Raw genomic sequence first — 71,576 nt, forward strand, 5'->3', positions numbered from 1 at the left:
CAAGGGCGACCTGGTGCGCGGTTACCACCAAGTCCCCGTACGCCCCGTGGACATCCCCAAAACGGCCGTCATCACCCCATTCGGCCTGTTCGAGTTCCTGAGGATGCCTTTCGGCCTCAAGAATGCAGCCCAGGCTTTCCAGCGCCTTATGGACTCAGTCCTCCGGGACCTGAACTTCCTATTCGTCTATTTAGACGACATTCTCGTGGCCAGCTCCTCCAAACAGGAACACCTCGAACACCTTCGCATCCTGTTCGGGCGCCTAGCCCAACACGGGCTCATCCTCAGCCCGGCGAAGTGCCAATTCGGCCTAGCCGAGATCGACTTTCTCGGCCACCACATCACCCCTGCTGGGGCCGTCCCCCTGCCCAACAAGGTGCAGGCCGTCCAGCAATTCCCCCGCCCCAAAACCATCAAGGGCCTCCAGGCGTTCCTCGGGATGGTGAACTTCTACAACAGGTTCATCCCCAGAGCTGCAGCCCTCATGAAGCCCCTATACGACTCCCTCCGAGGTAAATCCGGCAAGATGGCCATAGCCTGGACCGCTGACACGTCAGCCGCCTTCGACACCACCAAAAACGCGCTCGCCGACGTCACCCTGCTCACGCACCCGAGGGCCGATGCCCCGGTCGCGCTCACCACCGACGCCTCCGACCATGCGGTCGGAGCTGTGTTCGAGCAGTGGGTCAATGGCGCGTGGCAGCCACTTGCCTTCTACAGCCGCCAACTGCGCCCCCCGGAGGTCAAATACTCTACTTTCGACCGCGAGCTCCTCGCGCTCCACCTGTCGGTCCGCCATTTCAGGTTCCTCCTGGAGGGCCGCCCCTTTACCGCGTACGTGGACCACAAGCCGCTCACATACGCAATGGCCAAGAACACCGACCCCTGGTCCGCTAGGCAGCAACGCCAACTCGCGGCCATGTCCGAGTTTACTATGGACATCCAGCACATCTCCGGTAGAGACAACGTTGTCGCCGACTGCCTTTCCCGTCCCGCCATCTGCGCGAATCACCTAGCGGTCGACTACGCGCAACTAGCTGCGGCCCAGCTCACGGACCCAGACCTCCTCTCGGCAGCTACCAGCCTGCCAGGGCTACACCTAGCCAAGGTCGCGCACGGGCCCGAAGCCACGGCAGTCACTTGCGACGTCTCACTCGGCCAACCCAGGCCAGTTGTCCCTGCAACCTGGCGCCGCCGCATCTTCGACGCGCTCCACGGGCTCCTCCATCCGGGTTCCCGCGCATCCGTCAAACTCCTCTCCCAGCGCTTCATCTGGCGCGGCCTCAGCAAAGATGTTCGGACTTGGGCCAACTCCTGCCTCACCTGCCAACGGGCTAAGGTGCAGCGGCACACAAAAGCACCCCTGGGAGACTTCGAGGTACCCAGCCGCCGCTTCGACCATGTACACGTCGACATCGTCGGTCCTCTGCCGCCATCGCAAGGCCAAACTTATCTCCTCACGATGGTCGACCGCTACACACGCTGGCCTGAGGCAGTGCTGCTGACCTCCACCACCACAGCCGACATTGCCAGGGCGTTCGTTAACACCTGGGTCGCGAGGTTCGGCGTACCGGCCGACATAACCTCCGACAGAGGCGCCCAGTTCACCTCCGAACTCTGGACGGCCACAGCACGCAACCTCGGGGTGACGCTCCACCGAACCACGGCATACCACCCGCAGGCCAACGGGCTGTGTGAACGCTTCCACAGGTCACTCAAGGCCTCACTCCGCGCCAGCCTGCAGGACAGTACCTGCACTGACCGCCTACCGTGGGTGCTACCAGGCCTACGCACCGCGGTCAAGGAAGACCTCCAGTCCTCAGCAGCGGAGTTAGTCTACGGACAACCGTTGCGCGTACCAGGCGAATTCCTCCCGGAGGCTACCACGCCTTGGTCGGCCGAACAGCAGCGGCTCAACTCTTTCTCTTCCGCTCAACAGTTCGCCCCACTTCCGGTTAACCGACACGGCGATAACGCACCTCACGTCCCGCCAAACTTACAGCAGGCACGCTTCGTCTTCGTGCGACACGACGCACACCGCGGACCCCTGCGACCCCCGTACGACGGACCGTACGAGGTACTACAAACCGGGGACAAGGTCTTCAAGCTGCGACTCGGCGACAGGGTCGAAACGGTCTCCATCGACCGACTCAAACCAGCACACACAGAACCAGGGGAACAGGTCCCCGTGGCCCGACCTCCAACTAGAGGCCGTCCCGCCAGCAAGTCAGCACAGCTGGCGGTGAACTGCCCGGCCCCACCAACTAGACCGGCGGCCACTCAGAGCCGCTCCGGCAGAACCATTAGACCACCGTCACGACTCGTCCACTCCTCCTAAGCGGATTCTGGGGGGAGCTCTGTGGCGACACGCCCCCATTGGACATAATCCACTCACGGCGGCACGGACAGTTTACGCAGGCGCACTGCCGGCAGCAGCCGCCCCCAGCCGTGGGCCCTTTCCTCCGGCAACTTGTTTCCCGCAGGGACAGGCTGCCGGGAGCACTTCCTGTTTGGGGAGTATTTAAGTGGTTGCGCGGGCTTTTTAACTTCACTTGTTTTGCCATGATGTAAATTAAAGCAGTTGTGTGCCATCAACTCTGGTCTCGACTCCCACGTTTGCCGCGGTATCTCAACAATAGTGCCTTTAATGTAGTAAAACGTCCCAAGGCACTTCACAGACCAAGCATAGAAGGAGTCTCCATTAGTGGGTCTACGGATCAGCAATAAGAGTGTCACTTATTATTTGTATAAAAGGATGAAGTACTGTTAACAAAAGGTACCATGGCGTACTTTTATGGAGATAAAATCATCAACATACAGTAGATTGCAATTGAAATTGGGGTGTTACAATGAGATGCTAAAAAGTTACATGATTTTTCCTGCTCAACCCAAAAAAGTTGTCAGTGAGTAGAAATGTAAGAATCTCAGTAATAATTTTTGCGAAATCCTCCGTCGAATAATAAATCAAAGAAGAAAATAATTTCTTAGATTTACAAAAATGGAAGGTGGGGATTGGAACATTTTCTTTCCCCCACGGACCGTTTAGTTGCGACTGTTTCGCTCCTGTCGGAGCGGATGAACAGGAACACATAAAAGATGGCCACGCCCACGGGAGAGGTGCTGCCGGCGGTTCGGGGTCGTTTGACGACCGTTTTCGTGAGGAATCTGCCGGTCTCAGCGACCGGCGAGCAGCTGGGGGAGATTTATAGCGAATCGGGGCCGGTCAAACACTGCTTCGTGGTGAAGGAGCAAGGTGAGGAGACGGGGAGAGGGGCACACGTGGGGGAGGAGCAGCATGCTGGTGAGAGACATGCTCCTTCTCTCCGTGTCTTTTACCTGCTCCAGGGAGCCTCACATCGACCTCGACCTCTGGCTCAGGCTGGACTGACCTACACCATCCTGACGTCCTGTTCCACCCTGAGCCGAACTTCCAGCCCCGTATCCTGACCACTAGGCCCGCCTGCCTCCTACTTCAGCCCATCTGTTGCCGAAATCCTCATCCGTGCGTTCGGCACTTCCAGACTCAATAAGGTCAACTGGGGAAAAAAATGTTTTGTGCAAGACAGGATCCCACAAACAGCAATGAAATGAGTGATAAGTTAATCTGTTTTGGTGGTGTTGGTTGAGGGATGAATGTTGGCCAAATACCAGAATAACTTACCTGCTTTTCCTCGAACCGTACCAGAGAATCTTAAGATTCACTATCGCTGGAAATGCAAATTGATTATGCTGCAGCGATGTTAGTCACATCTGGGACCTCATGAACGTGCCCAATGGTCTATCTCCATAACCAATTAAATTTAACAATTGAAAAAGAAACTGAACAGCAGAGGAAATTGGGTGAATAAGAGTGAAATTGGACACAGAAAGAGAAATAAAGAGAGGGAAAGAAAGAGTGGATTAAGAGAGAGAAAGGAAAAGTAAGAAATAAATTTAAAATGTAAAAAAAAAACCTCTAGGAACAATTCACTACTTGCTGGAGTGAGACTCAGTTTCAGTTGTTGCCTTTTGGGGGCCTTCAAGGTTGAGTTTTATGTCAGGATCATAAATCACATCATTAACAGGTACTTACAACATTGATTACCTGCCTTAAATGGCCGTGGTGAGATTAATTCTAGTCAACTACACAAATCCAGAAATTTCATGACACAAAATAGGGAGGCTCACAGCGAGATGGTAATTTTTTGGGTTTTGTCAAGGCGCGCGGCGCAAGTTGTCCAGCAATTTGTGGCGACTGGAACGCATGGCCTATCTTTCCCTTGCCACAAATTGCTGGGTTTTAAACTCACCATTAATGGTAGACGCCATGAACTCGCCATTATTTCCCCAGCAATTTTCTGGCCAGTGTCTTGCTACAAAGGAAGACAACTGTGACATTGCAGCGGCCCCTTTGAAATACCACACGTGCGCGGTTTTGCCCATTTAAAAGCCGGTGAGCTGGCTGTACGGGAGCTCCAGAGCACCGCGTGGCCATGCAGCTTAAAGGGAACATTGCTCAGTACTGCAATGGAGTGTCAGCTAACCTGATGTGCTTATGTTCGGGGTGGGGATTGAACCCACAACCTTCTGCTGAGGCAAGTGTTACTGATTGAGCCAAGCTGACACAATGTAATTAAAACTGCACCCTGCGATTTCCAGTGTGGTGTTGTCGAGTAGTGACTTGCATGGAATGATGGTGGAGCAGCAGGCTCCCACTACTGTTGCTGGATGTGTACGTGGCCCTGTACCATGTAGGAATGCTGTAATTTATTTGAGCAGAGTTTGACTTGACTCCTTTCTTTTCCTGCAGGGACTCAGACTTGTCGTGGTTTTGGGTACGTGACCTTTTCTCTTCCAGAGGATGCACAGAAAGCTCTGAAAGAGGTGAAGTTCTACGATGGCCAGAAACTCTCCACTTCTCTCGCTAAGAAGAAACTTTTGGGGAAGAAAGAGGGTGAGTGCTCCAGTGCCCTGAGCAGATGGGGTTGTCTGTTCCTCCATGTTGAGCTGCTTTTCCGTCCAGGAGAATTTGTATCGGCTTTAAATTCAAGCTATGGGTAACCGGTGATGCAGTGGGTCAGACTTGACCTTTCACCTCTTGGATTCAAATCTGCCGCAGACAATTGGGCTGAAAGTCTTCCCTGTCTGGCTGTAAGGAGCCTCCATGAAATGTATTTGGTCAGTCTCAAACCACTTTATAGTTAGCATAGCATGGACCCACCGCACAAATCGGCCTCTCGTGTGGCACTGAACTGACCATCTCACTCAGGAAATGGAAAAATGTCACTCGAGGTAAGTATGGGTGCTCTTGTGAGATTAGAATCAGAGAATGTGACAGCACAGAGCCAGGCCTTTTGGCCCATCAAATCCAAGCCAGTCTTTGTCTATGTGGGAATGGTGCTGAGGTATGTAGTTGGGCTCAGGTAAAGGAAGCTTTACTGTGCATCGAACCTGCGCCATTCTGGGAGTGCCTCAGAGGAAGGTATTCAGTTCCCCAGTGTAGACACCCCTCACACAATGAGCACACAACTAGTGAGATGCCACAAGGTGCTGGCTACCCAATGTCCAGTGGGTAAAAGCACTGTCTGGTACAACACTGAACCATACAGATCGGTAAAGTCCCAGGGCTGATTCACGGGCTATGCTGGATCAGCTAATCTCAGCTGGGAAGTACTTGGGCTGTTACCATTGGCCTCAGTATCACCTGGGCTTGGGAGAGGAAGAGCAGCTATTATTCCTGCTCCTGATCACTATTCACTGACTTCCCCCTATCTCCTTGCTGCAAAGTGTGTGCGTGTATGCCAGTGTGCCGCGTGGTCACTGAACAGAGAACAGGATCAGGCTCGATTGTTGTGCCGTCATGGTTGAATAGCCTGTTGACACTTGCTGCCTGGGCTTGTACATGAAGAATGGACATGATATCAGGTGGAACCATATTCCAGCAAGAATCAGCACCTTCGAGTGGGTGCAGAGGGACAGCATGCACCATGTGTACCTATGTAGACTAATCTTCTTCGGCAGTCCCTCGGAACTGAGGATGACTTGCTTCCACATTAAAAATGAGTTCTCAGGTGACTGATGAGTCCATAGCGTGACCTACAGTCTCTGTCACAGTTGGGGCAGACGGTGGTTAAACGGGCGGGTGGGTGAGGTGCTTGGGTTGATGTGCGCTGCTTGCACTTGCCCCCGGCGAAGAGACTCGAGGTGTTCGGCGCCTTCCCGGATGCTTCTCCTCCACTTTGTGCAGTCTTGGGCCAGGGATTCCCAGGTGTCAGTGGGAATGTTGCACTTTTTCAAGGAGGCTTTGAGGATGTCCTTGAAGTGTTTCCTCTGCCCACCTGGGGCTTTCTTGCCGTGTCGGAGCTCCGAGTAGTGCGCTTGTTTTGGGAGTCTCGTATCGGGCATGCGGACGATGTGACCCGTCCATCGGAGCTGATCGAGCGTGGTCAAAGCTTCGATGCTGGGGATGTTGGCCTGAGCGAGAACAGTGACGTTGGTGTGTCTATCCTGTCAATGGATTTACAGGATCTTGCGGAGGTAGCGTTGGTGGTACCTCTCCAGTGCTTTGAGGTGCCTGCTGTACATGGTCCATGTCTCTGAGACATACAGCAGGGCGGGTATCACTGTTGCTCTGTAGACCATGAGCTTAGTGCCGGGTTTGAGGTCCTGGTCTTCAAACACTCTCTTCCTCAGGCGACCGAAGGCTGCACTGGCACACTGAAGGTGGTGTTGGACTTTGTCATCGACGTTTGCCCTTGTTGACAGTAGGCTCCCAAGGTATGGAAAGTGGTCCACGTTGTCCAAGACCTTGTCGTGGATTTTGATAATCGGGCGGCAGTACTGTGTGGCGAGGGCAGGTTGGTAGAGGACCTTTGTCTTACGGATGTTTAGTGTAAGGCCCATGCTCTCGTATGCTTCGGTGAAGGTGTTGACGAATGTTTGGAGTTCGACCTTTGAGTGAGTGCAAACGCAAGCGTCATCTGCATACTGTAATTCGACGACAGAGGATGGGACGACCTTGGATCTGGACTGGAGGCGGCGGAGGTTGAACAGTTTCCCATTTGTTCTGTAAATTAGCACCACTCCAGCGGGGAGCTTACTGAGGGTGAGATGGAGCATTACAGCAAGGGAGATCGAGAAGAGCGTTGGTGCGATGACACAGCCTTGCTTGACCCCGGTCCGTACGTGAATTGGGTGTGGTGGAACCATTGGTCAGGATCACAGCTTGCATGTCGTCGTGAAGCAGGCGTGTACCACACCATGAGCTTTGTACAGCACTAGTGCCTCGCAGTCCAACTGTTTAAGTTCATGGGCTTGGTGGGTCTTTTCTCTGGGCTGCTCCGTCACTGGTGAAACACAATGGCAACTATAGACAGAGTGTTGTCTGCAGACACTGGGGCTTGGAGGTCTTCAATTAATCCAGTTGTTCCAGCAGGTTGGAGCTCAGTACAGGGAGGTCTAACATTGCAACTCTGCAGTGACTGAATTTCCACCTGATGCACTATCAATTGCTACAAAAGACTGGAGATTGAGAAAGTAATAAACAGGCTTTTATTACCAAAGAACAGAGCATGCCTCTTGTGGTTGCCTGGTATCCAAAAGGGCCGGAGGCTGCCGAGCAGCGACCTTTATACCCAGCCATGAGGGTGGAGCCAGGGGCGGAGTCAGCTGAGGCATGCACAGACAAGTACAACAATATGCAAGAGTGAACAACAGTACTAACAGTGAACAACAGTACTAACAACAGTGGTGAACAACAATACTAACAACAGTGGTTTACCACATTCACCCCTTGTTTAGAATTGAGTCCGGCGGGGTGAAGTGCACTAAAAATTCGTGTACTGAAGTCTATCAGGAGGCCTTGTAAGCCGTCCTGAGCGTCGCAGCAGCGGCGGTGATGGTGCAGCATCCAACGTTGAACCCGGTGTCTCGTTCAGAGGAGGTGTAGCAGGTGGCGGACCCTGGGGCTGCTGCATGCTGTCTACAGGGGTCAGAGCATGGGTAATGGGAGGTAGCGATGGTGGTCTCTCAGAGGCACCCGAAGGTGCGCGGTCTCGTGCGGGGACTGTGTCCTGGGGGTAGGCAGGAGTAGCGATGGGTGGCGAAGAGGGTGTTTCAGGAGCACCCGCAGGTGCGAGGTCTCGAATGGAGACTGTGTCCTCCCGCCCGTCCGGGTACACCACGTAAGCATACTGCGGGTTGGCGTGGAGGAGGCTCACCCTCTCGACCAGGGGGTCCGCCTTATGGGTCCTCACGTGCTTCCGTAGTAGGACGGGACCTGGAGAAGTCAGCCATGTTGGTAGCGAAATCCCCGACGTGGACTTCCTGGGGAAGGAGAACATTCTCTCGTGAGGAGTGGCATTGGTGGGTGTACAGAGCAGCGACCGAATGGAATGGAGCGCCGCAGGGAGGACCTCCTGCCAGCGGGAGGTCGGAAGGCCCTTAGATTTTAAGTTTAAAAGGACTGCCTTCCAGACTGTCGCATTCTCCCTTTCCACCTGGCCGTTACCCCGGGGGCTGTAGCTGGTGGTCCTGCTTGTAGCAATGCCTCTCGCGAGCAGGTACTGCCGAAGTTCGTCGCTCATAAAAGATGAGCCCCTGTCGCTATGGATATAGCTAGGGAAACCGAACAATGCGAAGAGGTCATTCAGACATTTAATGACCGTGGTACTGGTCATGTCCGAGCAAGGGATGGCAAACGGGAAACGGGAGTACTCATCAATTATATTGAGGAAGTACACATTGCGGTCAGAGGAGGGGAGGGGCCCTTTAAAATCGATGCTCAGCCGCTCGAAGGGGCGCGTGGCTTTGATCAGGCTCGCTCTGTCTGGCCTATAAAAATGCGGCTTGCACTCGGCACAGATCTGGCAGTTCCTGGTCATGGTCCTGACCTCCTCGATGGAGTAGGGCAGGTTACGGGATTTGATAAAATGGAAGAACCTGGTGACCCCTGGGTAGCAGAGGTCATTGTGGAGGGTCTGTAATCTATCAACCTGCGCGTTGGCGCACGTACCACGTGATAGGGCATCTGGGGGCTCATTGAGTTTCCCGGGCCGGTACAAGATATCATAATTGTAGGTGGAGAGTTCGATTCTCCACCTTAATATCTTGTCATTCTTGATTTTGCCCCGCTGCTTATTATGAAACATAAAAGCTACTGAACGCTGGTCAGTGAGCAGGGTAAATCGTTTTCCGGCCAGGTAATGCCGCCAATGTCGCACAGCTTCCACAATGGCCTGGGCCTCCTTTTCGACAGAGGAGTGTCGAATCTCGGGGCCCTGGAGGGTCCTTGAGAAAAAGGCCACGGGTCTCCCCGCCTGGTTAAGGGTTGCAGCTAGGGCAAAGTCGGATGCGTCGCTCTCCACTTGAAAAGGGAGGGACTCATTCACAGCGTGCATTGTGGCCTTCGCAATATCGCTTTTTATGAGAGTGAAGGCTGCACAGGCCTCTGCTGTCAGGGGGAAGGAGGCGGACTTGATGAGGGGTCGGGCTTTATCCGCATAGTTGGGCACCCACTGAGCATAGTAAGAGAAAAACCCCAGGCATCTCTTCAGTGCTTTCTGGCAGTGGGGGAGGGGGAGCTCCATAAGAGGGCGCATTCTATCGGGGTCTGGGCCGATTACTCCGTTCTCCACTACGCAGCCAAGATTAGCAAGGCGCTTAGTACGAAACATACATTTGTCTTTGTTGTATGTGAGATTCAGCCGCTGGGCCGTCCGGAGGAATTTCCCTAGATTAACGTCGTGGTCCTGCTGGTCGTGGCCGCAGATGGTGACGTTGTCTAGATATGGGAAAGTGGCCTGGAGCGCGTTCTGGTCAACCATCCGGTCCATCTCCCGTTGGAAGACAGAAACTCCGTTGGTGACGTCGAAGGGAACTCTGAGAAAGTGATAGAGCCGACCGTCAGCTTCAAAAGCTGTGTACTGGCGGTCCTCAGCCCTGATGGGGAGCTGGTGATATGCCGACTTCAGATCAATCGTCGAGAACACCTGGTATTGTGCTATCTGATTGACCATGTCAGATATGCGGGGGAGTGGGTATGCATCCAACTGGGTGTAGCGATTGATCGTCTGGCTGTAGTCAATAACTAGGCGCTGTTTTCCGCCAGTCTTCACCACCACCACTTGTGCTCGCCATGGGCTATTGCTGCTCTCGATAATCCCTTCCTTCAGGAGTCTCGCTACCTCGGATTTAATGAAACCCCTATCCCCGGCACTGTAACGCCTACTTTTGGTAGCGATGGGCTTACAGTCGCGGGTGAGGTTAGCGAACAAGGAGGGGGGGGAGACTTTAAGGGTGGAGAGGCTGCAAATGGCGCGCGGCGGGCGATTTAAAAACTGCTGGCTGCAGACCGTGAGAGGGGGGAGGGGTCCACCGTACGCTAAAGTGACACTCTTAAGGTGGCACTGAAAATCCAACCCCAGTAGGACGGCAGCGCAGAGATCGGGCAGGACCAGAAGTTTAAAATTTTTGTATTCAGTACCCCGCACTGAAAGAGTCACCATACAGTAGCCACCGACTTCCGCTGACTGGGCTTTGGAAGCCATAGAGATGCGATGACGCGTCGGCAGGACCGGGAGAGAGTAACTGCGCACCGTGTCGGGGTGTATAAAACTCTCCGTGCTCCCGCTGTCAAAAAGGCAGGTAGTGGCGCGGCCGTTTACCGTAATGTCCATCATGGACCTGGACAGTTGATGCGGGAGAGATTGATCCAGCGTCACGGAAGCCAGCGTATGTTCAAGCGCGTCGATGCGGTCGTCCGATGAGGCGGTGGTGGAGTCCGGGTCCCCCGTAACCGAAGTCGGAGGCGTCCAAGATGGCGGACAAAATGGCGGCGCCCACGGTCCCGATCCCCACGCGGCTGGGGGAGCCCAAGATGGCGGGCAAGATGGCTGCGCCCACGGTTCGCACGCGGCGCTGCTGGCGTTAGCGGTCTTCCCTTTGCAGGCGCTAACGTAGTGACCTTTCTTCCCGCAGCCGGAGCAGGTAGCATTCTTCGCGGGGCAGCGTGCTCTAGGGTGTTTAGCTTGGCCACAAAAATAGCATTTTTGTGCCTTGGACATCGCTGCAGCAGTCGGAGGTGGCGGTCCCATGGCCCAAGATTGCGGCGTCCACGGCGCGGGGCGATTAGGGGAGAAAGTGTCCATATTTCTGTGGGCCGCGTCGAGCGAGAGCGCGAGGGACACTTCCTTTGTCAGGTCTATTTCACCCTTCTCCAGCAGCCTCTGCCGGGAGTAGTCGGACCTTAGACCCACAACGAAAGCGTCTCGTATCAGCCCCTCCGCATGTGCCGCGGCCGATACTTCCTTGCAGTCGCAGCCGCGTCCGAGTACCCGCAGTGCCCGTAGGAAGGCCTCCACCGATTCCCCGGGCTGCTGTCTGCGAGATCTTAAAAGGTGCCTGGCATAGACCGTGTTAACCGGGCGTGCATACTGCCCTTTCAGTAGGTCGATAGCCGCCGCGTAGGTCGTCGCATCTTGGATTAAAGTATAGACTTGGTGGCTCACCTTCGAGGCCAGGATTTTCAGTTTATTTTCATCAAGAGTCACGGTCGAGGCTTCCAGATACGCCTCAAAGCAACGCAGCCATTGTGCGAATTTAGTCGACGAACCCGCTTCTTGGGGGTCTAGGTCCAGGCATGTTGGTCTGAGGGCTCGCAGCAGCGCCTGCTGCTCAGCGTTTTGCGCCATCGGTTGATCAGCATCCGCAGCCAACATTTAATTTTGGTAATAAAATTGATGCACTATCAATTGCTACAAAAGACTGGAGATTGAGAAAGTAATAAACAGGCTTTTATTACCAAAGAACAGAGCATGCCTCTTGTGGTTGCCTGGTATCCAAAAGGGCCGGAGGCTGCCGAGCAGCGACCTTTATACCCAGCCATGAGGGTGGAGCCAGGGGCGGAGTCAGCTGAGGCATGCACAGACAAGTACAACAATATGCAAGAGTGAACAACAGTACTAACAGTGAACAACAGTACTAACAACAGTGGTGAACAACAATACTAACAACAGTGGTTTACCACACCACCCACCAGTCCAATCCGAGCCCCAGTTACTTCAGCAAGCTGAGCTTTTCCTGGATACAGTTACCAGGAAAAGATGACTCTGATTGCTGCTTGTGCATTCTGCATTGCTCTCTGCTGTAGGAAACTGCAAATCCACAGAATTAACAGCTTTTGGACAATGGCTCTAAATGTCTTCAATTGGGAAAGTTTCATTCAACATTGCAGCAAACTATAAAAATAAATTTCCTGCATAGGACAATTCTCCTTGTTTTAATGTGAAACTATTTTCATTTCAACTTCACAGCAAGTGGAATCTCAACATTTGGAGTGTGTTTGAACAATATTTGTCACCTCCAGGGGCTGGGTTCCAATCCAGCCCAGATTGTAGGAGTGGAAGTCTCCTGCTCCAGTGACTGGCCTTTCAGAGCTTGAGGCCAGTCTCAAACCAATTCTTACAGCATACGAGTTCACAGCACAAAACAACCCCGAAATTAGAGACACGTTTCCAGTTTCACTTACGAAGAACCCTAAGATGGGACTGAAGACTGGTGCAGAGAAGGCAGTCTTCGGAGGGTGGGGTTATGGTGTACTGTTGACTTATGGAGGGAGTGTTACTCTGTATCTAACCTGTGCTGGCAGTGTTTGATGGGACAGTGTAGATGGAGCTTTACACTGTCTAATCGATGCTGTAACTGCCCTGGAAGTGTCTGATGGGGGTTTGTAGAGGGAGCTTTACTCTGTATCTAACCTGTGCTATACCTGCCCTGGGAGTGTTTGATGGGACAGTGTAGAGGGAGCTTTACACTGTCTAATCGATGCTGTAACTGCCCTGGAAGTGTCTGATGGGGGTTTGTAGAGGGAGCTTTACCCTGTACCTAGCTCATGCTGTACCTGCCCTGGGAGTATTTGATGGGACAGTGTAGAGGGAGCTTTACTCTGTATCTAACCCACCCTGGGAATGTTATGTGCTAGTTGTAGCAAAGAGCAGAGAACATACAGAATTGCCTAGTGGTGGAAAACAAACTCCTTTTTAAACACTTTTTCATGAATTCAGGAGCAGTTAATAATTTTAACTTTATTTTGCAGCCCCCAAGGGAGCACCTAAAGTAAATACAGAACAGCAAACACTGAAGAAATCGAGGAGGAAAGCGAGGCTGATTGTTCGAAACCTGAGCTTTAAGGTATTGAGCAACTATTCACTCGAGGATTAACTCATGGTCTCAATTGTAGTATTAGTCAGTCAGCTCTACTGTCCCTCAACAGTCTCTGTGTTACATATATGTGACAGATCTGACGTTAAAATCTCTTCTATTTCCTGGATAAGTCCAGTGTCATTTCACTTTATATAAAAAAAAAACACTCCTGGGAGACTGGGTGCTGCAGTCTGTTAATGCTGTGTGTGAATCCCCCCCAGACTGGGTGCTGCAGTCTGTTACAAACTGTGTGAATCCCCCCCAGACTGGGTGCTGCAGTCTGTTACAAACTGTGTGAATCCCCCCCAGACTGGGTGCTGCAGTCTGTTACAAACTGTGTGAATCCCCCCCAGACTGGGTGCTGCAGTCTGTTACAAACTGTGTGAATCCCCCCCAGACTGGGTGCTGCAGTCTGTTACAAACTGTGTGAATCCCCCCCAGACTGGGTGCTGCAGTCTGTTACAAACTGTGTGAATCCCCCCCAGACTGGGTGCTGCAGTCTGTTACAAACTGTGTGAATCCCCCCCAGACTGGGTGCTGCAGTCTGTTACAAACTGTGTGAATCCCCCCCAGACTGGGTGCTGCAGTCTGTTACAAACTGTGTGAATCCCACCCAGACTGGGTGCTGCAGTCTGTTACAAACTGTGTGAATCCCACCCAGACTGGGTGCTGCAGTCTGTTACAAACTGTGTGAATCCCCCCCAGACTGGGTGCTGCAGTCTGTTACAAACTGTGTGAATCCCCCCCAGACTGGGTGCTGCAGTCTGTTACAAACTGTGTGAATCCCCCCCAGACTGGGTGCTGCAGTCTGTTACAAACTGTGTGAATCCCCCCCAGACTGGGTGCTGCAGTCTGTTACAAACTGTGTGAATCCCCCCCAGACTGGGTGCTGCAGTCTGTTACAAACTGTGTGAATCCCCCCCAGACTGGGTGCTGCAGTCTGTTACAAACTGTGTGAATCCCACCCAGACTGGGTGCTGCAGTCTGTTAATGCTGTGCATGAAAGCCTTGTCTCTGGCAACTGTTAACAGTCCTACAATAAATGAGTTTGGGGTCGCCCTCGAGCCAGTTCTTCAGTGTGAATCTACAGCATGAAGTTGCCTGTAATTCAGCACAACGGTGATACTGAATTGATAGGTGGGTTTGAGATTAATTCACATGTGATTGACGTGGTGAGTCAGATGTCTGCTGGTGGTTGATGTGGTGAATGCAAACATCACCCTTGTGCAGTAGGGGGGCGATTTGCAGAGGATGGCTGAGGTGCCTTATTGGAAAGAGCGGAGGGAGATTTACTTGGTTAATATCACGTGACGGTGCTTGATGCTGGTTTCCAAATCTATTCCACCCCTCACATTGAACAGCACAAAAGACGATCATTGCAAGTAGATCTGCAAATCTGGGGGAGAGGGTGGGTTGAAAAGTACCGTTATGGATGAGATGGCCCGCGAGCTCAGTATGGAAACAATTGGGTTTGGTAAGGGTTATCATCATTCGATAGCAGGGTTTCTGACGTAGGCTGTACCCCCTCTGGTGGCTGATGCTGACTCGCTGTAACTTAGTGAGAAACAGTAAATGCTGAAACCACTCAGCAGATCAGGCAGTGTCTGCACTGTAATTTAGTATATGGATGGAGTTATCAAAATGTAGATTGAACTTCAAAGGGGGAATAGAACCGGTATCCTCCCAGCCTTATGGGGGAAATTAGCTGTGAGCAAATTCGCACTTTGCTCCACTCAGCGATTCCTGTCCTGTGGAACTTTGCTCCGCTCCTTGTGATTTCTGACATGTTGAGATGGAAGTAGGTGGTCTGTGTGATGGAAAGGATGTGGGGTCGGAAGCTCAGCTTGGGATCGAATCTGACTCCAAGGTTGTGAGCAATCTGGTTCAACCCGAGACAGTAGCTGGGGACGGGAATGAAATCAGTGGCAAAGGTATGGAGTTTTTGGCAGGTGGTGAAGGTGATGGCTTCAGTCTTCCTAATGTTTAACTGAAGGAAATTGCTGTTCATCCAGGACTGGATGTCGGACAAACAGTCTAACAGCACAAAAGCAGTGGAGGGGTCAAGAGAGGTAGTGGGGGAGAATGGTGTGGTTAATCCTACCAAAGGCTGCAGAGTGAGGATGAGCAGGGATAATATGTCATGGTCACAGAGGATGTTATTTGTGACATTTGATTAGGTCTGTTTCAGTGCTGAACCGGATGGGAGTGATTCAAACATGAGTTGTGAGGAAAGGTGGGCATGGATTTGGGAGGTGACAACAGGTAGAGGAAAGGGAGATATAATTTGCAAGGACAGAGGGCTTGAGTGATTTTTTTTTTGTTGGAATGTGGTGATTGCCAGATTATTTCAGAAAGAATATTGGAGAGGCAGGTGTTGGTGGATTGATCATTCCCAATGTCCATGTCTCCACATGCTCCTGTCCAAATATTCCCCATCTTCAGGGAGAATGCCCATTGCCCTCAGAACAGAAACTGTTGGTCTAATAGGCATGTTTTTCCTTTCAGTGTACAGAAGATGACCTGAAGACTATTTTCTCTCGGTACGGGACTGTGCTGGAGGTTAACATCCCTACAAAAGAAGGTTAGTGTCTGGAGGCGGAGCCGGCGGCTTCAGGAGGTTAGACGCTACCACCTTAGTTTTGGGGCCGGACATCTAATCCAGCATAGACTGGGATATTTGTGTCCGGCTGTGCAGCTTCCCAGTCAGCTGCAAGGTGTCCGGACAAGTAAACAAAGAAAAATGCGAGGGAAGGTACAAAAAAAGAGGTGGAAAACTTATCCAAAATAATAATCCTATGGTGAAAAGAAAGGACTGAGCTTTATATGGAAGGAGGATTATAGGAGAGAGCAAGGAAGTGGGACTAATTGGATAGCTCTTTCAAAGAGCTGGCACAGGCACGATGGGCTGAATGGCCTCCTGCACTGTATCATTCTATATCATGTGATGTACAATGTAGTATTCTGCTGCCATGGGGGAATCTTTGTCCTTTAAGGCCACAAAGTCTAGTCCCTGTTAAGTAAACAGTGGGTAAGGGCAACCAGAGTTTAACGTACATGTCAGATCCCAGCTTGAAATGCCTGGATTTCATTTTTGAAGCGTGATTGCCGAGGTCAATCAGAGGTTACTGACATTCTGGGGATTCCCTTCGCCTGCGCGTGATAAACTGATGGTAGGGAAGCGTGTGATAAACTGGCAGTTGGGGGGGAGGGGTGCACGGTGGGCGTGCGTTAATCTGTCAAGTGGATGGGGCTCGTGGTAAACTGGTAGGCGAGTTAAACGGGCAGGGCAAACTGGCAGCTTGTCAACTTGGATTTGGGTAATCGGGTGGTGCGGCAGCTTCTCAAAGACCTGCGGCAGCAAATTAAAGGGGAGGTGTATTTTTCGATGGGAACAGAAGAAAGCAACACTGGAGTAGTGAGCAGTATGAGGGCAGAACCTACAGAAGTAACTACATAAGCTTTGAAATCCGTTTAGGTGGAAAATCCACAAGTGAGAAGTGACATTTCCAAAAAATGTCTCCAGTAGCTCCAGCCAGCTTTACCTGATTGCAATTGGGGATCCCTTTAAGTATGGCTAGCAATAACCACCTCTTGACTTCTACTACCCATGGTCGGTGCAGCGGGAACTGGCAGCAGTCAGACAGACAGGTGAAAATGGTGCTGGGGGCCTAAATTATGTCACCCGAGGCTCCTGCCCGTTTCTGACAGCACTGTCCACCAAGATTTGAGACTGCTTGAAAATTGGAACGGGCGTCAAACAATGTTCCAGTTCATTTTTATTTTGGGTATGCGGCCCCTTTAAGGGGCTGCGCGGTCCATTCAAAATACCGTGCAAGCGCGTTTTTTCTCATTGAAAAGCCAGTTGCACGGGAGGTCCAGAGAGCTGCGCAAAGGAAACATCGGCATGAAAGCCGCGTTAAGTCTCCGGGACCGACGGCAGCCCTGCTTTGGTTCTGCTACCACACCGATTCTGAGCGCAAAGACGGGACGGTAGCGAGCCGAAAATGGCTGTCTATTTCTCCTGTGTTGGTGGTCACAGCCATTTCTGACTCCTGTGTCAATAATGGCTGCGTGAGTTTACCTGTACTTTGCAAATGTATAGCTTCATACTTAAAAAAAAAAAAAAATTTAAATTTTTTTTTTTTTAAGTGTGACACCTGCAGTTTGTCGGGCACAGAGAGGAGGCACCGGATACTCTGTTTTTATTAAAGAGATATGTTTGATATGATTGATTTTTGCAATTCAGCCTCCACGTTACTGAATGTTTTACATGTTTCCCTTTCCCAGATGGGAAGATGCGAGGATTTGCGTTTGTTCAGCTCAAGAATGTTCTGGAGGCTGGAAAAGCCTTGAAGGGAATGAACCTGAAGGAGATAAAGGGTAATGACAGCTGCTGTGTTTGGGTGGGGGGGGGGGGGCATCGGAGGGTGCAGTGTGCAATATCACTGGGGGCTTCACGGGTGGGAGGCTGTGCTTTGAGGGAGGGGGGTCGGCGGCAGGGGGCGGAGGAGGAGGAGTGGGTTAACGGGAGGAGCGGGCGAGGTGAGTGGGTAGTGTCTGATGTCCGTGTGTTGTTTATTCAGGTCGTCCCGTGGCTGTGGACTGGGCAGTGGCGAAGGACAAGTACAGAGCAACAGTGAATCCCAAGAGTGCAGGTAACCGGAGCAGCTTATCGCTGGTTATTGGTATCCTGGGGCTTTCCAATCGATTACCTTATGGGTGGGGGGGGTTAGGGAGAGATTTCCCAAGAGTTTTCCCTTCTTGCCAGCTTTCCCTGCAGTTTGTTAACCCCTCCCCCCTTACTACAATGACAACTTGCATTTATATAGCACCTTTAACGTAGTAAAACCTCCCAAGGCGCTTCACAGGAGCATTATCAAACAAAATTTAACACCGAGCCACATGAGATATTAGGACAGGAACTTGGTCACAGAGGTAGGTTTTAAAAGCGCCCTAAAGGAGGAGAGAGAGGAGGATAGGTTTAGGGAGGGATTTCCAGAGTTTAGGGCCTAGGCAGCTGAAGGCACGGCTGGTAATGGTGGAGTGATGAAAATCAGGGATGCGCAAGAGGCCAGAATTGGAGGAGCGCAGATATCTCGAGGGTTGCAGGGCTGGAGGAAGTTACAGTGATAGGGAAGGGTGAGGCCGTGGAGCGATTTGAAAACAAGTGAGATTTTTAAAATCGAGATGTTACCAGACCAGGAGCCAATGTAGGTCAGCGAGCACAGGGGGTGATAGGTGAACGGGACTTGGTGCGAGTCAGGATATGGGTTTCTCCTAATGGTGGATCTCAGCTGGAATTCTCAACGCTGCATGTGATCATTATTGGCAGGAGCTGAGGATAAGGAAACCCATCAAGATGCAGCTACTGACGAAGAGGACGAGGAAGAGGGTGGCAAGGGCTCGGGGGACCAGGAAGAGAAAGAACCCGCTGAAGAACCGAAACCTATTTTACAGCAGAAAGCAGTGCCCAAGAAAAGGTAATGGAGCGCGGCGTTAATCATCCCGCCAAGGACTGATGCCCTGAGCTGGTTGAGAGGTGCTCCTGCCGACTGACTTGTGATGGGTGTAAGCCAAATGCAGTGAGTGTCAGCAAGCTCTTCAGCTGTGGGGGACATCACAGTCGCACACACCCTGCACGACTTCCACTCCTGCTTACCAGCTGGAGGCACTAGACAGCAGTCGGGATATTGAGCCTTGGCTGATTTAAAATTAGGAAAGGGTTTGATAGGGTAGACGTGGAGAAAACGTTTCCACTTGTAGGAAGTCCAAAATGTAAATATAAGATAAAATCATAGAATGATACAGCACAGAAGGTGACCCATCGTGCTTGTGCCAGCTCTTTGGTAGAACTATCCATTAATCCACTCCTCTGCTCTTTCCTCGTAGCCCTGTAATTTTTTTCCCTTCAAGTTCTTATCCAATTCTCTTTGAATGTTATTATTGAATCTGCTTCCACCACCCCTTCAGGCAGTGATTTCCAGATCACAACAACTCGCTGCGTAAAAAAAAATAAAAAATCCTTGTGGTTGTTAGAAATCCAATAGGGAATTCAGGAGGAACGTCTTTACCTAGAGAATGTGGAACTCACTACCACAAGGAGTGGTTGAGACGAATAGTATAGATGCCTTTAAGGGGAAGCTGGATAAGCACACGAGGGAGAAAGGAATAGAAGGATATGCTGATAGGGTTAGATGAAGTAGGGTGGGATGCGGCTTGTGTGGGGCATAGATCAGTTGGGCCAAATGGCCTGTTTCTGTGCTGTAAATTCTAGGCAACAGTGAGTCCAGAATAGTGTGTAGATTTATCAGAATGATTCCGGGGCCTAAAGGGTTAAATGATGAGGACAGGTTGCATAGACTTGGCTTGTATTCCCTTGAGTATAGAAGATTAAGGGGTGGCCTAATTAGAATCATAGAATCTTGCAGCACAGATGGAGGCCATACCTGCTTGTGCTGGCTGTTTGAAAGAGCTGTGCAATTAGTCCTCCATTCCCCTGCTCTTTCTCCATAGCCCTGCAAATGTTTCCTTTTCAAGTACATATAATTCCCTTTTGAAAGTTACTATTGAATCTGCTTCCACCGCTCTTTCAGATAGTGCATTCCAGACCATCATAACTCGCTGTGTTTATAAAAAAAAAATCTCTTCTCCCATCTGGTGCTTTTGACAATTATTTTAAATGTGTCCTCTGGTTACTGACCCTTCTGCTAGAGGAAACCGTTTCACCCTATCTATTATATCAAAGCCCTTCATAATTTTGCACATCTTTATCAAATCTCCGCTTAATCTTCACTGCACTAAGGAAAACAATCCCGGCTTCTCCAGTCTCTCCACATAACTTATCTGCTCAAGCCTCTGGAGCGGGGCTTTAACCCACAAGATGAGAGTCCTACCAACTGAGCCATGGCTGACATTACATTGTAATGACTACTGGTGCTCAGTCTTGGGTCAGTCTGATCACCTGGACCGTGCTTTACATCTAGTCTACAGCACACAAGCAGGCCATTCGGCCCAACTAGTCTATGCTGGCGTTTACGCTCTGCGCAAGCCTTTGATTTGCTTGAATTCAGATGAAATTAGTTTTGTGTCTCACCCCCGCCCCTGATTTTTGACCCCAGATTGTAGACCCAGATCTCGGGCTGATTCCACGTCAAGGTTTCGAGCCTGGGGATGCTCAGAATTGAATCTGACCAGAATATCTTGCATTTCAGATCAGCAATGAGGGAGGAGGAATCAGATGATGCGACAGAAGGATCAGACGATGAGACTGATAATGATGATGATGTGTCAGATGAAGAAGGTTCGGAGGATAGTAATCTGGAGTCGGAGGAGGATGATGGTGAGTGCTGAGTTAAAGCCCCATGCAAGACATTTTTTTAATTGGTAAAATTTGAGACCTTTGCAGATGGTGGAGGGGAAGAAGGTTGTGTAGAGCTTGCACCCCAAGGGCATGTGGTCTTCAAACAGTTCCATCTTTCCCCTTCAGATGGAAAGCCTGTGAAGAAAGAGAAGTCGAAGTCCAGTCTCCCGGCAGATGTTCACGAAGGGCGGACAATCTTCATCAGGTCAGACCAGAAACTTATTCTGAGGGGGTGGGTGGGAAATATAAAAGGAATTGTATGCTGTTGAATTCTTGTCTCCCTGCTGATGGAATGTAGTAAAACAAGTGGTCAAACACCTTTGCTCAGTTCCTGACCAACCGCAGCAAGTCCAAAGAACAAAACAACTTGCCGACTGCAAAAGAAGATTTATGCAGCTGACCATACATTTTGATTTCTGGGGTGGGGGAATGCCTATGCATCCAGTTCCCTGGGAGAGGGTGGAGAATTGTGTCTGTACTCGGAGGCAGAGGCTGTTCCTCGGGAGGGCCAAGGCCCCTCCCTCAGTCTCTGATCCATCAGTGACTGTGCTAATCCTTTTGGGACTGAGCCCACCCCTCAGTCTCTGGCACGCCATTGCGGGGCGAGCCTGTCACTCTGTGTCCGATCCTTTGAGGGCTGTGCCCGCGCCTCATTCTCCAGTCCTTTGAGAGATGTGTCTGGCCCTCAGTCTCCAGTCCATTGGCGGATGGGGTGGGGGGGGTGGGGAGAGTGAATGGGCCTGTTACTGGGTATCTGATCCCTTGTCCAGTGTTTCCATGTAGAGTCTCTGGTCATTTGTTGATGCATCTGTCTGTGTCGCCTGCATCACCCCTGGATCTAATTCCTTTGATTGCTGTTTATTGGTTCCAGCTGGTTCCTCCACACAACTCTCCGGATTTATCCAATAATTTCCCGCTTTGTTCCTTATTTCTCCTGCAGGAACCTGTCCTTTGACACTGAGGAGGATTCACTGGGAGAGATGCTGGAGCAGTTTGGAGACCTGAAGTATGTTCGTGTTGTCATGCACCATGACACTGAGCACTCCAAGGGTGAGGCAAGGGGCATGGAACTCTGCATGGCACCAAGCACTTGTTCACAATTGCTGACATCAGTGGATAATAGACCATCCAGTGTGGTGTAGAGACCAGGAAGATCCTAGGATTTTAGGAACCAGGAGAGTCTTGGGTGGGGGGGCGGGGTTGTGGAGACCAGGAGAGTCGGGGGGGGGGGTGGGGGGAGAGAACATACAGACCATCTTCAACCCCTAGTCTGTAATGTGTCAGTTAATCTCAGTGTGGGGGTGGGGCTTGCAGTTGGCCTCAGTGAACCTGGGTTGGGGAGGGGAAATCATCCAGGGTTCCTGGTCCTGATTGCTGTCCTGTCGATCCTGCTGGTAAATGAGATTGGGTGTGACAGCCTCATAATCAAATAGTGTCACATGAAGAATGTCCACTTGGGTGCACACTGGTGTTTGGTGACTGTGAAACTAATGTCTCATCTGAAAGACAACCTCTGCGTCAGCCTAGATTATCTGCTCAAGTCTCTGGAGCGGGACTTAAACCCGGTGTTCTGACTCGAGGCGAGAGTGGTACCCACTATGCCAGGACTGACACCATAGAGACGGAAGCTCCCTCTACACTGTCCCATCAAACACTCCCAGGGCAGATACAGCACGGGTTAGATACAGAGTAAAGCTCCCTCTACACTGTCCCATCAAACGCTCCCAGGGCAGGTACAGCACGGGTTAGATACAGAGTAAAGCTCCCTCAACACTGTCCCATCAAACACGCCCGGGGCAGGTACAACACGGGTTAGATACAGAGTAAAGCTCCCTCTACACTGTCAAATCAAGGAAGGACGCTGAAGTATCAGACTGTTCTCCCTAATCTGTGGATTCCTCCCGTGGTGTTCAGTAACCACAGCAGGAGGGTAGGCTTATGGCCATGTGCTGAACACAGCCTGCACTCGGCGTCCATCGGCTGTGTTTATGGTTCCCTAGTCGGGGAAGGGAAGCTGATGTGTGCTGTTTAACCTTTTATTTCTCAACGCCTCGATTCCCACCTGTTGCAGGTTGTGCCTTTGCCCAGTTTCTGACGAAGGAATCGGCACAGAAGTGCGTGGAGGCAGCAGAGAGTCAGTGCGAGGTGAGGAACTTGTGCGTTTACCCGATATGGAGAAGTATTGCACTCTTCCGGCCGTGAAATCAGGACTCATTGCACCATCTCTGATTCTATCTCATTCCTTCCCAGGAGCTTAAAACTGTGGATCGCCGCACCTCCCTCAGTCTTGCTTTCCTCCTGCCCTCTACGGGTTTTTCAAACATAAGCTTGACCTCTACCTTTTGATTCATGGCATCTATTGTCACCCATTGGTGGTATCCTGTACTGCAGGCCCCAGTCGTCCTCTAGTTTTCATAGGTTAAGGAGGAGAGAAGTCCATTCAGTCCATCGTACTTGTTCCCCTTTCACTCCCGCCCAGCGACTGACTCCTTGCTCCAGCAGACCAGTTCTGTTGATCAGACAGTGAAGGCTGCTGAGCGGGTGATGTACCTGGGGGTCTTAGTGCACGAGTGGTTTAAGGTCCATGACCATTGCCTTAAAATATGGTGCGTTAGTTACCACTTTGTTTTTTGTTGCCCTTTGACTGTACGGGCGTGACTAGTATCGGTTGCCTACACCTCATCCTCGCCTCAACTTCTCCAACGCTCTCTCTGCACCAACTCCAGCTAAAGAACTCTACCACCTGCCTCCTCCAGAGCCATGCCTGCCTATTGCTCCTGTCCCTGCCAGTCTCATCCCTCAGCGCACTGATCTCAAAATCCCCATCCTCTTCCATCGCTGACCTTGCCCCACCTCACCTCTGTGTCATTCTTCGGACTCTACCCTACTGTATGTGGGTCCTTGACGTCCAGCTGCCCATTGGTGGAAGAGCATTGTGACCCCCTCCTGGAGCACTTCCTAAACTCCTTCCCTGTTTGCTACCACTCTCCCCTCCTCCTTAAAACCTTCCATTTTGCTTATCCCTTCGGTTACCTTCCTGAACTCTGACCGCTCCTGCTCGCTGTCTGAATTCCTCCCCATGTCAAATGTTTGAGGCGTTTTGTTGTGCGGCCCAGATCGCATTTACTGGAGGCTTTCTGCGGTTATGCCCAGGGGCGTCTGACATAAACCCCCGCGCGTTTGACTTCCAGAGCGGAGGCCTCCGGCTGGACGGGCGGAAGCTCAACGTGGCCTTGGCGGTCAGTCGTGAAGAGGCCAAGAAGCTGGCCCAGAAGAAGCCGAGCAAGCCGTCCGGAACACGGAACCTGTACCTGGCTCGAGAGGGCTGTAAGTATTTGGGGGAGGGGTTGGGTCAGCAGGATTCCTGTTCCCTGCACAGTCCCGCAGTGTGTGTTAATCAGGTGTCAGCCGTGGCTCAGTAGGTAGCCTATGAGTCAGAAGGTCATGGGTTCAAGTCCCACTCCAGAGATTTGAGCACATAATCCAGTCTGACACTCCCAATGCAGTACTGAGAGTGTGCTGCATTGTCGGAAGTGCTGTCTTTCGGATGAGCCGTTAAACTGAGGCCCTGTATCGGGTGGATGTGAAAGATCCCATGGCACTAGTTTGAAGAAGAGCAGGGAAGTTTTCCCTGGTGTCCTGCCCAATATTTATCCCTCAATGCACATCAATGAAACAGATTATCTGGCCATATCACATTGCAGTGTGTGGGACTTTGCTGGGTGTAAATTGGCTGTTGCGTTTCCTACATTGCAACACTTCAACAGAAAAACGTACTTCGTTGGCTGTGAAGCACTATGGGACATCCTAAGGTTGTAAAAGGCACTAAATAAATGCCAATACTTTTTTTTAACGGACTAAATTATCCCTGGTGTTCCCACTATGTATTCTGCAAATCAAAATGAAAATTTACGATTAGCACCATAAGTATTGTGGGTGCAGGTGGTTAAATGGAATTTTAGTGCGATGGGGTATTAGAATATGGAATGCATTACCTCAAGGGGTTGCTGATTGGCATCAGATACACACTTGAAGAAAAATATTAAGAGAGTTTGGAGAAATGGGATTGGAGAAGAGATCTCCAGTGTTGGACATTCTTCCTGTGGCCTGTGCTTTTGTCCGGCCCTCCTGTGATGGGATTTCAGAAGCTTACTCCTTTCTCATTCATTTCAGTGATTCGAGCTGGAATGAAATCATCAGAGGGCATGAGTGCCATAGACATTACTAAGAGAACGCGGGTGAGTTTTCCGGTTACGCCTCATCAGAATATAATTGGAACTAAGACGCATTTCTCAGTCACTTTCATTCTGTTACCCATTGTCTGTTTCTTTTTTTCATCCTCCACCCCATTCTCACTGGAGATGTGGATAGAATGGTTTCAACCAGGATTTTTAGCAAGGTGTATGATTTAGAGCAGGGCATACCAGCTATCTAATGAGTATTAACTGTCCCAGTATCTCTAGGGTGATGTATTCAATACTGGTGGAGGGCAGTGTACCCATTGGGCAAGCTCAGAAGAGGGAAGGTGAACAAGCAGGTCCAGGTTTACCCACTTCACCCAGCGAGTCTGTGGAGCAGACTGTCCGAAGCGAGGGACAGGGTCAGCAGATTCAAGAGGGAGCTGGATAGAGATCTCCAGTGTTGGACACTCTACCTGTGGCCTGTGCTTTTGTCTGGCCCTCCTGTGATGGGATTTCAGAAGCTTACTCCTTTCTCATTCCTTTCGTTTGACAGACGAAGGGAAGTAAGACTGGTGTGTTGTACCCCGATGGGTGCTGCACCCCGAATAGCCCGTGCACTGTACCCTGACGGGTGCTGTACCCCGATGAGCCCGTGTGCTGTACACCGCCGGGCTTGTGTGCTGTACCTAGCCGTCTTATTCCCCCCCCCCCCCCCCCCCATCTCCCCCAACTATCTTCACCAAAACACACACGGGTTTTATGCAGGACTTTGACCCCACTTGATTATTCTTGTTCTGTGTTTAGTTTGAGGAACTGAAGCGCCAGAAACTGAAGAATGTAAATATCTTTGTCTCGCCGACGAGGCTGTGCATCCACAACATTCCGAAGTCAGTGACCGACCAACGGCTCCGGACGCTTTGTTTACAGGCCGCAGGCACGAAGGGCGTGTGGGTAAAGGAGGTAAGAATGATCAGGAGGAGGGTGGGTCACACGGACATGCGAGGGGCCCCCCTCCCGTTCCTGGAAAGAGAACATGACGGGAGGAAGGCTGTGACTGCGAACCAAAGTCCTCCTGCTTGAGTGTGTGGCGAGAGTCCCGTCAAGTAATCGGTTTGTTAATGCTAGCGGATCTCCCCGTCGCATTGCTTGCCGTCAGTCAGATGATACCTGGTTTTAAAGGGACTATTACCATAAAAAAGTGCTTTTCTGATGCTTGGATGACTGCTTGTAAGCACTGAGTGAGGTCATCCAGAGCTTAATTGCTTTTTTTTTGTTTGGTGAGGAGGAAATTTGCGGATTGGTGGGTTGTTGCAAAGTTCAGGTTGCAGTTCAGAACCCAGAGTCTCAGGTTCCAGGTGTCTGGCTCCTGTGTTAAAATATTTTCTGTTTTTTGAAGTACTTTTATTTTGAAAGATGACAAGAAATTTGCATATAGAAAACTACAACAACTTGCATTTATATAACACCTTTGAGAAATCCTGAGGTCGTGAAAGGTGCTATAAAAATGCAAGTTCTTTTTAAATCAATAGATTGATTGTGTTACTTGAACAGATATGGTCAATAACAACTTGCATTTATATAGCGTCTTTAACATAGTGAAATGTCCCAAGATGCTTCACCGGGGGGGTTATCAAACAAAATTTGACACCGAGCCGAGGTATTAGGAAAGGCTTGGTCAAAGAGGTAGGTTTTAAGGAGCATCTTAAAGAAGGAGAGAGAGGCAGAGAGGTTTAGGGAGGAAATTTGTGCTTCGGGCCTAGGCAGCTTAAGGCACGGCCGTCAATGGTAGAGCGATTAAAACCCGGGATGCGCAAGAGGCTAGAATTGGAGGAGCGCAGAGATCTCGGAGGGTTGTAGGGCTGGAGGAGGTTACAGGGATAGGGAGGGGTGAGGCCATGGAGGGATTTGGACACTAGGATGAGAATTTTAAAATCGAGCCGTTGCTGGACCGGGTGCCAATGTAGGTCAGCAAGCACGTGGTGATGGGTGAGCGGGACTTGGTGCAAGTCAGGATATGGGGCAGATAGACCCGTGCGCTGGACGAGCCGTGTTTTCCAGCTGGCTCACGATCGTCTTCTGTGTCTTCCCTTCAGTGTCGGATCATGCGGGACCTGCGGACGGCGAAGACAAAAGGGGGCGGGCGCTCTCTGGGCTATGGGTTTGTAGACTTCACGGAGCACAGCCACTCCCTGGCAGCTCTGCGCTACCTGAACAATAACCCGGACGTCTTTGGGCCAGAGAAGGTGAGTGAGGCCATGTGTGGGATTCACAAGTCGGATTGCGTGGCTGGGGCGGGGACCTATATTTCCTCTAAAGTGCGCGGCTGTGCATGGATCTGTTATCTCCCGCGCACTTAAATTCTCAGGCCACGCGTCCCTCCCACCCCGCTCCAGCTGTAATGCAATACTGAACTAGCGGGAAAAAGTCAGAGCGCTGAGAGGTTGGCCCGGGATCCTCGGAGCTGATCCGAATTGGAATGGTAAGAGCCCTGGAACCTGGCAAGCGTTGTCTCGGACGGCCGTTGACTAAACTCTCCATTGGTTGGAATCATACCTAGCACAAAGGAAGTTGGCTGTGGTTGGAGGTCCTTCATCTCAATCACATGACATCGCTGCACGAGTTCTTCAGGGCAGTGTCCTAGGCTCAACCGTCTTCAGCTGTTTCATCAATGACCTTCCCTCCATCATAAGGTCAGAAGTGGGGATGTTCGCTGATGATTGCACACTGTTCAGCACCATTCGAGACTCATCAGATACTGACGCAGTCCGTGTCCATATGCAGCAAGACCTGGACAACATTCAGACTTGGGCTGACAAGTGGCAAGTAACATTCGCACCACACAAGTGCCAGGCAATGACCATCTCCAACAAGCGAGACTCTAACCATCTCCCCATGACATTCAATGGCATTACCATCGCTGAATCCCCCACTATCAACATCCTGGGGGTTACCATTGATCAGAAACTGAACTGGACCAGCCATATAAATACTGTGGCTACAAGAGCAGGCCAGAAGCTGGGAATTCTGCGGCGAGTGTCTCACCTCCTGACTCCCCAAAGCCTTTCCACCATCTACAAGGCACAAGACAGGAGTGTGATGGAATACTCTCCACTTGCCTGGATGAGTGCAGCTCCAACAACACTCAAGAAGCTCAACACCATTCAGGATAAAGCAGCCCGCTTGATTGGCACTCCATCCACCACCTTCAACATTCACTCCCTCCACCACCGGCGCACTGTGGCTGCAGTGTGTACCATCTACAAGATGCACTGCAGTAACTCGCCAAAGCTCCTTCAACAGCACCTTCCAAACCCACGACCTCTACCACTTAGAAGGACAAGGGCAGCAGACGCATGGGAACATCACCACCTACAAGTTCCCCTCCAAGCTACACACCATCCTGACTTGGACCTGTATCGCCGTTCCTTCACTGTCGCTGGGCCAAAATCCTGGAACTCCCTTTCCTAACAGCATTGTGGGTGTACCTACACCATATGGACTGCAGCGGTTCAAGAAGGCGGCTCACCATCATCTTCTCAAGGGCAATTAGGGATGGGCACTAAATGCAGGCCTAGCCAGCGACGCCCACATCCCATCAATGAATTTTTAAAAAAAATGGCGGCTGTAGGGCCCACAATTCTCTGTGCCCCAGCAGCCGCTCTATCTACCCCGCTGATTTTCTCGCTGAGAATGCGCATGCTCCCCAGGGCCGCGTTACATTCAAAAGAGAGACATAGTCGGACTCGGTGGAACCAGGAGGCGCTGGAGCTGCGATGAAATGGTGCTGGGCCGGCGACTCTGATTCGGGGCCTGAGGCGCGCACTTGGTGACTTGTTGCTGAGGCCTGCACTCGCCCCCTTTCAGTTTCTAGGCCTTGCTCCTCGCATGCTCCATGCAGCCTCCGGCTGCACTTTGGATCAGCACACCGCAGGAGCCTGACCGATAACAACATAAGTCACCAGTTCTTTGGGTAATGAAGTTGTGTGCTGAATTATTTTGATGATTGCACTTTTTTAGGCTTATCAAAGTGAGGTTGAAGATTGTATTCAGGTTCCTGATAAGGGTCTCAGTATCGCACTCGTGTTGCAGCATTGCCTTTCTACCTCTGGGAGTTGGTTTTGAATCCATTGTGGAGAGACACAAGGAATTTCCCTGGTCTTCTGTTTCGAAAGGCCAGGGCTGTATTACTGAATCATATAACTATACATGAGTTGTGGAATCATGCTGAAGGCTGAAATTTCAGAAAAGTAAATAGCTTATAAAATGAAGGGTTACAGCGAGCTTAGAAGTAATGATAGAGATTCAGGATATTGGACTCTCATGCAATGAAATATTGAAAGAGGTTTAAATTTGACTGTGTAGTTTCCAAAGGACCTAAGTCCTCGGACAGAAGACCACTCAGTGAAGTGATGGCAGGAAAGTAAATAGTTATATTTTTATTCTTATATTTGGAATATATTAATTTTTAGGTTAATATTTTATCCTGATCGCTAGACAGTGTGTCATAAGAACATAAATAAGAGCAGGAGTAGGCCATACAGCCCCTCAAGCCTGCTCCGCCATTCAATAAGATCATGGCTGATCATCGACTTCAACTCCACTTTCCCGCCCGATCTCCATATCCCTTGATTCTCCTGGAGTCCAAAAATCTATCTGTCTCCGCCTTGAATATATTCAAAGACTCAGCATTCACAGCCCTCTGGGGCAGAGAATTCCAAAGATTCACAACCCTCTGAGTGAAGAAATTTCTCTTCATCTCAGTCTTAAATTGCCTACCCCTTATCCTGAGACTATGCCCCCTAGTTCTAGACACTCCAGCCAGGGGAAACAACCTCTCCGCATCTACCCTGTCAATCCCCTTCAGAATCTTGTATATTTCAATGAGATCACCTCTCATTCTTCTAAACTCCAGAGAGTACAGGCCCATTCGACACAATCTCTCCTCATAGGACAGCCCTCTCACCCCAGGAATCAATCTAGTGAAACTTTGTTGCACTGCCTTGAAGACAAGTATATCCTTCCTTAGAGAAGGAGACCAAAACTCTGTACAGTACTCCAGGTGTGGTCTCACCAAGGCCCTGTACAATTGTAGCAAGGCTTCCTTACTCTTATACTCCAACCCCCTTGCAATAAAGGCCAACATGCCATTTGCCTTCCTTATTGCTTGCTGTACCTGCATGCTAGCTTTCTGTGTTTCTTGCACAAGGACACCCAAATCTCTCTGAACACCAACATTTGAAAGTTTCTCACCTACCAAAGTGAATAACCTCACATTTCCCTACATTATACTCCATCTGCCACCTTACTGCCCACTCACTTAGTCTATCTATGTCCCTTTGCAGACTCTGTGTTCTCCTCACAGCTTACTGTCCCACCTAGCTTTGGATCATCAGCAAACTTGAACACATTACACTCGGTTCCTTCATCTAGGTCATTAATATAGATTGTAAGTAGCTGAGGCCCCAACACTGATCCTTGCAGCACCCCACTAGTTACAGCCTGCCAACCTGAAAAAGATCCGTTTATCCCTACTCTGTTTTCTGTCTGTTAACCAATCCTCTATCCATGCTACTATATTACCCCCAATCCACAAGTTCTAATCTTGTGTAATAACCTTGTATGTGGCACATTATCGAATGCCTTTTGGAAATCCAAATATACTACATCCACTGGTTCCCTTTTATCTACCCTGCAAGTCACATTCTCAAAAAACTCCTCTAATAAATTTGTCAAACACGATTTCCCTTTCATAAAACCATGTTGACTCTGCCTAATCATGTTATGATTTTCTAAGTGCCCTGATACCACTTCCTTTATGGATTCCAGCATTTTTCCAATGACTGATGTCAGACTAACTGGCCTGTAGTTCCCTGTTTTTTCTCTTCCCTCCTTGAATAGTGGTGTTACATTTGCGAAATTCCAATCCGCTGGGACCATTCTAGTATCTTTGGTTTTGATCTTTCAAAATTCCCGTGCATCCACTATCTTCAGCCACCTCTTTTAGAACCCTACAATGTCAGCCGTCCGGTCCAGGGGATTTGTTGGCTTTTAGTCCCATTAGTTTCTCTAGTACTTTTTCTCTACTTATATTAATTACGTTAAGTTCCTCACCCTCATTAGAGCCTTGGTTCCCCACTATTTTTGGTATGCTTTTTGTGTCTTCTACTGTGAAGACAGATACAAAATATTTATTTAACGTTTCTGCCATTTCCTTATTCCCCATAATAATTTCTCCTGTCTCAGCCTCTAAGGGACCAATGTTTACTTTTGCTACTCTCGTCCTTTTTACATACTTGTAGAAGCTCTTACAATCTGCTTTTATATTTCTTGCTAGTTTTCTCTCATTCTATCTTTCCCCTTTTTAAAATTTTTTGGTCACCCTTTGATGGTTTCTGAAACTCTCCCAATCCTCAGGCTTACTACTATTCTTTGCAACATTATAAGCTGCTTCTTTTAATCTAATGCTATCCTTAACTTCTTTAGCTAGCCACGGTTGGATCACTTTTCCCGTGGAGTTTTTGTTTCTCAATGGAATGTATTTTTGTTGAGAATTATGAAATATTTCTTTAAATGCTAGCCACTGCTTATCTACTGCCATACCTTTTAATCTATTTTTCCAATCTATCTTGGCCAACTCACTCCTCATACCTATGAAATTGGCTTTATTTAAGTTTAAGACTCTAGTTTCGGACATAGGCAAGTCACTCTCAAAATTAAGGTGAAATTCCATCATATTATGATCACTCTGCCCCAGAGGATCCTTTACTATGAGATTGCTAATTAACCCTGTCTCATTACACAATACAAGATCTAAAATAGCCTTTTCCCTGGTTGGTTCCATGATGTATTGTTCTAGGAAACTGTCCCGAATGCATTCCATGAACTCGTCCTCCAGACTACCGTTGCCAATTTGATTTGTCCAGTCTATATGAAGATTAAAGTCCCCCAAGATTATTGCATTACCTTTGTTACAAGCTCCTACTATTTCTTGATTAATATTCTGTCCAACGGTAGAGCTACTGTTAGGGGGCCTATATACTACTCCCACCAGTGTTTTCTGCCCCCTGTTAGTCCCCATTTCCACCCATACTGATTCTGCTTCCTGATCTTCTGAGCCGAGATCCTTTCTCGCTACTGTCCTTATGTCATCCTTTATTATCAGGGCTACTCCCCCTCCTTTTCCATTCTGCCTGTCTTTTCGAAACGTCAAGTACCCTGGAACATTTAGTTCCCAACCTTGGTCCCTTGCAACCACGTCTCTATAATGGCTATTAGATCAAACCCATTTATCTCTATTTGTGCCACGAGTTCGTCTATCTTGTTACGAATGCTTCGTGCATTCAGATAAAGAGCCTTTAATTTAAAATTTTTACCATTATTCCCTGCTTTGACCTTATTCTCTGCTGCACTGCCACTGTTAAACTCTCTGTCCCTTCCTGTCACACTGCTTATTTTTACCCAAATCGCTGTGCTGCTGTATTGCCTTGACCTTTCTCTTTAGAAACAGCTCCCTCTTTTGCCAGTGCCCCATAACTTGAAACCCCTTTTTCCCACACCACCCTTTGAGCCATGCATTTAACACTCTGATCTGCTTGACCCTATGCCAATTTGCACGTGGCTCAGGTAGTAATCCAGAGATTATTACCCTTATGGTTCTGCTTATTAATTTAGACCCTAGCTCCTCAAACTTCTTCAGCAGAACCTCATTCTTAATTCGTTTTTATGAGATGGGGGCGTCGCTGGCAAGGCCAGCATTTATTGCCCATCGCTAATTGCCCTTGAGAAGGTGGTGGTGAGCCGCCTTCTTGAACTGCTGAAGTCCGTGTGGTGAAGGTACTCTCACAGTGCTGTTAGGGAGGGAGTTCCAGGATTTTGACCCAGCGACGATGAAGGATCGGCGATATACTTCTAAGTCAGGATGGTGTGTGACTTGGAGGGGAATTTGGAGGTGGTGGTGTTCCCATGCGTCTGCTGCCCTTGTCCTTCTAGGTGGAAGAGGTCACGGGTTTGGGAGGTGCTGCCGAAGAAGCCTTGGCGAGTTGCTGCAGTGCATCTTGTAGCTGGTACACACTGCAGCCACGGTACGCCGGTGGTGGAGGGAGTGAATGTTTAAGGTGGTGGATGGGGTGCCAATCAAGCGAACTGCTTTGTCCTGGATGGTGTTGAGCTTCTTGTTGGAGCTGCACTCATCCAGGCAAGTGGAGAGTATTCCATCACACTCCTTACTTGTGCCTTGTAGATGGTAGAAAGACTTTGGGGAGTCAGGAGGTGAGACAGTCGCTGCAGAATACCCAGCCTCTGACCTCTTGTTGCCACAGTATTTATGTGGCTGGTCCAGTTAATTTGCTGGCCTTAGTTCTACCTATGTCTTAGTGAATGTCTTCAGGCAAAACGTTTTTTTAATATTTCAATTCACGCGGTGTAATGGATGGAAGGTGTCATCGACAGTGCTATCAAGCAGCACTTGCTCACCAGTAACCTGCTCACTAATGCCCAGTTTGGGTTCCGCCAAGACCACTCGGCTCCTGACCTCATTGCAGCCTTGGTCCAAACATGGACGAAGGAGCTGAATTCCAGAGGTGAGGTGAGAGTGACATCAAGGCAGCATTTGACCGAGTCTGGCATCATGGAGCCCTAGTAAAACTGAAGTCAATGTGAATCGGGGAAAACGCTCCACTGGCTGGAGTCATACCTAGCACAAAGGAAGATGGTTGTGGCGGTTGAAGGTCAATCATCACAGCCCCAGGAAATCGCTGCAGGAGTTCCTCAGGGCAGTGTCCTAGGACCAGCTGTTTCATCAATGACCTTCCCTCCATCATAAGGTCAGAAGTAGGGATGTTCACTGATGATTGCACAGCGTTCAGTTCCAATCACTATTTCTCGGATAATGAATCGCTCTGTGCCCGCATGCAGCAAGACCTGGACAACATCCAGGATAGGGCTGATAAGTGGCAGATAACATTCGCGTCACACAAGAGCCAGGCAATGACCATCTCCAAAAAATGAGCATCTAACCACCACCCCAGGACATTCAACGGCATTACCATCGCCAAATTCCCTCACCGTCAATATCCTGGGGGGTCACCATTGACCAGAAACTTAACTGGACCAGCCACATAAATACTGTGGCAACGAGCAGGTCAGAGGCTGGGTATTCTGCGGCGAGTGTCTCACCTCCTGACTCCCCAAAGCCTTTCCACCATCTACAAGGCACAAGTAAGGAGTGTGATGGAATACTCTCCACTTGCCTGGATGAGTGCAGCTCCAACAACACTCAAGAAGCTCGACACCATCAAGGACAAAGCAGCCCACTTGATTGGTACCCCATCCACCACCTTAAACATTCACTCCCTCCACACCATGGCTGCAGTGTGTACCATCTACAAGATGCACTGCAGCAACTTGCCAAGGCTTCTTCGGCAGCACCTCCCCAACCCGCAACCTCTACCACCTAGAAGGACAAGGGCAGCAGGCGCATGGGAACACCACCACCTCCAAGCTCCCCTCCCAGTCACACACCATCCTGACTTGGAAATATATCGCTGTTCCTTCATCGTCGCTGGGTCAAACTCCTGGAGCTCCCTAACAGCACCGTGTGAGTACCTTCACCACACGGACAGTAGCGGTTCAAGAAGGCAGCTCACCACCACCTTCTCAAGGGCAATTAGAAATGGGCAATAAATGCTGGCCTTGCCAGCGACGCCCACAACCCCTGAACGAATAATAAAAAAAGACAAAGGTGAGCTGTGGATGTGTAATCCAAGAAGATGCTCCTGAACTGGAGAACTGAACAAAGATGTGCGGGTTAGGTTGATTGGCCATGATAAAAATTGGCCCTTAGTGTTAGGGGGGATTAAATACGTGGGGTTACGGGGTTATGGGGATAGGGCTTGGGTGGGATGGCTGTCGGTGTAGGGACCGGGTGCTAGGGTTTGGATGATCAGCCATGATCTCGTTGAATGGCGGAGCAGGCTCGAAGGGCCGAATGGCCTACTCCTGCTCCTATCTTCTATGTTTCTATGTCGGAGTGTCTGATTAAAGCTGAAAACAATACCAAGACGGGAGGGAAAGGTAAGCACTTTTTAATCTTAAATTAGGCTGCAGTTCTACAAGTGCTTTTTCTCCCATGGAAAGTGGTTTTGGGTGCACTTCAATGAAAAATTGTTGGGATAACCTAAGAGATAATTGAGGGTACTAAAGGCATGAGTCCCGAATGGTCTACAGAGCAGCAGTGATACCCGCCCTGCTGTTTGCCTCAGAGACATGGACCATGTACAACAGGCACCTCAAAGCACTGGAGAGGTACCACCAACGCTGCCTCCGCAAGATCCTGCAAATCCATTGGCAGGATAGGCGCACCAACGTCCGTGTTCTTGCTCAGGCCAACATCCCCAGCATCGAAGCTTTGACACGCTCGATCAGCTCCGATGGACGGGTCACATTGTCCGCATGCCCGATACGAGACACCCAAAACAAGCACTCTACTCAGAGCTCCGACACGGCAAGAGAGCCCCAGGTGGGCAGAGGAAACACTTCAAGGACACCCTAAATGCCTCCTTGAAAAAGTGCAACATCTCCACCAACACCTGGGAATCCCTGGCCCAAGACCGCACAAAATGGAGGAAGGCGCCAAACACCTCGAGTCTCTTCGCCGGGAGCAAGCGGAAGCCAAGCGCAAGGAGCGCACGTCAACCCAAGCACCCCACCCACCCGCCCCTTCAAACCACTGTCTGCCCCACCTGTGACAGAGACTGTCGGTCCCGCATTGGACTCATCAGTCACCTGAGAACTCATTTTTAATGTGGAAGCAAGTCATCCTCCGTTCCGAGGGACTGCCTAAGAAGTAGTATGTTTACACTGAGTGCATGTTAACTCCAGCTTTAGTTTCTCACCACCTTCCAGCAAATGTTGGAAACAACGTTAATGCTTAAAAATCTGTTCCATTTCCTGCTTTTTTCCAGTTCTGACGAAAGGTCATCGACCTGAAACGTTAACTCTGTTTCTCTCTTCACAGATGCTGCCTGACCTGCTGAGTATCTCCAGCATTTTCTGTTTTTTCAGATTTCCAGCATCTGCAGTATTTTCTTTTTGTAAGGTGTTGCTAATGTTTGCTAATAAGAAAACTTAACAGAACAAGTAATTTGGTTCATCAGGTGTTTTCTTCCCACCAACAAAATCCAGTCTATTTGTTTTGAGATGGCATGTTAAATCTGCTCCTGTGGTTCAGATGGATTAATAAGGCACAGCCAGCATAGATTTGTTAAAGACAAATCCTGTCTGATTGAGGTAGCATGGGATGTGTGAGACTTTGCCCAGAATATATATTGAAGTGAAGTTCCTTTTCTCCAAACCCCTCTACTCTTAGGCAGTCCCTCGGAACCGAGGATGACTTGCTTCCACATGAGTTCTCAGGTGACGGGGGTTGGTGGATTAATAAAATGCCGTCAGAGCAGAAGGGTTAACTTCTCCTAGCCCAGTTGAGGTTTTTGAGGATTTTGTGTGGAATGTGTTACCTGGCTCCCCCTGGTGGCGCAGCATTAACTGCACGCTGTGCTGTGCTGCACAGACCAGAAGGATCTAGGTGATGTCAGTCTGGGTACCCCTGGTTAGGCAGAGGTTTCCCACTCCTGATCACTCTCCAGTGACTCCCGGGTGCATCAACACTCATCATCTCTGTTATGAGGTTTTTTTTTGATAGAGCAAGTAGGGAGAAACGGCTTCCTCTGGCAAGTGGGTTGGTAACCAGAGGTCATAGATTTAAAATAGTTGGCAGAAGAACTCGAGGGGAAATGAGGAGAGAGTTTTTCCACACAGTGCGTTAAGATCTAGAACACACTACCTGAAAGGGTGGTGGAAGCCAATTCCATAGGAACTTTCAAAAGGAAATTGGACATGTACTTGAAGAAGAGGACTAATTTGCAGGGTTATGGGGAATAAAGCTGGGGTTGTGGGACTAAATCGGACAGCTCTTAGAGCAGGCACAGGCACGACAGGCTGAAGGGCCTCCTTCTGTGCTGTAAGATTTTATATCAGCTCGTGCGTGAAGAATGCCTGCTACAGAGTGAGAGAGAGAGAGGTACTGTCGGGTGCTGCCTCATATCGCAGCCAGAGCCAGCACCTTCAGGAGAGTTGGAAGAGGGGGAAAGTAAAATGCACAATCTAAATGAAAAGGGTTTTACGTTCCCTAGTTTTTCTTGCACTAGTTCTCTGCCCATCCATTGCCGGCAGCACAGAGCATCCTGAGCACGGTGAAATAAGGAGCTGTTATGATGCCGAGACAGTGGGATTGGTCTGCTGGATGATCGGCAGAAGCAGGCCTCCCTGGGTCACCTCAGTGGCCCATTGCAGGGACTGGATCAGGGTGTGTGGCATTTAATGTTGAATCTGTGCTGGGTCTCTAATCTGATTCTCTTGTACTTTTCTCCCCCACTACCCCCACCCACCCCGGACACTATTCACCCCGGTACAGAGGCCGATCGTGGAGTTCTCGTTGGAGGATCGGAGGAAGTTGAAGATTAAAGAGATGCGAGCGCAACGCAATCTGGTATGGGGTGGTCATTCTAGGGCACGAATTTACCCATCAGCCATGGGGAGGGGGGTGGGGCAGTGGTTTATACCCTAGCCCTTCAGTTTTGAGAGTTAATTTTGGGCATGGGGGTAGCCTAGAATTCTTCAATGTTGTTTAGCTAATCATAGAATCTTACAACACAGAAGGAGACCATTCGGCACATCCTGCCTATGCTGGTTCTTTGGAAGAGCTCTCCAATTAGTTCCACTCCCCTGCTCTTTCCCCATAGCCCTGCAATTGTTTCCTTTTCAATTATATATCCAATTCCTTTTTGAAAGTTACTATTGAATCTGCTTCCACCACCCTTTCAGCCAGCCGGTCCCCCCGCGCGCCGCCCCCCCCCCCCCCCCTGTAACTGGGTGTCCGCCGTTCCACCCCCCCCCCCCCCCAGTAACTGGGTGTCCGCTGGTCCCTCTGTAACTGGTTCTCTGGGATGAATGACCAGTTAATCTGTTTTTGCCATAAAGCGCCTTAGGATGTACAGAGGATGTGATAGGTCGCTATATAAATGCAAGATCTTTCTTTCTTGTTTAACATTCACAGTAAAATAAATCTCCCCCACTGTTTGAATGAAGGCATCAACCCCTGGGGTCCCGATATCTTATTGTCCAATTTGAACAGGAGCTCCCTCTTTAAATGTAAATACTGCTGTATCCCATTCCAGCCACTGGAGGGGGCTGTCACACTGCTGTAGCTCAGTTGAAGCCTCCAGTGAGCGAGCAGCAGCTGTGAACTGCAGTTTAATTCAGAAGGGAACTCTAATCCTGACAGATTTGATCAACTGAAACTTGCACGTTTAAAAGAAATAATTTAGTAGTTGACTGAAAGTCTGAAATTCCTTTTATGGTTCTTTTGACAGCAGATACAGCAGCTAAAAGCTGGAGGAATCGCTCAAGCGCAGTCCGGGAAAGCCAGTAAACGTCCAGGCGACCAACAGCAGCCCAAGCCCCTGGCTGCCCCACAAGGTGGCAAACCATGGTCTGGATTTCGCACCAAGCCCGAGGTCGAGGTGGTGGAGCTGGCCAACGGCAAGAAGCAGAAGAGGGTGCTGCCTCTGCCATCACACCGAGGCCCAAAAATCCGGTATGAGTTTATCCCGGGGAATGTGTCATCAAATCGTCCAGCACAGAAGGAAGCCATTCGGCCCCTTGTGCCTGTGCCGACTGTTTGAAAGAGCTGTCCAATTTAATCCATAACCCTGAAGAAAAATTCTCTTTTTCCCTCTAGTTATTTTCCCAATTATTATAAATCTGTGACCTCTGGTTATGGACCTATTTGCCAGAAATAGACAGTTTCCTAGAAGTAAAGGGAATTAAGGGTTACGGGGAGCGGGCAGGAATTTGGACATGAGTCTAGGTTCGGATCGGTCATGGCCCTGTGGGTAGTGGAGCGGGCCCAGGGGCCGTGTAGCCTGATCCTGCTCCTATTTCGTGTGTCTAATTCTGTTAGATTCAGGAGATGGTTCTGTGATAGTGGATTGGCGGTTAGGATCAGATCAGCCATGATCCGGGTTCGAATCCGGCCTCGGGCGACTGTGTGGAGTTTGCACATTCTCCCCGTGTTTGTGTGGGTTTTCTCCGGGTGCTCCGGTTTCCTCCCACAGTCCAAAGATGTGCGGGTTAGGTTGATTGGCTATGATAAATTGACCCTTAGTGTTAGGGGGATTAAATACGTGGGGTTACAGGGGTAGGGTGGGATATGTGTTGGTGTTGGTGTAGGGGTTACGGGGATTGGGTGGGATATGTGTCGGTGCAGGCTCGATGGGCCGAAATGGCCTCTATCTGCACTGTGGGATTTCTGTGATTCTGTGATCTTATTGAATGGCGGAGCAGGCTCGAGGGGCCGATTGGCCGACTCCTGCTCCTATTTCTTATGTTCTTATGTAGGAAGTAGTTTCTCACAACTTGCTCTATCAAAAAACGCCTCATCATTTTGAACACCTCTATTAGGTTCCCCCTTAGTCGGAGGGGCATCTGGTCACCACTTCCTGCTTTTGCTAACAATAACTTGCATTACAATACTCAAAAAAAAAAAAAAAAAAAAAAATAAAAAATAAAAAAAAAAAAAAAAAAATAATAATAATTAATGTATGTCCTAAGGTTCCTGCATGTTTTAAAAAAAAAAAAAAAAATCTTGCCTTTTAAGTCCTAACTTTACAAGACTTAGAAGGGTAATGTCGTGAGGTTCTGCGTGCACCATGTCCTGGTCACAGAGGTGGTTGGGGTGGGGAGACGCTCTCTGTTGGAGCGCGTGTGCAGCATTGGTCACCTATCCACAGGAAAGGGTATTAAGGGGCCAATTAAGGCGATTCCGGGAATCAGAAATTTCAGCTCTGAGGAAAGATTAAGGACCTTGGGTCAGTTTTCTGTTGGGTGTTGTGATTCCCATGTAACAGTGGTAACTGCGATGGCCCATATAAGGCACTATACAAATAGAAGCGTTGGAATCCCACAAGTTAAAGGGGAGTTGGGGGGAGCTTTTTCATCCAAAGGGTAATCACTTTGTGCAACAGGTTCCCAGGAAAGGACATTGATGCAGCTGGTGTTAATGGGGTCGAGGGAGAGTCCTCGCTTCAGGGGAGAGGCGATTGAGCCAATATCTCACCGACACACACCATCACTGTGTAACAGACTGATAACACCTGGAAAATCTCACCGACACACACCATCACTGAGTTTTCCTACATTACAACAGTGACTCCACTTCAAAAGTACTTCATTGGCTGTAAAGCGCTTTGGGACATCTGGTGGTCATGAATGGAAGTCTTTATTTTCCTTTCATCTGGAATATCTCACCTGCACACTGGGATAATTGGTTCCCACTGGTGGCAGATGGTAGCACTGCAGCTAATGGTAGTGCTGAGGGGCTGTGCTCCATGTGTAAATTTTCCCTCCCAATTCGAATGGGATCCTGTCGATGTTTCCCAGCCGCACCCGTGTTGTTCCAAATCTTCGCCATGCCTCATTTGATGGGTCCTCCCCTCCCGAGGGGTGAATGCTGTCGCATGGCCCATATTTGTCTGAGCAGGATTGTCCCTGACTAAATATGGCGGGTGGCTGTGGTCGACTTGGGTACAGAGAATGGTAGGAAAATGGCTTAAAGGAGTCTTTCCCTTCACCAAAACCAGTGTGATTTCAATGAGCTGTCCCACATCTGTTTCTTCCTTTCTGTTGGAGGATGTGGGTTGAGACGGGTGGGAGTGTCGGAGCGAGGAGTCTGTTTGTAAACTCGTTCGGGGTCATTCTCAACTGAAGGCTGGAGTCAGTTGGTAAAACCATTGAGTCTGGACACTGCTAGTGACCCCGGGTCGGTGCCGAGTTACCCAACCTCAGCCGGGGGTAGACCTGCAGCTCCTACTCCCTATGCAGGGTTCCTCCCCCACTACTGGGGGGGCTGCGTTACTGTGCCTGTGGACATCTGGCGAGAGTTTGGCGCTGCTCTCCCAGCACGGCGCGACTGGCTGACGCTGATTGTGTTGGCTGGGAAAATCCAGCATGGGGCGGGTGGGCGGTCTGAGCTCTGCGAGGGAGGGAAAGCTGACGTTAAACAATATCATTTGCTCTCGCTCTCGCACACACATACACAGCGTGCTTGGTGGTATTAACCTGGAGCGTCTGAATCATTTCTCATTCCAGAAAGCGGGATAAAGGGAAGCAGCCACAACCACAACCCAAGAAGGTGAAAGTGCAACCGAGCCGGATGGATAGGGTGAAGAGTGCTGTCGCGGTGAAGCAGGCACCGGCCAAAAAACAGGTGGGTAAGGTGGAGGCAGAGGGTGCGGGAGGGAGGGATGGTGTGGGGGGGAGGCAGAGGGTGCGGGAGGGAGGGATGGTGTGGGGGGGAGGCAGAGGGTGCGGGAGGGAGGGATGGTGTGGGGGGGGAGGCAGAGGGTGCGGGAGGGAGGGATGGTGTGGGGGGGTGGGGGGGAGGCAGAGGGTGCGGGAGGGAGGGATGGTGTGCGGGGGGAGGGTACAGAGACCAGGAAAGGCCCAGGGTCGATTCCTGGCCTGTGTTGAGTTAGCTTATCTCTGAGGTAGCAATGCCCTGAGCACCTCTAGGATAGGAGAAGGGGGTTAAATCAGCCGTGGTTTCCTGCTCCGCATCACTCCAGTGATCCCTGCTGGAAAGTGCTTCATCTGCAGATGTCTGGTACGGCCAGGATCCGGTCTGGTACGGCCAGGATCCGGCCTGGCTGCGACGGTCACCACAGTCAAATAGTCTGCTGCCACTTGCTGCCGGCACTCGCCCGTGAAGGAGGGCCATTTTGGTGAGGTCTCTGGGTGTGGGTGTCATGGAATTGTACCATGGCCAGAGCCGGGTCTTCAGAGGACTGGTGGGGGCAGCGGGAGAGATCAAGTAGGAGGCTGGGGGAATACATGGGAAGATTGAAGTTTTCGGTTAGGCTGGGTTCCCTCATTCGGGTGCTGAGGCCTGTTGTAGGCCTTGGTTAAAAGCCAGCCCAGTGAATTTACTTACTTATTTATAAAATGTTTCTACAGGCCTTCATGTATTTTCAACTTTTTAAAAAAAACATTTTTTTTTCTCCTTTCAAACCCTAAGGGCACAAAGACTGACAAACTTAAACGGAACAAGGAAGAGGCGAGGTTTAACTCCCTGGTCGAGCAGTACAAGAAAAAGCTCCTGGGCGCCGCCCCCGCCTCCTGTCCCACAAAGAAAAGCAAATGGTTTCAGGACTAGAGCGGTGGACGGGTAGCCTGGGCCCCACCTCGGCCTGATCCGGGGACAGGCCTGCGCTGAGACTCTGATTGCAGGCACAAGATGTCTTTTATCGCCCAAGTTTTAGGACCCTTTCGTTCGTGATATTCTGTGAGGGCTGCCTGCTGACCTTCAAGACGGGTGCTGAAGACCCCATGACTGTTTTTTGTGTGTGTGTGTCTGTGTCTGTCTGTCTGTCTGTCTTCAGGGGGTGTGTGTGGTACTGAAACTACCTGCCCTTGCTTCCCTAAACCCCTCTCCCACCAACAAGCTGTTGGAGTGGGGACGGGTGCAGGAGGGGAGGTGCTGGGAGTTGAAACTCTGTCTTATTGCTCTTACCACCAACACCAACCCTTCAAAACAGCAAGAAAACAGCAGCCCCCATGTGGTAAATTTAAAATAAACAACAAAACGTTAATTGGGGGAGGAGGGATGCTTTTAAATACATAAACACCCCTATGATGTGCCTTCACCCCAGCCTCCTACCAGCAACATTGTGTCATTTCCAGCTCCCTAGGTTTGTGGTATTGTCTCCTTGGGCTGCTTTGCTGCAGATTGCGGAACCTCTGAACCCGATCCAAAGGTTAAATCCACATTCCCTTTCACTCCTCTATGTCCCAATTTGTAAATGCTCATGCTCTGATTTAGGATTCCCCCTAAGGTAACAGCACTAAGAGAGAAGAGAAGGGGTGCTACAATTCTCCGTACCCCTGGGTCGACAGGAGGAAAATCAGGCTCCTGGTTCCCATCCTGTGACTCCTGTGGTTGTTGAACAAGGACAGGATTGGGCTCAGCTGCGACACACAATGCGGTCAAATAGCCTACCAACACTGGCCTACTTGGGTGAGGTACTGAAGGGCTGCCTCCTTGCCCAGAAGCTGAATCAGTCCCTGTGGGAGCGGAGACAAGGAAGTTAACTTCACTGTGAAGGAGTACAGGAAACTTTGTGCTATCCGGCACCGACGGGACCGAGCTGTTGCCGTCCCATCAAAACTGCCGGACAAACCAGCGCTAATGTTAAAACATATGGAGATTTTGAGCTCCGTATCTGGCAACAAACCCTGTTGCTTAGCAACAGCTTCTAAACAGTCGGCCGTACCTTGCAAGCATCTCTGTAGCTTAGCAACAGCTTCAGCGAGACCTTGCAGAGCCTGACTGGTGGAAAAAAAAGCAACGAAAAAAAAAACCTAACTAAATGGCTCCTGATTTTTGCCGGTGGCTCGAGCATTCCAGACAGTTAACCTCCGGGTAAACCAAAGTTTCCTGTACATGGATTTGCAATTAGCTTCCATTAAACTAAAGGTAAACGTGTTTGCGTCTCAGCAGCTGGTAAGATGTATCGGAGTCATTCTTTGTTGTGTATATCTTTTGAGGGTGTAGCAGGTGTACCCCTGTCCCATGAGTGAGGCCGGATTTGTGAAGAGTGAATGCCTTCCTCACCGACACGTCGTTAACATTGCGAGTGCTGGGCTCCTTCTCGGGCTGCATTTACACTACGGCTGTACTGTCGGTGAGTGCTGGCTTACACCTCGCACCAGTGCTGAAGTGAATCAGAGTCCGGCCCCAGTCTGACACCTTAGTGAAGTAAGGCAAGACTCGCTGGAGTTCGATCGGGCCCTGACTCCAGATTTGTGTTGCACCAGCTTCGTGTCTGTGTGAATCTGCTACTGCGTCACACCAGCGCTAAACATGTAGTGTGAGTACAGCTTAAATGTACAGTCTCATTCTTTGTACAATACAAGTTGTTACATTTCTACATCTTGGTTCGTCTTTGCTTTGCTTTACTCCAGAGACCGTCGCAACAGCAACAAGAGTTTGCTGTTGGGAATAAAATGATCCTGGGACATGCCTGGGCCCCACCTCGGACCGTGTACAATCTGCTCTAACCTGGATTCTACCCCAACCCATTTCATCTGAGGGAAAGTTCTGCAATGTTTTCCCCCAAATTGGACAAACTCCAGATTACCTGCTTAACCCATATAATTCATCCTTGACCAATTCCCTTTCTCATCACGGCATTTCCATGGTCACCGCAGCTTGGGAGCCACCCTGTTCCCTAAACGGCCCCATCCACAATCCCATGGCACTATTTGAAGAAGAGCAGGGAGTTCTCCCAGTGTCCTGGTCAACGTTCCATCCCCCCACCCCAAGTAATACTACAGGAAACAAATGGAATGGTCATTCACCTCGTGCTGTTTGCTGCGTATAAAATAGCTGCCTCATTACCTGCATAACAGTTGCTGCACATCAAAACAATCCATTCTGTGTGAAGCACTTTTGAGACATTTCTGATCCAGGGTAAGGTACTATGGTTCATCCCTCTGTCCTTCCCAATCCTCACAGGATATTTTTACAGCTCCAGTTAATGCAGTTAACAGTGTTAAATGTTCCCTGGCCCTTAAAACGCAGCAAGGTGTGGATAATATAAGGACTGTATTTAACTTGCACATTAAATGTAGCCTGCGAGGACCTGAATATGTAATTAACGGAGCTCAAGCAAGATTAGAAAGATTTGCCCCACGCCTCAGATTAATTACAGGAGCAGACTCCAGCCAAGGAGTTAAAGGCGTGCTAATAAATGTTTTGTTAGGAACAGGACTGAAGATTATAAGGATCAGCAGAGATTGTGATTGTCAAATGCAGTGTAGAAAATGACAGCAGTTCCTGAATTGGGAGGACCACGGCGCTGGATCAGGATGGATGATCGAGGATAGATGTTACCCACGGCTCAGTGAGCAGCACTCGCCTCTGAGTCAGAAAGTCGTGGGTTCAAGTCCCACTCCAGAAACCTGAGCACAAAGTCTAGATCGACACCCAGTACAGTACTGAGAGAGTGCTGCATTGTCGAAAGTGCCGTCTTTCGGATAAGACTAAACTGAGGCCCGTTCTGTGCTCTCGGGTGCATGCAAATAACCCACAGCACTACTTTGAAGAGCAGGACAGTTCTCCCCAGTGTCCTGCCCAATATTTATCTCAACCGACATCTTTTTTTAAAAATAGACATGATCTGGTCATTATCACAATGCTGTTTGTGGCTGCTGCGTTTCCTACACTTTGGAAAAGTACATATTGGCTGTAAAGCGCTTTGGAACATCCTGAGGTTGTGAAAGGTGCTGTATAAATGCACCGTGATTCTTTATTTGCGTTCAGGGTAGGAAGAAACTTTCCAGGATCTTCCCTCGGGACCTTGGAATGGGTCGGGGTGTAGAGTCCATGATTGTACACGGGATGGTGGGATTGAGTGGAATGGTCTATTGCACTGTGCTTCTTCGAACACAGGGCAGCAGTTGCCCAGAACAGACCTACTGTGGGTTAATGAGTGCAGAAAGTTTGCATGCAAGAACAATACAGGTAATTCAAGTGAAATGTGGAAAGTTGCCTCAACCCCCTGCGGGGTGGTGAGTTAGAGCCACTCCCTCAGCAGCTGGGTCCTGTGATGCACCCCTCTCACTAACCGCAGGAGGACACACCTCCTTTTGGTTTTATTCACACATTCCAGAGCATATTAAGTAAATGATGTGGCCCTTTTACATCCCACCTACACTGCTGTGGGCTTCCCACACAGCCACTAAGTAATGAATTAATTGCAATAACACCTGCATTAGGTATTTTTTCTTTTTCATTACTCAAATGGGACCCCACCCTGCAAAGTGAATGTTCCCTCTGACTGCGATCTTATCAAGTCTCGAAGACTTAAGGGCCTAGCCTATTTTGTTTTTATTTTGGCATGAGTTTTGAGCCACAGAAATAGTTTATTGGTGGGAGTCTCACTACTCTGAGGCCATCCTGTCATCAGCACCACTTTTAAAGGCCGAGCCTCAGCCCTGCTAACAGTAGTGAGTGTTACAACTGGTCACTGTGCTCCTGGGCTAGGGGAGAGGCTCAATCAGCTCTTACTCATTGTCCGGGGACCTCTGGCGGAAGTGCATGTGTGTAAAGCACTGTTGGTCAAGCAAATCATTTAAAAAGCTTGGATAAAGGCGTTTATCAGAAATTGCCCTTAAGTCTCACTTTCCATAAAGCCCAAGTCTTTCCAAGACCTGAAACACTGCTCCCTGCAGAGTCCTCAGATACAAGACAAAGCTTGTCATCTGGTCAGCATTGCTTCTTTCACCCCTACGCTATAATCCTTCCCTCTCACTACCTTACAATCTCTCTGACCCCTACCCAAAAATCCATCCCATTCCTTTTCCATCTCTCACCCCTACCCTATCCTTCCCTCTCACCTTCACCTTACAACCTCTCCCACCGTATAACCTCCTTCTCTCTATCTCTCTCACCCCTACCCTATAATCCTTCCCTCTCGCTATCTTACAAACTCTCTCGCCTTTGCCTCTCCCACCTCTACTGTACAACCTCTCTCACCACCTTACATCGCTCTCACTGATACCCTATAACTTCTTTCTCTCTCCCCGTCCCATCTACCCTACAACCTCTCTCACCTTTTCCCTATAATTTCTTCCTCGTATACCTCTACCCTATAATCTCTCACATGCACAACTCTATAACCTCTTTCACAGTTTTCCTTATTTTTCTGTTATTGATGCTATTATAGATGTCAGTCGTGGCTCAGTGGTGAGCTGGGTCAGAAAGCTCTGGGTTTGAGCCCTATTATGTCCGTGTGTAATTGAGACACGGACTGCAGGAGTTGGTTACAACAGGTGTTTACTGAGTGGAGACAAAACTGGAACTACTATGCAAAGTTACTACATAGGCTTATATACAGGGGTGGTCACTACTGGTACTGCAGTATACAGGGGCTGCAGAATATAGTTCCTTCTGCAAAGTACATACACTACAATTCCTCCCCTTTTAGCTAAACAGTACATAACATTCGATTAATAATCAAATAACATATTTACAATTACAGTTGCTATATACATTAGCTGAAGTTAAGCAATTATAAGTTCAGTCTTTGAGGAGGCTTCCTGATTCTGTCCGGATAACGCCTCTTTGGGGTATCAGGTTCTTCTAGCAAAGTTGATTCGGGATCAACGTCGTTGTTTGGTTCGTCTGCTTCCAATATCACCGATTCTGAGGTAGATGCAATTGGTACTTCGGTTTCATCACCAGGTGTATCGGATCGTGGTGTGGAATTGACGTTTTCCAGTGACTAGAATCTGGTCAGCATGGCGTCTTACAATGCTCTCTCTAACGTCCACGGTATACATTAGAGGTCCTTGCCGTGTGCAGATCGTTCCTGGCTGCCATTTCTCTGTGCGGTAGTCCCGGGCCAAAACTGGTTGACCTATCTTAAATCTCCTAGTCGGCCTTTCATTCATATTCTGAAACTGCCTGTTCTCCACATCTCTTCTGATGTTTGGCTTAACCAAATCCAAGCGGCATTGTAGTCTTCGATTGAAGAACATCATGGCTGGAGTTTGGTTGGTAACCGCATGTGTCGCATTCCGGTAGGCAAACAAGAAGTTATCCACCTTGTGTTGTAGGGGTATGTCTTCATTACACATTGCCTTGATAGCCGCCTTGAATGTTTGAACGAACCTCTCAGCCAATCCATTGGTGGCTGGATGATATGGGGCGGATGTGTAATGCTTAACACTATTGTTCTTTAAGAACCTCCGGAACTCTTCAGACACAAACTGTGGTCCATTGTCAGAGCAAATCTGTTCAGGCAGCCCATTTCTGGCGAATATGGTTCGTAAGACTGTGATAGTTTTTTCTGTGGTGGTTGAGGACATTTTTATTACCCCTGGCCACTTTGAATGTGCATCCACCGCAATTAAAAACATCGAGTCCAAAAATGGACCAGCAAAATCAATGTGTACCCTTTGCCATGGAGATGAGGGCCACTCCCATGGATGCAGAGGGGCTTGTGGTGGGGCGTTTTGGACCTTCTGGTATCCTGCACAGCTCTTGGTCATCTCTTCGATTTCTCTATCGATTCCCGGCCACCACACAAACGCTCTGGCTAAGTTCTTCATTTTTACCCCTCCCAGATGACCCTCATGAAGCTCATTGAGCACTCTATCCTTCAATTTGGGTGGAATTACTACTCTGGATCCACACATCAAGGTTCCTCTGCACACTGACAGCTGTTCTCTCCTCGGCGAGAATGCTGGCAACAGTGGTTCGCCATGTGCTGGCCATCCCTTCACCGTTAAATCATAGACCCTGGAGAGTGTCGGGTCATTTCGTGTTTCCTTTTCTATGTTTGCATTCGTCACAGGTAGACATTCGACTATGGTTGAGTGGAATATCTCCACAGGATCCACTGCAGGTGCTTCTTCCACCGTCGGCAACGGTAGGCGTGACAATCCATCAGCATTCCCATGCTGTTTAGTTCCTTTGTACTCGATGTCATATTGGTGTGCCCCTAGGAAAAGAGACCACCTCTGTAGCCGTTGTGCTGTCATTATCGGGATGCCCTTCTGAGGATTGAAAATGGAGACGAGGTTGATGATCAGTTAGTAGAGTAAATTTCTGACCGTGCAGGTAGTGATTGAACTTCTTCACCCCCCACACCAGGCTGAGGGCCTCTCTGTCAATCTGGGCGTAGTTACGCTCGGCTGAAGTTAACGAGCGTGACGCAAAAGCTATCGGCCTCTCTGAACCATCAAGGAATTTGTGACAGTACCGCTCCAATGCCGTAGGGAGATGCATCACACGCCAGTCTTATCGGTAGTGATGGGTTGTAGTGAGCCAATACTTCTCTTGAAGTGATTAGATCTTTACTCTTCTGAAAGGCCCGCTTACATTCATCGCTCCATTTCCATGCTACTCCAGTTTGTAGTAGGGCGTTCAGTGGGTGCAGAATTGTGGACAAATTCGGCAAAAACTTATGGTAGTAATTCACCAATCCGAGGAATGACCTCAGTTGCGACACATTTTCAGGCGCTGGAGCCTTAACTACCGCTTCAATTTTGTCAGGGGACTTATGTAACCCCTCTTCATCAATCACGTGGCCACAATACGATATCTGTTTCTTAAAAAACTCGCACTTGGGGCGATTGGCTCGTAGCCCATGTTCTCTTAGTCTAGTGAGCACCTGCTCTAGGTTGGCAAGGTGTTCACTGTCATCTTCACCTGTCACTAGGATGTCGTCCAAGTAACACTGAGTCCCCGGAATCCCTTGCAGGACTTGTTCCATCGCTCTTTGCCATATCGCCGGAGCTGATGCTACTCCGAATACCAGTCGATTATACTGGTAAAGACATTTGTGAGTGTTTATCGTGAGATACTTCCTAGAGGATTCTTCAACCTCCATCTGCAAATATGCTTGTGCCATGTCAATTTTTGTAAAACGCTTCCCTCCAGATAGTGAGGCAAAAATATCTTCTATCCTCGGGAGGGGATATTGTACTGTGTGAAGGATTGGGTTCACCGCCACCTTGAAGTCCCCACAGATGCAAACCTTCCTTGGCTCCTCAGACTTATTGTTTAATGTTTTTTTCATGATAGGAACGATGGGTGTCACCCACTCGCTCCAGTCTACCTTAGATAACACGCCTGCATTCTCCAGCTCTGCCTCGACGGCTGGGCGAATTGCATACGGTACCGGTCTTGCTTTGAAAAACTTGAGAATTGCATTCTCTTCTATTTTTATCGAGGCGGTTACGCCTTTAAGAGTTCCCAGTTCTTGTTGAAATACCTCTTTAGCGTTAGCTAAGAGTTTTAACAATCGTCCAGGTGTGACGTCGTCATCCTTTTTACCAGCCAGTCAGTGCCTGAATGGAGTGCCAGTCTAAACTTATCTTTCTGATCCATTCACGTCCCAATAACGGTGGTCCACCATCTTGCAGTATGTACAGATACAATTTCTGTATTTCCTTGCCGTTGTATTCGACAGGCACCCTTATTTTCCCTCTGGGGTATACTTTCTGCCCCGTATACGTCTTCAAGACAATGGATGTCTCTTTCAAGGGTATGTGTGAGAATAGCCGCTCGTAGTCTCGTCGATTCATGATGGTCAGGGCTGATCCTGTATCCAATTCCATTTTGACTTGGGACCCTGCTATCGTGAGGGTGACCCAAATGGTTCGGTGATCCTCTTTTGCGATTACGTTGTGAAGTTTGAGACAGCTTAGTCTCTTGTTCCCGGATTCACTATCGCTCTTCTGGTCTTCGGAACTACTGTCCGTCATCTTTTGTACTTTCCTGTACTATTCCTTAGTAGCCTTTTTGTTGTCGTTAGTCTTCTTCCCAGACCTGCAAACTCGTGCAATGTGTCCCATCTTTCCGCATTGCCTGCATATTTTGTCCTTGGACCAGCAGTCCTTCTGGTCATGGGTTGTTCTGCCACAGCGATAACATTTTTCAAATCCCCATGTCATTTCATGGGTGCCGTATTCCTGTGGCTTTTGCTGTATTTCCGCAGCTCCTCTTGCTGCTGCTTCGTACGATACTGCCACGCTGAAAGCCTTATCTAGTGTCCGCTCTTTCTCTGAGAGTAACCTCTTCTGGGTTCCTTCACTCAGGAGTCCACAGACAAATTTGTCCCGTAGGGTATCTGCCAGTCCTGCTCCGAACTGGCAGTGCTTTGATAGCTTGCGTAGTTCCGTAAGGTAATCAGCATTGCTCTCATCTTTATGCTGATTTCTCTTGTGGAATTTAAATCTTTCTGCTATCAGCAGCGGTGTAGGATTTAGGTGTTCCTGTAGGATATCAACAATTTCGTTAAAACTCTTCGCCATCGGTTTGGCTGGAGTGATCAGGTTCCGCAATAGGCCGTATGTTCTTGCGCCCATTAAGTTTAGTAGTACCGATGCCTTTTTCTCATCAGCTACTTCGTTTGCCTTGCAATATACTTCGACTCTTTCCACATACGTGGTCCAGTCTTCTATTCTATTGCATTATCGAAGGCAGTGATATTGCCAGTCTTCGGCATCTTGGAAATCTAAGATGGCGCCTCCCGCGCTTTGCCTTCTTCCCTGATTGAACAAAATGGCGCCTCCCGCGCTTTGCCTTCTTCCCCGCTGGATTAAGATGGCGCCTCCTGCGCTTTCTGTTTTCTCCGCTGCTGCTAGCGGTGTTGCTGGCGTTTTTATGCCTTGATGGCGACGCCCTATGGTCTTCGCGCACTTCCCCCCCGCGCTGCTGCTAACGCCGCTCTCCGCGGTCCCCGTGGCAAACTGCAGCTCCTCGCGGCTTCCTGCGCTTCTAATTTCTCTTATTTTCCCGTCGTCACAGCAAACCCTACGGGACACTTTCCTCCCTCTTCTCGGGTCTGTACGCTGCCCGGCTTCATAGCACCGGCCGCGCCCTGTGTGCTCCACCCTCTCTCCTCTTCCCGACAACGCTGCTCGGCCCCGTTGAAAAGCCACCCGATCGAGCTCTAGCCCAGGAAGGATCAGTGTACTACCTGCCACCAGCCCGATTAGCTGGAACACCATAGACAGGATAACCAAGGCCCGCTCTCGACAGCCTCTCCTGCAAATCTTCAACTCCGATGAATCAGAGGCGGTTGTCCACGGTCGACGCCCGAATCTTCTGTTTGTTTTTTTTTCTTCCTTCTGGCCTCGACCTCCCAACAACTTCGCTTCAGGGATGGATCCCCATGAGGTGGTGCAGAACTGTAGGAAAGTTCGGATCTGCTCGTCGCCAGTATTATGTCCGTGTGTAATTGAGACACGGACTGCAGGAGTTGGTTACAACAGGTGTTTACTGAGTGGAGACAAAACTGGAACTACTATGCAAAGTTACTACATAGGCTTATATACAGGGGTGGTCACTACTGGTACTGCAGTATACAGGGGCTGCAGAATATAGTTCCTTCTGCAAAGTACATACACTACAATTCCTCCCCTTTTAGCTAAACAGTACATAACATTCGATTAATAATCAAATAACATATTTACAATTACAGTTGCTATATACATTAGCTGAAGTTAAGCAATTATAAGTTCAGTCTTTGAGGAGGCTTCCTGATTCTGTCCGGATAACGCCTCTTTGGGGTATCAGGTTCTTCTAGCAAAGTTGATTCGGGATCAACGTCGTTGTTTGGTTCGTCTGCTTCCAATATCACCGATTCTGAGGTAGATGCAATTGGTACTTCGGTTTCATCACCAGGTGTATCGGATCGTGGTGTGGAATTGACGTTTTCCAGTGACTAGAATCTGGTCAGCATGGCGTCTTACAATGCTCTCTCTAACGTCCACGGTATACATTAGAGGTCCTTGCCGTGTGCAGATCGTTCCTGGCTGCCATTTCTCTGTGCGGTAGTCCCGGGCCAAAACTGGTTGACCTATCTTAAATCTCCTAGTCGGCCTTTCATTCATATTCTGAAACTGCCTGTTCTCCACATCTCTTCTGATGTTTGGCTTAACCAAATCCAAGCGGCATTGTAGTCTTCGATTGAAGAACATCATGGCTGGAGTTTGGTTGGTAACCGCATGTGTCGCATTCCGGTAGGCAAACAAGAAGTTATCCACCTTGTGTTGTAGGGGTATGTCTTCATTACACATTGCCTTGATAGCCGCCTTGAATGTTTGAACGAACCTCTCAGCCAATCCATTGGTGGCTGGATGATATGGGGCGGATGTGTAATGCTTAACACTATTGTTCTTTAAGAACCTCCGGAACTCTTCAGACACAAACTGTGGTCCATTGTCAGAGCAAATCTGTTCAGGCAGCCCATTTCTGGCGAATATGGTTCGTAAGACTGTGATAGTTTTTTCTGTGGTGGTTGAGGACATTTTTATTACCCCTGGCCACTTTGAATGTGCATCCACCGCAATTAAAAACATCGAGTCCAAAAATGGACCAGCAAAATCAATGTGTACCCTTTGCCATGGAGATGAGGGCCACTCCCATGGATGCAGAGGGGCTTGTGGTGGGGCGTTTTGGACCTTCTGGTATCCTGCACAGCTCTTGGTCATCTCTTCGATTTCTCTATCGATTCCCGGCCACCACACAAACGCTCTGGCTAAGTTCTTCATTTTTACCCCTCCCAGATGACCCTCATGAAGCTCATTGAGCACTCTATCCTTCAATTTGGGTGGAATTACTACTCTGGATCCACACATCAAGGTTCCTCTGCACACTGACAGCTGTTCTCTCCTCGGCGAGAATGCTGGCAACAGTGGTTCGCCATGTGCTGGCCATCCCTTCACCGTTAAATCATAGACCCTGGAGAGTGTCGGGTCATTTCGTGTTTCCTTTTCTATGTTTGCATTCGTCACAGGTAGACATTCGACTATGGTTGAGTGGAATATCTCCACAGGATCCACTGCAGGTGCTTCTTCCACCGTCGGCAACGGTAGGCGTGACAATCCATCAGCATTCCCATGCTGTTTAGTTCCTTTGTACTCGATGTCATATTGGTGTGCCCCTAGGAAAAGAGACCACCTCTGTAGCCGTTGTGCTGTCATTATCGGGATGCCCTTCTGAGGATTGAAAATGGAGACGAGGTTGATGATCAGTTAGTAGAGTAAATTTCTGACCGTGCAGGTAGTGATTGAACTTCTTCACCCCCCACACCAGGCTGAGGGCCTCTCTGTCAATCTGGGCGTAGTTACGCTCGGCTGAAGTTAACGAGCGTGACGCAAAAGCTATCGGCCTCTCTGAACCATCAAGGAATTTGTGACAGTACCGCTCCAATGCCGTAGGGAGATGCATCACACGCCAGTCTTATCGGTAGTGATGGGTTGTAGTGAGCCAATACTTCTCTTGAAGTGATTAGATCTTTACTCTTCTGAAAGGCCCGCTTACATTCATCGCTCCATTTCCATGCTACTCCAGTTTGTAGTAGGGCGTTCAGTGGGTGCAGAATTGTGGACAAATTCGGCAAAAACTTATGGTAGTAATTCACCAATCCGAGGAATGACCTCAGTTGCGACACATTTTCAGGCGCTGGAGCCTTAACTACCGCTTCAATTTTGTCAGGGGACTTATGTAACCCCTCTTCATCAATCACGTGGCCACAATACGATATCTGTTTCTTAAAAAACTCGCACTTGGGGCGATTGGCTCGTAGCCCATGTTCTCTTAGTCTAGTGAGCACCTGCTCTAGGTTGGCAAGGTGTTCACTGTCATCTTCACCTGTCACTAGGATGTCGTCCAAGTAACACTGAGTCCCCGGAATCCCTTGCAGGACTTGTTCCATCGCTCTTTGCCATATCGCCGGAGCTGATGCTACTCCGAATACCAGTCGATTATACTGGTAAAGACATTTGTGAGTGTTTATCGTGAGATACTTCCTAGAGGATTCTTCAACCTCCATCTGCAAATATGCTTGTGCCATGTCAATTTTTGTAAAACGCTTCCCTCCAGATAGTGAGGCAAAAATATCTTCTATCCTCGGGAGGGGATATTGTACTGTGTGAAGGATTGGGTTCACCGCCACCTTGAAGTCCCCACAGATGCAAACCTTCCTTGGCTCCTCAGACTTATTGTTTAATGTTTTTTTCATGATAGGAACGATGGGTGTCACCCACTCGCTCCAGTCTACCTTAGATAACACGCCTGCATTCTCCAGCTCTGCCTCGACGGCTGGGCGAATTGCATACGGTACCGGTCTTGCTTTGAAAAACTTGAGAATTGCATTCTCTTCTATTTTTATCGAGGCGGTTACGCCTTTAAGAGTTCCCAGTTCTTGTTGAAATACCTCTTTAGCGTTAGCTAAGAGTTTTAACAATCGTCCAGGTGTGACGTCGTCATCCTTTTTACCAGCCAGTCAGTGCCTGAATGGAGTGCCAGTCTAAACTTATCTTTCTGATCCATTCACGTCCCAATAACGGTGGTCCACCATCTTGCAGTATGTACAGATACAATTTCTGTATTTCCTTGCCGTTGTATTCGACAGGCACCCTTATTTTCCCTCTGGGGTATACTTTCTGCCCCGTATACGTCTTCAAGACAATGGATGTCTCTTTCAAGGGTATGTGTGAGAATAGCCGCTCGTAGTCTCGTCGATTCATGATGGTCAGGGCTGATCCTGTATCCAATTCCATTTTGACTTGGGACCCTGCTATCGTGAGGGTGACCCAAATGGTTCGGTGATCCTCTTTTGCGATTACGTTGTGAAGTTTGAGACAGCTTAGTCTCTTGTTCCCGGATTCACTATCGCTCTTCTGGTCTTCGGAACTACTGTCCGTCATCTTTTGTACTTTCCTGTACTATTCCTTAGTAGCCTTTTTGTTGTCGTTAGTCTTCTTCCCAGACCTGCAAACTCGTGCAATGTGTCCCATCTTTCCGCATTGCCTGCATATTTTGTCCTTGGACCAGCAGTCCTTCTGGTCATGGGTTGTTCTGCCACAGCGATAACATTTTTCAAATCCCCATGTCATTTCATGGGTGCCGTATTCCTGTGGCTTTTGCTGTATTTCCGCAGCTCCTCTTGCTGCTGCTTCGTACGATACTGCCACGCTGAAAGCCTTATCTAGTGTCCGCTCTTTCTCTGAGAGTAACCTCTTCTGGGTTCCTTCACTCAGGAGTCCACAGACAAATTTGTCCCGTAGGGTATCTGCCAGTCCTGCTCCGAACTGGCAGTGCTTTGATAGCTTGCGTAGTTCCGTAAGGTAATCAGCATTGCTCTCATCTTTATGCTGATTTCTCTTGTGGAATTTAAATCTTTCTGCTATCAGCAGCGGTGTAGGATTTAGGTGTTCCTGTAGGATATCAACAATTTCGTTAAAACTCTTCGCCATCGGTTTGGCTGGAGTGATCAGGTTCCGCAATAGGCCGTATGTTCTTGCGCCCATTAAGTTTAGTAGTACCGATGCCTTTTTCTCATCAGCTACTTCGTTTGCCTTGCAATATACTTCGACTCTTTCCACATACGTGGTCCAGTCTTCTATTCTATTGCATTATCGAAGGCAGTGATATTGCCAGTCTTCGGCATCTTGGAAATCTAAGATGGCGCCTCCCGCGCTTTGCCTTCTTCCCTGATTGAACAAAATGGCGCCTCCCGCGCTTTGCCTTCTTCCCCGCTGGATTAAGATGGCGCCTCCTGCGCTTTCTGTTTTCTCCGCTGCTGCTAGCGGTGTTGCTGGCGATTTTATGCCTTGATGGCGACGCCCTATGGTCTTCGCGCACTTCCCCCCCGCGCTGCTGCTAACGCCGCTCTCCGCGGTCCCCGTGGCAAACTGCAGCTCCTCGCGGCTTCCTGCGCTTCTAATTTCTCTTATTTTCCCGTCGTCACAGCAAACCCTACGGGACACTTTCCTCCCTCTTCTCGGGTCTGTACGCTGCCCGGCTTCATAGCACCGGCCGCGCCCTGTGTGCTCCACCCTCTCTCCTCTTCCCGACAACGCTGCTCGGCCCCGTTGAAAAGCCACCCGATCGAGCTCTAGCCCAGGAAGGATCAGTGTACTACCTGCCACCAGCCCGATTAGCTGGAACACCATAGACAGGATAACCAAGCCCCGCTCTCGACAGCCTCTCCTGCAAATCTTCAACTCCGATGAATCAGAGGCGGTTGTCCACGGTCGACGCCCGAATCTTCTGTTTGTTTTTTTTTCTTCCTTCTGGCCTCGACCTCCCAACAACTTCGCTTCAGGGATGGATCCCCATGAGGTGGTGCAGAACTGTAGGAAAGTTCGGATCTGCTCGTCGCCAGTATTATGTCCGTGTGTAATTGAGACACGGACTGCAGGAGTTGGTTACAACAGGTGTTTACTGAGTGGAGACAAAACTGGAACTACTATGCAAAGTTACTACACAGGCTTATATACAGGGGTGGTCACTACTGGTACTGCAGTATACAGGAGCTGCAGAATATAGTTCCTTCTGCAAAGTACATACACTACAAGCCCCACTTGAGCACATAATCTCAGCTGACACTGGGAGTGCTGCACTGTTGGAGGTGCCGTCTTTCAGATAAGCTGTTAAACTGAGGTCCCCTCTGCCCTCTCAGATGGATGTAAAAGAGCCCATTGCACTATCGGAAGAAGAGCTGGTGTGGTGATCTGATGTCCTGGCCAATATTTATCCCTCAACCAACACCACTAAAAACATCTGGTCATTATCTCATTGCTGTTTGTGGGACATGGCTGTGTGCAGGTTAGCTGCTGCATTTCCTACATTACAACAGTGACTGCAATTCAAAAATACTTCATTGGTTGTAAAGCACTTTGGGACGTCCTGAGGTCGTGAAAGGTGCTAAATAAATGGAAGTTCTTTCTTATTAGATCAACTATGTCTAACTCATCACGCCAGCTTCTAGTCTTCACTTTCTAACCCAGCACCTCAACATTGTAGAACTCTTCACATTACAGTACTCAGTTACACCCTCTTCATACAATCCACAGGCTGTTAATACTCCAGCTTGGCCTTCCTAACCAGTACTCTTGATTTATCTCAGTCTCTCCTACTCTTTCAAGCACCAACAGCCCTTTGGTATTTTGCCTGAGTGGCCATACTTTATATGGAAGGCTCAACAGTAAGTTTTGGCAGAATATTTGACGGCATTACAATCGAGCTTAATTTTGTCCTAACAGGATGTCCACACGTGAACAGTTCATCAGGGCGTCTCTTGCTACTGATCACAAGTGCTCACAATTTGTCACAAATTTGTGTATGTTGTCAGTTTCATTTAGATGTGAGGTGGGTTATAAAATTGGGTTTGAAACCCAATGAAGGAACAATACAATAGCAAAATACTGCGGATGCTGGAAATCTGAAATAACAACAGAAAATGCTGTAAATACTCAGCAGGCCAGGCAGCATCCGTGGAGAGAGAAACAGTTAACATTTCAGGTCTGGGACCCTTCATCTGTGCTAAACGTTACTCTGTATCTAACCCGTGCTGTACCTGCCCTGGGATTGTTTGTTGGGACAGTGTAGAGGGAGCTTTACTCTGTATCTAACCTGTGTTGTACCTGCCCTGACAGTGTTTGATGGGACAGTGTAGAGGGAGCTTTACTCTGTATTTAGCCCGTGCTGTACCCGCCCTGACTGTTTGATGTTGCTGTTGTATGCAAAGAACAGGAAAATATTTCCATTTGCTCAAGAATAACAGCCCTGACCTTGAACAGATTCCAATTCTCATTCTATATTTTGCAGTATCCTTGGATACCATCATAAGCACACTCCCAACCCCCACCCTCTCGGCACAGAGACTACAACATTTAAAAAACCTCATCATTCAGTCACTGCGTGTCGACGTCAAGCTGTGCATTTAATGGATGTCAGTTTTATAATACAGACGCCTATAACCGGTGACTAAAGCGGACAGGAAAAAGGTCAAAGAGCTCGGTAACTTGCATTCTGACGCTGCTCACGGTTTATTGATGATTAATGCTCCCCACTCATGGACCGAAATCTCCTGTCCTTGATCCAGAGAATCAAACACAAGTGACGCAGGGCCAGTGGTGCAGGATATTCCTCCCGCAGGCAAATATTTTTACAGTTATGCTCGTCTCTGGCAGCTGATAGTTTCTGCTCAGGGTGACTGAGACAAACTCAATGGCTGGAGGCCGGCAAACACAGGAAGAAATAAACTTCTAGGAGTTTTAACCGGTTACTCTCCGAAACCTGAGGCTAAAGTCTTGTTCGACTGCACTCCTCATGAGTAAGAACTGTTTCTTGTAAAAAGAAATCTTGCACGTGTACTGAACTAGAACCCACCCCCTTGTCTCTGTAACCTGCTCATGCCCGACAACCCTCTGAGATCTCTGCGCTCCTCCAATTCTGGCCTTTTGCGCATCCCCGATTTTAATCCCCGATTTTAATCACTCCCCTGAGCTCTGGAATTCTCTCCCTAAACCTCTCTGCCTCTCTCTTCCTTTAAGGCACTCCTCAAAACCTACATCTTTGACCAAGCTTTTGGTTACCTGCCCTAATATCTCCTGCTGTGGCTTGGTTACTCTGATAGTGCTGCTGTGAAGCACCTTGGGACGTTTTACTATGTTAAAGATGCAGTATAAATGCAAGTTGTATTTCTAAAGACTTGGGGGTAAAAATTGGGCAGCGCCCCGAATAAGTTAGTGCCCCCGTGGTCGATTTTCCCAGGTAGCGCCCCAAGAGGGAGGAGGGGCGCTACTGGAAGCTCCCCGCATCCCTCTTGAGGCTTTGGGAGCCAATATCGTGGTGGCGCTGCAGGCCTTCCTCCCCTTATTAAAGGAGAGGGGCATGGCGCAGCGCGTCCTGGTGCCCAGCTGGGCCACTTGGGATCGGGAATGCCGGCAAATGAGCCCGGCACTCGACGGGCTCATGGAGAGCAGCTGGCACCCCGCGGGGGGACTTCACGGGGGCCGGGGGCAGGTGCTGGCAGGCGGCCAGCAACAAAAATGGCCGCCCGCCACCTCCCCTTTAACTAGCGCAGCCCCGGCCGCAGGTAGGCCCCCCCTGACCCCGGCGGACATAGCATCCGGTGGTAAGTCGGGGGGGGGCGCCACCCAATATTACAGCTGGGGCGCTGCGCACGGCGATGACGTCATTGCCGGCGGCGCAGCCCCGCCGCTAACCTACCGCTGAATTTCGCGGGAGGCATTAGCGGCACCACGCCCAGGCGCTAATTGATTTGCGCCCTTTAGGGCGTTAATGGGAGGCTAATCAACCCAATTTAGCCCCCTTGCATTTATATTGCGCCTTTCACGACCTCTGGATGTTGCAAAGCACATTACAGCCAATTAAATAGTAACATTGGGTGGCGTCCCCCGACTTATCACTGGACGCTATGTCCGCCGGGGTCAGGGGGGCCTACCTGCAGCCGGGGTTGCGCTAGTTAAAGGGGAGTGGCGGGCGGCCATTTTTGTTGCTGGCCGCCTGCCAGCATCTGCCCCCGTGAAGTCTCCCCGTGCCAGCTGCTCTGTTTAATGTAGGAAATGTGGCAGCCAATTTGCACACACAAAGATCCCACAAACAGCAATGAAATAAATGACTAGATAATCTCTTTTTTAGGTTTTAGATGAGGGATAAATGTTGGCCAGAACACTGGAAAAACTCTTACTCTCTTTAAATAGTGCCATGGGATCTTTGCATCCACCTAGAAGGCAGATGGGGCCTTGGTTTACCATCTCATCCAAAAAATGGCACCTCCATCAGTGCAGCATTTCTCAGTACTGCACTGGAGTGTCAGCTGTACTTAAGTCTCTGGAATGGGACTTGAACTTACAACCTTCTTAGAGGTGAGAGTACTACAACCAAGACATGGCTGACATATATTCATTCATTCACTTAAGGTTGCACAGCAAGTGTCGAGACCAAGTGTAGTAAAGTCAGATTAGCGAGTGGGGAATAATTGGACCAGGACACACACAATGGCCCAGAAATTCGGGTCGGGGGCTTCCCGCAGGTGCAAGCCCCCGACCTGCACTTACCTTGCGCGCCGGCCGTTGTGCTGTGGGCCCCCGTGGAATTCCGATCCTGGGCCTGCTCCAGCTGCCGGCGCGCAGTGCTTGCGTATCCCAGGGGCGCAGTTAGTTCGATGCGTCCCCTGGGATCACGTGGGCCATGGGGAGCCAATCGGAGCAGGGAATGCTCCATTCATAAGATTGACAGGAAGAGCTGTCAAAACTTATAAATACTACGGGCCCCAAAACATCACTAAATCTTCAAATAATTTTTTTTTTAAATCACATCTTTTAAATAAACTATAAATTACATGAAATAACTATTAAACAATAATTTAAATTTTGAAAAAATAATTTTATTTTCTAATGGGGCTAAAAATAAACTTACCTTGCTTTAAAGTATTTAAAAATAATAAACCTGTGGAAAAATGTTTTAATTTTAATTAATTCACCACTTACCTTGTAAAAAGCAGGCCTTACGCCTGCTTTTTAAATGTGTAAATTCTGGAGACTTACCCTCCCGGGAAAACCTGCAAAAAAAACGCAAGTTCGATGCGCACGCGCTGCCTCTCCCGCGCATGCATACCTCTTAATCCCTGCTTTCAGGGGAACGGAAGTGCCGGTTTCCCGCGCATGCGCAGTGCATGCAGAAAACCGGCACTTCCATTGGGCTTACGGGTGAGTACCCCATGCGTACTCACCTGTGGAGACCCGAATTTCTGGGCCATTGTAATTTAATCCCCATTTTAAAGTTAGACATTGGGTCCTTATTTTTATAGCTATATCTTATTTTAAAAATCTATGTTGGTATATACTTCCTGTCTATAAAATCTTGCTCCCTGTTGTCAATCTTTTTGTCACACTTTTGTGTCAACTTTTTCCATTGTAACTTCCTATGTTCCCATTTATAATGGAAATCACCTATGTAAACTTGTCACACTGCAATTGCATAATCTGACCACCAGATGGTTTTTTAAATGACAAATTGCTCAAAATGCTATCTGAAAATTTTGATTGCCATTTTTTCATCAGTAACTGAAATTTCTAATGTCCAAAAGTAAGAGTTTAAACAATTTTTTTAAATGCAAAAATTACATATTACACAATAACATGATTACATTTATTCATTGAATTGTCTTATGTGACATTTTTTATGTGCATTTTAATGTCTTTATTAAAGTTTTACTTGGAAGCTAAGGCCCCTCCCAAAAGCATAACCTGGATTTAATATTTCTGCCCAGAGTTGTGACATTGGGAGCTGAATTTGGATTGTGCAGCCTGAGCATGCTCTGTGTACCTAATTTCTAGGGACACATTCTCGGGACTAAATTGGAAAGTTCTTTCAAAGAGCTGGCACAGTCATGATGGGCAAAATGGCCTCCTTCTGTGCTGCAAGATTCTATGATTCTACATCAGTGCAGCTCAGTCAGTTGGTGGAATAGCATGGCATTTTCATGGTCTCATTAACTCAGGAACTATCATATTCTACACACCATTTAACCATCTCTTTCCACATTTGTCCTTATAACACTCGGCCCTGTTCCTAACCAGATATTGATCCATCTTTTGTTAATTGACATTATTAACTGATTCAGTCTATTCCACACATCCAGTATTTTGTAAGGAAAAAATCCTTCTAATTTAATTTCCTACTTGAGACTTGTTAATTTATGCTCATATTCTTTAGTTCTCTGCTCACTGTCCAAGTTAAATGACCTGCTTGTATCCATTCCCCCGGATACACAGCGATAGGTTTGAACTGTCACCCCAGTACAGTTAATGATATGGATATGCTATTCTTCCTCTCCACTAAATGATTGTCAACAATGGATACCCAAAGTGAATAGAGACTCAGGTTGCCAACCCTCCAGGATTTCCCTGGAGTTTCCAGGAATTAAAGATTAATCTCCTGTTATGAGCAGCACCCAGGAGAAAAATCATAGGGGCAGAAAAAAATTGTGTTTTTTTCCATTTTCTTTGACCACTTTTTGTTTGTTAGTTATAAAAATGCCGTAGATGGGGAAAAATGACTGATAATCAAGAGTCATCCAATCGGGTAGCGAAGAGTCTATTCGCTATCCAATTGGTGCGGGAAGGTGGTGCACTGCAAGGATGGACAAGTCAGGCGACCAATGGCAAGAGCCTGGGGGCGGGGCAGTTGGAGGTGAGAGGTCATGTGATGAAACCTCCCAGAATACGTTCAACCACAGTTGGCAACCCTAATAGACACCAACATCATGAAATTAAATATCATATGAATATAGATAAATATTATTCCTAACCTTTACAAGATTGCATTAGGCTGTGCCTTGCTGGTTGGTGCCCAAGGCAATTTCTGCTCCCACTAACTAGCAGAATCAAATTTGTTAGATAACTGTAATTATTGGTTCTCTTTGGCCTGTTGATAGGATGCCCAGTTTACAAATAAAGAAGCTGTTCAGCCTTGAAAAGCGATGTGTTAGAGAGGACCTTGTCGACATATGTAAGATATTTCAATCAGATAGTGAAGGTAAACCCAGAACAAATATGCTGAGGGCCAGAAGGACAAGAGGACCCAGTTTCAAAGCTGTGAAGGGCAAATTTAGGACCAACATCAGGCAGTATCCCTTTACATCGAAGGTGATCAACAGCTGGAACTGGCTGCCAAGAAGGGTTGATGCCAGGGCACTGGACTCATTTTAGAAACTCATAGATGCTGTAATGGGAAGATGATTGGATTGGGATTCTATAACAATGAGATCAAATGGGCTGAAAGGCCTTTTTCATCCAAACCTTCTGTGTGACCCAAACTCTCTTCACTGTTCTAGTCAGGTGGAAATAATTTTATATATACAGTTTAACATCTATATACATAAATAAATGTGTGTGTCTGTATGTATATACACACATATATATAGATATATAAATAGGCATGTAGGGGAGCTATTTTGCTACTGGGTGTATACTGTAGGCCATCAAATAGTGGGAAGGAGATAGAGGAGCAAATTTGCAGGGAAATTACAGAAAGATGCAAGAACTACAGAGTAGTGATAATGGGGGATGTCAATTATCCTAATGTAGACTGGGATAGTAACAGTGTTTAGGGGAAAGAGGGGAAGGTATTCTAGAAATGTGTACAAGAGAACTTGCTTGATCAGTGTGTTTCCAGCCCAATGAGGAAGGAAGCAGTGCTGGATCTAGTTCTGGGGAATGAAGTGGAGCATGTTTTAGTGGGGGTGCATTTGGGGAACAGTGATCATAATATCATCAGGTTTAAATAGTTATGGAAAAGGACAAGGAACAAATTCAAGCATAAAAATACTTAACATGCAGGAGGGCTAACTTCAGCGAGTTGGGATGTCCTGAGGGCATGAAAGGCACTATATAAATGCCAGTCTTTCTTTTAACAGTATTTGAACAATGGGAGGCCTTCAAATAGGAGATGGATTCCCATGAGGGGGAAAGGAAGGACATCCAAAGCTAGAGCTCCCTGGGTGACTAACGATATAGAGATTAAAATGAGATGGAAAATGGAGGCTTATGACAATTGTAAGCTTCATAATACAGTAGAGAACAAAGCTGAATATAATAAGTACAGAGGAGATCTAAAAAAGGGAATAAGAGGGGCAAAGAGAGAATTATAGATTAGTGGCTGACCTAAAAGGGAACCCAAAATCTTTTATAAACACATAAATAGTAAAAGGGTAGTCAAAGGAAGGGTGAAGGGACCAAAAAAGAAATCTTCTTGTGGAGGCAGAGGTACTAAATGAGTACTTTACATCTGTCTTCCCTAGAGAAGAGGATGCTGCCAATGTAGCAGTAATGCAGGAAGCAGTAGCGATATTAGAGTGGATAAAAATAGATAAAGAGGAGGTACTTAAAAAGTTGGCAGTCCTCAAAAGTCACCCGGTCTGGATGGGCTGCATCCTAGGTTACTGAGGGAAGTAAGGGTGGAAATTGCGGAGGCTCTGGCCACAATCTTCCAATCCTCCTTGGATATGGAGGTGGTGCCAGAGGATTGGAGGACTGCAAATATTACATCACTGTTTAAAAAAAGGGGAGAGGGATAAACCCGGCAACTACAGGACAATAAGCTTAAAGTCGTGGTGGGGAAACTTTTAGAGACAATAATCCGTAACAAAATGAATTGGCATTTAGAAAAGTATGGGCTAATAAATGAAAGTGTGCATGGTTTGTTAAAATCAAATTGTGTTTGACTAACTTGATCAAGTTCTTTGATGAAGTAATGGAGAGGGTTGATGAAGGTAGTGTGGCTGATGTGTATATGGACTTTCCAAAGGTGTTTGACAAAGTACCACATAATAGACTTGTTTGAAAAATTAAAACCCATGGGATTAATGGGACATGGCAGAATGGATACAAAATTGGCTAAGGGATAGAAACCAGAGAGTAGTGGTGAATGGTTGTTTTTCAGACTGGTGGGAGGTATACAGTGGCATTCCCCAGGTGTTGGTATTAGGACCACTGCTCTTTTTGATGTATATTAATGAACTGAACTTGGGTATACAGGGCATAATTTCAAAGTTTGCAGATGAAACTCAGAGATGTAGTAACTAATGAGGAGGATAGTAAGACATCAGGAGGACATAGACAGTCTGGTGAAATGGACAGACATATGGCAGATGAAATTTAACGCAGAGAAGTGTGAAGTAATACAATTTGGTAGAAAGAATGAAGAGATGCAATTTTAAAGGGGGTGCAGGAACAGAGAGACCCGAGGGTGTACGTACACAAATCATTAAAGGGGTAGGACAAGTTGAGAAGGCTGTTAAAAAAGCATATGGGATCCTTGGCTTTATTAATAGAGGAATAGAGTACAAAAGCAAGGAAGTTATACTAAACCTTTATAAAACACTGGTTAGGGCTCAGCTGGAATATTGTGTTCAATTTGGGCACCACACTTTAGGAAGGATGTCAAGGCCTTGGAGAGGGTGCAGAGGAGATTTACTAGAATGGTACCGGGGATGAGGGACTTCAGATATGTGGAGAGACTGGAGAAGCTGGTGTTGTTCTCCTTTAGTGCAGAGAAGGTTAAGAGAATATTTGTTAGAGGTGTTCAAAATCATTGAATGGTTTTAATAGATTAAATAAGGAGAAACTGTTTCCAGTGGCAGAAAGGTCGGTAACCAGAGAACACAGATTTAAGGTGATTGGCAAAAGTACCAGAGGTGACACGAGGAAAATGTTTTTATGCAACGAGTTGTTGTGATCTGGAATGCACTGCCTGAAAGGGTGGTGGAAGCAGATTCAATAGTAACATTCAAAAGAGAATTGGATAAATACGTGAAGGGAAAAAATTTACAGGGCTATGGGGAAAGAGCAGGGGAGTGGGATTAATTGGATAGCTCTACCAAAGAGCCGGCACAGGCATGATGGGCCAAATGGCCTCCTGTGCTGTATCATTCTATGTATGTATGTATATGCATATACACACATATATTATATCTCGTTTTCATATCATTCCTGCTTCAGTGCTTTGCAGAATTTCTTCTGAGTCACTTTGAGTCGGTGCTTCCTCAGCTCCTGAATGGGTTTTGATGTTTTGAGTATCTACTTCACATTGCATTTGGGACCGAGTTGTGAGTTACTGGTCCTGGAATTGTTTCAATACACATTCTTTTGGGATGCCTGCGGTCACAGCTCCTGAACTGAGTGCTGTGTCAGGCACAGAAGAAAAGCCCAACATCCAATTCAACTTGCCAATCAGTAACCACAGGCATCAACCCGAGGGATTGTGTGCAAAGAACTGGTATTGGCCAATCCAGAATCTCAAGCCCACAAGATGTGTGCAGTGAAACCAAATGTCAGAGCCATGACTCAGAACACCTCATCAGTCAAGATGATGTGAAGCAGGAGACAGTTAGTTAAATGATGATCTACTGCCCACAATGTCATTAAAACCCAGGCAGAAGTTGGGAATGTTTTGAGTTAAAACATCTTCCACACAGCAATAAAGAAATTAAGAGAATACACAGCCCACTAATCCTGTTCATTGGAAGAAACTTCCTTTCAATCTCTATATGGTCAATTGGGGTTCCTATTTTATTGCTGTCTTCAAGCCATGGGATAATTCCTCTTAGATATTTTGAATTTCTGCACAGTGCTGAAGACAACAGTAAGACAAAAGTATGACAATGTAGGAATTGATGAATTCCTAACTAATAACTGAGGCAGACTCAGGAGATCAATCAAACAGGTCTTTAATGTAAGACTAAATGAGTTCAAACAGTTTGATGAGATCGATACAGGAGAACCATGAAAACAGGTCTTAACAAGATGGAGATTCCATGAGGACTGCCTGGGCAGTCACGTGGTTTGCGACGTGACGTCATTGCGTTTGCCCGCGTTTTCCTGCGCTCTTAAAGGGGCCACGCCCCGTGCATACAAACACTATATACAAAACAAAGTAATGTCTAACACAATGGTACAGGCTTAGGCTGGTGTTAGAACATCGTTAAAGGGAATTATGTACAGTTGCCCAGAGTCATTTAGTGGCTCCGCCACATGCGCCCCCCCCCCAGAATTCGCTTTAACGGACAAAGTCAAACGGTGAGGGGGTCTGATGAGCCTGTCGGAATGACTCCTGTACTCCTGAGGTGGAGGCTGCTGGGCGGCTGGCGGTCTGGCGGGTGGTTGCGCTTGGTCTGCCGTAACGGCGATGGGTGGCCAACCTCGTCTCGGCGGTTGTGATGTCTCGACGGGGCGGTCGAGGTCCAGATGTGCCGGCTTTAATCGATCGACTGAAATGTGGTCTGGTTTATGTGGTAAACCACTTTTATCGTTCACTATCGTTACACTATGGTTATCACTGTTATATCGTTACACTATGGTTATCACTGTTTACACTGTTGTATCACTATACGAGGTCGCCTCTTGTCACGCTGTTATACCTGGGCTGACCACTGCTGACTCCGCCCATGGCTCCACCTACTTGCCCAGGTATAAAGGTGGTCGACTGGCTGGTATTCCTCCTTGTTGGATCTGATCACCCACGAGGGTGGGCTCTGTTATTTAGCCAATAAAAACCTATAGTTACTGTCTTAACTCGTCGCTTTTCATTGGATGAATTGATAGGTATATCAGTTTACCACCGGCATCTACCGTGAAGGTTTTGTCCCCTGCCTCCAACACGTGGAAGGGACCAGTATATGGGGCCTTGAGTGGATCCCTATGAGCATCATGACGAATAAAGACGTACTCAGCCTTGTGAAGCTCCGTTGGAACGTGCGAACTCTGCAGCCCGTGGTGCGAAGTGGGCACCGGCGCGAAACATCTGTCCGCCTCTTGGTGACTAGTAAGCTGGTCAGACGTGGACCAAGGCTTCGTCGATTCTGGTAGGAAATCCCCTGGGACTCGCAGCGGTTGACCGTACACCAGCTCCGCGGATGAAGAGTGAAGGTCTTCTTTGGGGGCCGTGCGAAGGCCCAACAGGACCCACGGTAGCTTGTCTGCCCATCCAGCATCCTGGAGGCTGGCCCTCAGGGCAGCTTTCAGTGACCGGTGGAAACGTTCACAGAGACCATTCGCCTGTGGGTGGTAGTCTGTGGTGTGGTGTAATTTGACACCGAGTCCTTGGGCCACTGCATTCCAGAGTTCAGAGGAAAACTGTGGTCCCCTGTCTGAAGAAATATCAGCGGGCACTCCGAAACGGGCGACCCAGGTGAAAATGAACGCCCTGGCCACGTCCGCCGAAGTAGTGGATGATAGGGGAACCGCCTCTGGCCATCTGGTGGTGCGGTCAACCATGGTCAGGATGTGTGCAAAACCATGGGCGGGTGGGAGTGGACCCACCAGGTCCACATTGACATAGCCAAACCGTCACTCCAGAACTGTGAAGGTGGCCAACGGAGCTTTGATGTGATGCTGTACTTTGGCTTTTTGGCAGACCACGCAGGTGTTGGTCCAGTCGCGGACATCCTTGTGCATGCCATGCCATACGAATTTCGCTGACATCAGCTTCTGAGAGGCCTTCATTCCTGGGTGTGACAACCCATGTATGGCGTTGAACACTTTGCGGCGCCAGACGGCCGGTACGACAGGGCGAGGGTCCCGTACAGAGACGTCACACAAGAGCGTGGTACCTGCTGCATGGAACTTGACGTCGGCCAACTGGAGGCCAGTGATGGTGGTTCTGTAGGCCTGGACTTCTGGGTCCGAGGCTTGATCCGCTGCCATGAGGGCGTAATCGATGCCTAAATGAACCGTATTGACGGTCGCGCGGGAGAGGCAGTCGGCCACCAGGTTGTCCTTACTGGCCACGTGCTGTATATAATTGATTAAATCGGATATGTAGGTCAGTTGACGTTGCTGTCGGGATGACCACGGTTCGGCGGTCTTGGCCATGGCGAAGGTGAGCGGCTTATGGTCCATGAAGGCGGTGAAGGGACGTCCTTTGTGGAAGTACAGTTTCTCACTTAGACACAAAATGGCTTCCTAGGCATAGAATAAAAACTCAAATGGCCGACAGCATGATTCACTAAAGGCAAGGGGATGAGACATACATACTCCTTATCTGTGACAAGCTTAACAAGGAGCCTCAGCTACCAAACAAACAGCCAAGGACATGATAAGGTAAACATCGGCCCACGGGCCCAGTTGGTACAGTGAGAGAACAGAAGGAACAGAGAGATCCCATAATAAAGGATTAATTAATCTTATCCCAAAGGTATTTCTGTTCGTTATTCTAACGCAGCCCAGAATACATCGTTTCAATAATTCGCAAGGTCTGTGCCTTTGTAATCAGTTATGATTCAATACTATGTCATGTGGCATAGAAAGCCTGTTTTGCTTTTTACTGTATAAATATGTTACAATTTCTGTATTACTTTGAAGAGGTCTGATGTAGCCCTTGTCTACACAACTCTTCCCTTGCAAGCAAATAAAGCCTGTCTTTAACGATACTTTGTGTTTAAGAGTCTTACTCGGGAGTCAAGACTTCGACACCTTCCAGGAGGAAGCAAAAATGGCGGATGGCCAGAAAAAGAGCGAGCAACTCCCGGTCGAACGTGCTATACGCTCTCTCGTTCCACCATAGTTGATGGCTGAAGAATGCCAACGGCTGCCACGTCCCGTTCACCCACTGCTCTTGCACAGCGCCGATTGCGTAGTCTGACGCGTTGGTGGTGAGGGCGATGGTGGCTCCTGGCAGCGGGTGCGCCAGCATAGTCGCATTGGCCAAGGCGCTTTTGGTGTTGGCGAACACCCGGGCCATGTCAACCATCCAGTCTACCGTATCTTTGCCAGTCTTGCCCTTGAGGGCCTCATACAGGGGCTGCATGAGTAGTGCTGCCTTAGGCACGAAATGGTGGTAAAAGTTTACCATGCCTAGGAATTCCTGCAGGGCCTTAATGGTTTGCGGGCGTGGAAAGGACGTCACCGCCTCTACCTTCGCTTGTAAAGGAACCGCTCCCTCTGAAGTGATGCGATGCCCCAGGAAATCAATTTGTTGCAGGCCAAACTGACACTTGGCCAGGTTGATAATCAGGCCGTGTTGGCTGAGACATCGAAAAAGGGTGCGAAGGTGACAGATGTGTTCTTCTTTAGTGGGACTGGCAATGAGAATATTGTCCAGGTAGATGAAGAGGAACTTGAGGTCCCGCAGCATGGAGTCCATCAAGCGTTGGAAAGCCTGGGCGGCATTCTTTAACCCAAACGGCATTCTTAAAAACTCGAAAAGGCCGAATGGGGTGATGACTGCGGTCTTCTGGACATCTTGGGGATGAACGGGGACCTGGTGGTAGCCCCGGACGAGGTCGACTTTCGAGAAGACAGTGTTCCCTGCCAAATGGGCGGAGAAATCCTGGATGTGGGGGATCGGGTACCGATCAGGAGTGGTGGCGTTGTTTAGGCGTCGATAGTCGCCGCATGGCCGCCATCCGCCGCCAGGCTTCGGGACGATGTGGAGGGGTGAAGACCAGGGACTATTCGACCGGCGAATAATCCATAACCGTTCCATGGTCGCGAACTCCACTTTTGCGACCGCCAGCTTGCCAGGTTCCAGGCGCCGGGCCCGCGCGTAGACCGGGGGGCCCTTGGTGATGATGTGGTGTTCCACACCATGTTTCGTGGCTGTGGAGGAGAACGTGGGCCTTGTCAGGTCGGGGAATTCGCCGAGCAGGCGAGCGAACTCATCCGGACCCGGAAAAGCACAGGCAACGGTGCGCGACGTAGTGTTACTGCGGTAACAAGGGATAGAATGAAATGTTGCCGCGTTGATTAAACGCCGATTCCTCACGTCAACCAGGAGGTTGTTGGCGCACAAGAAATCCGCGCCGAGAATGGGTTGCGAAACCTTGGCCGTCACAAACTCCCAGTAAAAACGTTGGCCCCCGAAACACAACTGCACCCGCCATCTGCCGAAGGTCTGAATTGCTCCGCCATTGGCCGCTTCAAGGGCGAGGCCGTGAATCCCGGTCTGCACATCAAGGGCGGACGCGGGTAATATGCTGCACTGTGCCCCGGTGTCGCACAGAAAACGACGACCGGAGAGCGTATCGGTGATAAACAGCAACTTGCCCGTGTTGCCGATCACCATCGCGGCCACGGGGCACCCGTTAGACCCGTTCCTCGGTGGTCGTAGTTGTTTTTTGTTCTGGGGGGAGCTGCAGGGAGGGCGGCAACGTCTCGCTTTCGCGCCGAACTGCACGTGGTAGAAACACAGCCCAGCAGGCTGACGAGCTGGGGCGGCATCTGTGGGGGATGGGCGTCTCGTGGCGGCGCAGTACTGCTGAGTAACCGCGAAAATTTTGTCCGCCTCTGCCGCGAGTGCTGCACAGTCCTCAACTTCGGATCTGGCCAGGGCGGCTTGCACCTGTTCCGGTAGCTGGTGAGGAATATTTCACGGAATAGGAAGTATTCCGGTTCGGAGCCAAGGAGTGTGAGCATTTGGCTCATTAACTCCGAAGGCTTGGAATCCCCGAGCCCGGGCATAGCGAGCAATCGACGGGCGCGCTCCGCTTTAGTGAGCCCGAAAACTTGCAGCAACCGTGCCTTGAGGGTTTCATACTTGCGCTCCGTTGGAGGGTTCTCGAGGAGGCTGACAATCCACGAAGCAGTAGAGCTGTCGAGTGCGGAGACCACATAGAGATATTTGGTCTGATCCGCAGCGATGTCCCTCAGGGCGAATTGGGCCTCGACCTGAATGAACCACGAGGTTGCTTGCTGCTCCCAGAACTGCGGTAGCTTCAGCGAAACGGCGTTGGCCTCCATGCTGTGTCCTTTTTGTGAAAAACGTTCACAAAAAACGGGGTCACCAATGTAGGAATTGATGAATTCCTAACTAATAACTGAGGTCGACTCAGGAGATCAATCAAACAGGTCTTTAATGTAAGACTAAATGAGTTCAAACAGTTTGATGAGATCGATACAGGAGAACCACGAAA

General features: G+C 48.9%; 1 protein-coding gene across 3 annotated transcripts; it reads left to right on the forward strand.

Moving 5' to 3' along the window:
• The first annotated feature begins 3,066 nt into the window (after nt 1-3,066).
• On the forward strand, nt 3,067-43,760 carry rbm28 (RNA binding motif protein 28). 3 transcript variants are annotated; one of them, XM_086010584.1, is made up of 19 exons: nt 3,067-3,253; nt 4,790-4,933; nt 13,073-13,167; nt 15,685-15,760; nt 17,467-17,559; nt 17,763-17,834; nt 18,512-18,659; nt 20,391-20,518; nt 20,666-20,744; nt 21,480-21,589; nt 22,611-22,684; nt 23,731-23,866; nt 24,713-24,777; nt 25,525-25,680; nt 26,814-26,963; nt 37,190-37,264; nt 38,148-38,371; nt 40,924-41,041; nt 41,849-43,760. In XM_086010584.1, exons 1-19 carry the CDS (start codon nt 3,097-3,099, stop codon nt 41,984-41,986), a joined length of 2,238 nt encoding a protein of 745 aa, XP_085866710.1. In that variant the 5' UTR covers nt 3,067-3,096; the 3' UTR covers nt 41,987-43,760. The 3 variants fall into 3 exon arrangements, with proteins under 3 accessions (XP_085866710.1, XP_085866711.1, XP_085866712.1); XM_086010585.1 differs by having other exon boundaries at nt 38,151-38,371; XM_086010586.1 differs by lacking the exon at nt 17,763-17,834.
• The last annotated feature ends 27,816 nt before the right edge of the window (nt 43,761-71,576 follow it).

This window comes from Somniosus microcephalus, chromosome 17 (genome assembly GCF_052327205.1).
Source record: "Somniosus microcephalus isolate GS21.2 chromosome 17, FLI_Smic_1.0, whole genome shotgun sequence".
In the NCBI taxonomy this organism is placed as follows: domain Eukaryota; kingdom Metazoa; phylum Chordata; class Chondrichthyes; order Squaliformes; family Somniosidae; genus Somniosus; species Somniosus microcephalus.

Excerpts from the sequence above, each read along its gene's own strand:
- rbm28 (XM_086010584.1), top strand. The coding sequence starts at position 3,097 with ATGGCCACGCCCACGGGAGAGGTGCTGCCGGCGGTTCGGGGTCGTTTG. Across the intron at positions 17,560-17,762 it reads GAACCTGAAGGAGATAAAGG|GTCGTCCCGTGGCTGTGGAC; the intron begins GTAATGACAGCT and ends TTGTTTATTCAG. Across the intron at positions 20,519-20,665 it reads GGAGTCGGAGGAGGATGATG|ATGGAAAGCCTGTGAAGAAA; the intron begins GTGAGTGCTGAG and ends TTTCCCCTTCAG.